General features: G+C 40.3%; 2 protein-coding genes across 2 annotated transcripts; both read left to right on the top strand.

The window, feature by feature from the left end:
- The first annotated feature begins 15,070 nt into the window (after positions 1-15,070).
- On the top strand, positions 15,071-16,385 carry LOC128744291 (uncharacterized). Its single transcript, XM_053841158.1, has 2 exons — positions 15,071-16,081; positions 16,179-16,385. The coding sequence occupies exons 1-2, from the start codon at positions 15,071-15,073 to the stop codon at positions 16,383-16,385; spliced, it is 1,218 nt and encodes a 405-aa protein (XP_053697133.1).
- Positions 16,386-16,531: 146 nt separating this feature from the next.
- LOC128744286 (uncharacterized) lies at positions 16,532-20,398 on the top strand. The gene has a single exon (XM_053841147.1). It carries the CDS (start codon positions 16,532-16,534, stop codon positions 20,396-20,398), a length of 3,867 nt encoding a protein of 1,288 aa, XP_053697122.1.
- The last annotated feature ends 51,356 nt before the right edge of the window (positions 20,399-71,754 follow it).

Genomic DNA, 71,754 nt, shown 5'->3' with positions numbered 1-71,754 from the left:
CGTGTCAAACGACAGATTGCAACGGAATTCGGCAAAACGGAAAAACTATCACACCGCACACATTCGCCGATTCGCGTACTGCTGCGGGAGGGCCTACTCACGACGTACCCTCGCCAACCCGACCGTGTTTGCGATTTTGTCTCCGGCCAACAGCAAATAAATCAATTTCTTGCTCCCACCCCAGCCCAGGCTCAGGCACTCGGCTCAGGAAATTTCCACCCGAAACAGCTGGTAAAAAACTGTACCCCTTCCTGCAAACCCCCGGCCCGGAGAAAAACAGCTCGCTTTTCACCCTCTTCCAGCAACGGGAGGAAACAACGGATGCAACACTTTCACCAAGCCCCAAACCGGAACGGGCAAAAGCACTTCAGCACCTGCGGGAACTGGGCTGCTTTCAGCGTTCAACAGTAAATTAGCTTTTACCGCTTCTTCTTCCTTTACCGTCAAATAGACAAACACTGACTACCTTGCCTGTCTTAACCGGTCAACTTTACTCGGATTGAAGGTTCGGGCTCGGAAAATGCATCCAGCGCGCTCAAAGGACCAAACAGAACTGATGGAGCCGAACCGCCCGTAATCGGGATGCTGTTGTGATTCAGAACGTTGTTCTGTTGAACTGCGTGGGAGGATGCTGGCGAGAGATTAGTTTTCCTCTCCTGCTCTGGGAAAAGTGGTGAATTTTGGCGGATTCACCACTGCGAGAAGAAGTCCTCGAACGGCACCGAAGTGTTCGAGTGAGTGTGGTGGTGTTGTTTTGTTTTTGCCATATTCGTTGAAATGTCGCGCCGTTGTTTGGTCGTTGTGGGTGGTGGTAGGGAGAAAACAGGGAGCTGGCATGGGGACAGCATGGCTGGCTGTTGATGCTGAATAGCAATCGTTAGCCCGGCGAAATACTGTTGCTTTTTATCCGCTTCGCCTACTTTCGGCCTAGGCCTATGCCACTTTCGGACACTTCAGGTTCGATATTGGCGAGCTTCGAGGCCGGGCTTTAAGTGAGATAAACTAAGTGGTGGCTGCTGTAGAATCTGCACCGGGATACTGGGATTGATCTGGCGAAATGGCAGACGACGGCGGGCCGGATTTGGTAGCGGATTTTCGATTCAGTAATTTTATTAGGAATGGTTTCTTTTATGCAGATTTTTTTATTTTATCAGGCTTTCTAGTCCATTATTGGTCTTTTTACTTTCCTATTGAGCTTCATTTCGAATTCAGTGTGCTAGCAAATCAAGCAAGCAAGCATGAATCTGTGCATGGAATTTCTCGACTCTCGACACAACTTGGGTTCTGTTTAAACATCAACGACGGAACGTTCGTTGGACAGCAAGTAATGAATAAATATCTTGTGCAGTCAAACGAATTTACGGACCGGAACTTCAAACAGCAAATTCACAGTAAACTAATTGGTCATCAGATTTGCAATCAGAAATTCCTGAAATTGCTTCATCTGTCCAGATGCAAATGGAAATGGACGAAGTGTTTCTCGTCGTCTGACCGACCCCTTTCGGTTGGAGCATTTTTGTCCTTTTCAAGACTAAATTTAAAATGTGAAACATGACTTCAACTGAAAAGTTGTTGAAATGCTAGTCAATGTATTAACAGAGTTGCTTTACAGATATAAATGGATGGACTTTACGAAGGGGAATAATAACAATTTCAATATTTCGATGCAGCACAACTTGAATGTGAACGTAAACAAATACACAATACAATAACAATAAACAAATTAAGTCACAAATTCCCTCAATATTAAAATTCAAACATTTTCGCATTTTTCCTGATGCATTCTGTACAATACATTAAACTAAGACTATCACTTGGAAATTTATAACAATTTGGTCGGCCGTTTCGCATCGGAATGAACAGAATCCTTACGTCATTGTTAAACCCCCATTTTAACCTGAAAATGTTACTGTTTGGTGAACTTTATGAGCCGGTGGAATAAACAACAAAAATATTCTTGCCAGCTGTTCGGATTTACCTTTGTCACAATGCACTACCTTTTCGAAGCAACATTTACTGCCCATAAACGCATAACAGTCCCATGTGACTTTTCACCACCTTTGAGATAAACCTGGGAATCATCTTTAAATTATCTATTCTTTTAAAATTTCAAACAAAAAAGTTATGTTTGTTCCCAAAATGATGAAAAAAGTTTTTAGTCTTTTTAGAGTTTTTAGTCTTGAACTTGTTATGGGTTCAAATATATTTATTAATGTTTTTTGAAACGGTGATTCTACAATTGGTGAAGGGACGGTAAGGGAAAGTAATGAAATTTTTTTTTGAAGGGAGGGGAAAGAGGTAAGGGGAGGGGGGGGGGCAAGGGGTAGCTACACTTAGCAGGTTGGAGCATGGGTCGAACCAAGCTATAACTTTGAACCATAGCGGCGCTGGACAAAAGGAGACTGCGCAACCCCCCTTATTAAGGTAGCGACGTATCTGGTTGGGGTATTTTTAGACATAAATTGTGCCTCTTCCTCCGTATACTGTAGAAACCACCGACCGAGAAGTTTTATTCTAATTTGTTTTTACTGTCAGGACGACAACACTATGCAGGCCCTTACGACTTGCAAGGTACTGCGAGTGACGCTGTTCGTCTGTCAGCGTGTCACGATTCTCAGCGCGGGTTTTCGGAGAAAGGCTTCCTATGAAAAAGACCAACTTCGAGTTTTTAGTTGTGACCCTGAAAAGCAGTCAAACATATTTATTAATATTTTTTGAAACGGTGGTTCTATAACGCCCTGGCGGGTGTTGTGGGTTCGAATCCGGTTATAATCTCTGATTATAGCTTGGTTCGACCCATGCACCCTCCAGCCTTGCACAAAAGATGGGAGTCACAAGAACAACTTGTTAAGCATGGCTATCAATTACCGCCACCTTACCCTTTCTCTCTTTCCCCTCCACTTCAAAAAAAAATCATTACTTTCCCCTTCCGTCAATTCATTAATTCAAGAACCACCGCACTATGGGCAAAAACGAGCGAAAAAATAGACACAATTAAGATACGGCCTACAGGCTACTAAAATACAGGTTATCTTACGTAAAATTTTCCGGAAGATCTCGTGGTCGCGGGGGAAAGGGGGGGAGGAAGCCTTTCCTGTTTGCCATCGGGAAGTGCCCCATTTTGCTCATTTTCCCCTATTTTTGACATTTTTTTACACTTATTGAGCTACACCAAGCACGGTTTTGAGAAAACAAAACTTAAAAGCCTTAAAATTTTGTGCAAAAAAGTTCGCAGAATTGAATAGGGCTTACCCCATTTCAAGAGTAACATGTGAAAAGGGCCTATGTGCAAATAAGGGATTCTCTTCGTGTCTCCTCTCTTGCGTTTACCACGGCGACATGAATGCATTCCAATGAAATTTTTCGTAACCAATCCAGCTTTTCACGAGCGATAATGGCGGATATTGAGCACAAGTGGGCACAATCTTTTGACATTCATTGCAGGAGCGTCGAGTTCGCCCTGACGGAGTTACTATGGAAACATCCATGATTGTTTGTTGTTCGATTGTAAAAATGTAAACATTGTTTAATTTTGCAGATCAGCTGAAGGCAAATTTCAGGGAGAATGTCCAAATACGCAACGGAAAGTTTCTTATCAAGTCGCTGACGTTGTACAAGAGCAATTTTGGTAACGGTTCGACCAATATGAGGTTTATGTTTGCCTCTGAGTGCATTCGAATGTTTAGATCGCACGATTAAAAAAAGTATTCTGAGCCGATGCTTTCAGGAAATTATCGCCGAAAACCACTACAAAAGTTTGAATCCGTTCAGTTATGCTCCATTTCAGCTAATCTGCAAAATTAAACAATGTTTACATTTTTACACTCGAACAATAAACAATCATGGATGTTTCCATAGTAACTCCGTCAGGGCGAACTCGGCGCTCCTGCAATGAATGTCAAAAGATTGTGCCCAAAAGCCGCCATTATCGCTCGTGGAAAGCTGGATAACGCCAGCAACCGTTTCACGCAGAATAAATCCGTTCAAGTGCATTTGCGTCGCCGTGATAAGCCGAAGAGAGGAGACACGAAGAAAATCTCTCATTTGCACATAGGCCCTTTTCACATGTTGCTCTTGATTTAGTTTAGAACACAATAATTTTTAAGGATGAGCTTGCGTTACCAAGCCGATCATACCAAACGGGAACTCAATCAATAAAATTATTGTGCCGGCCATTTAGGGTTTTTTTACATGAAATTATCAGGTATTTAAGTTTTATTTCTCGAAGTATAGCTTGGTTTCGTCCAATAAATAAGAAAAAATGTCAAAAATAGGGGAAAATGAGCAAAATGGGCCTTTTTTGATGACAAACAGGAAAGGGGTGGGCACCACGAGATTCTCCGGAAAATTTTACATAAGATCGCCTATATTTTATCAGCCGTATCTTAATTGCGTCTATTTTTTTGCTCGTTTTTGCCCATAGTGCACCGTTTCAAAAAATATTAAACTATATATATCAATTTTGTTGATTTTTTCGGTGAAAATAAAAACTATGATGCTTTCAGCGGACGTTTCGACTTACTATCCTTCAGTCATTGACTACGTAGTCAAGTGAAGGATAGTAAGTCGAAACGTTCGCTGAAAGCATCATAGTTTTTATTTTCACCGAAAAAATCAACAAAATTGATATATAAAATTCACGGTGACGAACTCTAACAAAATAAATATTAAACTATGTCAGTCCTATATCTATACCTATAAAAATGGATTTCTGTCTGTATGTTCCTTATATAATCGCAAACTACTGAACCGATCGGCGTGAAAACTTGCATGAAGGGGTTTTTGGGGCTGGGAAAGGTTCTTATGATGGTTAGAGACCCCTCTCTACACTAAGAGGAGGGGGGGGGGGCTCCCATACAAATGAAACACGAATTTCTGCATAACTCGAGTACTAATCAAGCAACTGAGACAAAATTTGGCATGTGGGGGTTTTTGGAGGAAAGAATTTTCTGTATGATGAACTGAGACCCCTCCCTTTTTCAAGAGGGAGGCTCCCATACCAATGAAATACAAGTTTCCTCATAACTTGAGAACTAATCAAGCAAATGGAACCAAATTTGGCATGTGAGGGTTTTTGAAGGCAAGAATTGTTTCTATGATGAATAAGGACCCCTCCCCTTTTCAGGACGGAGGGCTTTCATACAATTGAAATACAAATTTCCTCATAACTCCAGAACAAATGAAGCAAACGAAACAAAATTTGACATGTGAGTGTTTTTGGAGACAAGAATTTTTTCTATGGTAAATTAAGACCGCTCCCCTCTTTGGGAGGGGAATTATGACCGCTCCCCCCTTCAAGAGGGGCGGCTTCCATGCAAATGAAATACAAATTTCCCAATAACTCAAGAACTAATCAAGCAAATGACACCAAATTAGGCATTTGGGGGTTTTTGGAGGCAAGAATTTTTCGATGAACACCTGAATGGCGTGCAGGCGGAAGACCATAATAGCGGAGGAAGTAACCACCACCATCGATAAGGGAAGTTAAAGAAGCCATCCAGTGGCTGAAGAACAACAAAGCAGCGGGAAAGGCAGGTATTAGAGCAGAACTTATTAAAATGGGCCAGGACAAGTTGGCCGGCTGCTTGCATCAACTGATTGTCAAGATTTATGATACGGAACGACTACCGGAGGAGTGGAAAGACGATGTTATCTGCCCTATCTACAAAAAAGGCGATAAGCTGGATTGTGAGAACTACCGAGCGATCACTATCCTGAATGCCGCCTACAAAGTGCTGTCCCAAGTCATCTTTCATCGACTATCGCCAATAGCCAATAGATTTGTGGGAAGTTACCAGGCCGGCTTCATGGAGGGTCGGTCTACAACAGACCAAATCTTCACCCTGCGGCAGATCCTCCAGAAGTGCCGCGAATTCCGAGTCCCCACGCACCACCTGTTCATCAATTTCAAAGCCGCATATGATAGCGTAAACCGACAAGAGCTATGGAAAATTTTGGACGAAAACGGCTTTCCGGGTAAGCTTACTAGACTTATCATGGCTACGATGGATGGGATCCAGTGCTGTGTGAGAATCTCGGGTGGATTGTCGGACCCATTCGAATCTCGCAGGGGACTTCGACAAGGAGATGGTCTTTCCTGCCTGCTGTTCAACATTGCGCTTGAACGTGTTATGAGACGAGCGGCAATCGAAATGCGGGGTACGATTTTCAATATATCCAGTCAATTTATCTGCTTTGCTGACGACGTGGATGTTCCAGGCAGAACATTTGAGGCGGTGGAAGATCAGTACACCAGACTGAAACGCGAAGCAGAGAAGATTGGATTGAAGATAAATACGTCTAAAACGAAGTATATGCTGGCGGGCGGGACCGAGCACGACAGGGCTCGCTTGGGCAGTACCGTGGCAATCGACGGGGATGAGTTCGAGATAGTCGACGAGTTCGTATACCTTGGCTCACTGACAACAGAGGACAACAATACCCGTGCCGTGAGATTAAAAGACGTATTATCAGCGGAAGTCGGGCCTACTACGGACTCCACAAACACTTGCGGTTTGAGCCTCCGTACAAAGTGCACACTGTACAAAACGCTAATTAGACCGGTTGTCCTCTACGGGCACGAAACGTGGACACTGCTAGAAGAGGACCTACGAGCACTCGGTGTTATCAAACGGCGGGTGCTAAGAACCATCTTTGGCGGAGTGCAAGAGAACGTTGTATGGAGGCGAAGAATGAACCACGAGCTAGCGCGTCTCTACGGCGAACCAAGTATTCAGAAAGTGGTTAAAGCTGGACGGATACGTTGGGCAGGAGATGTTGCTAGAATGCCGGTCAACTATCCTGCAAAAATGGTTTTCGCATCAAATCCGGTAGGAACAGGACGAAGAGGGGCACAGCGAGATCTGGCGAGCACTGGGTGCCCGCGGAACTGGAGATCAGTTGCCATGGACCGAAACAGATGGAGAAATTATACTGCGCAGGCCTTGTCGTAAGACGTTAGGCCAATTAAGTAAGTAAGTAAGTAAGTAAGTAAGTAGAACAGATAAAAGCAGTGTGATTCCTAAATTTCAATTTTGAATCTAATAAAACTCCTAGGTATTTTACAACATTTTGCCGCGTATGAACAATGTCCGAGATTTTATAATCAAATGATACGACTGATCGTTTGCGTTTGCGGAGATACAAGAGCACTTTGAACTGCGATTGTAAAAATTGAGTATCCGAGATATTCTTAATTATGGAGAAGAGTTTGGAATCATCGGCATACGATAAATTCATGCATTTAAGGGTAAGATGAATGTCATTAAGGTACAACAGGAAAATGTATAGACCTAGATGGCTTCCTTGTGGCACGCCAGATGTGACAGAATAGGACAAAGAAATAGTATTTCCAATTTTAACGGACATAGTCCTACCGGTAAGGTATGATTCAAACCAGGTTAAGGATATTGCCACTTAATCCTCTAAAGTTTCGAGACAACGATCCGATGATTCATTTTGTCGAAGGCTGCTGATAAATCCGCATATATTGCGTCGGACCAGGATTTGTTGAGCTTTTCAGTTTCAAGCACGTATTGAGTACATCTTGAATCGTTACAGTTGGAAGCGTTCCAACAGTCGCCATACATGGACCGTTGGGCACAGCATTCCAGACTTGTTGGTCGTCGAGGATTTCACTAGCGAAAACAGCACTAAACTGTCCTGAGTAGTTGTTGCTTCAACACTTCCACTATTCATAGCAGTGGGTAAGCCGTTTGTAAACTTATCCACGAGAGTTAATTGAGATGTTGGCCAATAAGGACTGAGTCATTCGCACAATCAGGCGGCATATATATGACGCAGAAGTATAAGGTATTATTGTCCAAGGCAAAAGAAATCCATAATTGCTCCACGTCAGAGAAACTCGGTGGTGAAAGTAAGCGAATACGATATTTGGAGCCAAAAGAACTCCACCTCCAGATATTTTGTCACTATTTTGAGGCGTACAATCTTGACGGAACACGGAGTATTGATCACCAAACATCTGTTTAGAAAGCGTTTTGCTATTGAGCCAGGCTTCAGTAAAATGCATATATCGTATGTTGTATCAGAAACAGCAATTGTGTAATCGGAAATGCTAGTGTTAATGCCTCCTCAATTCGGATTCTGATTCTGATAGACAATTAGTTCATTGCTTAGACCAGAGTTGCTTGGAACGACCGAGGGTCTTGCAACTGATGGACCGGCACGCGGTAGAATGGCCAAGCATGCAAAGGCTTGAGTGGTATTTGTGTCCTTGTATTCGGTTTGGAGAACTTAGCTTCAATACTGTTTTAGCTCGCAAACAAAAATTCATTAAAGTAAAGTGTTTTGCAGAAAGAAAGTTCTTCTCAATCGGTTTTCCTGTAACAGGAAGCAACTAAACTGATTTTGCTAGAAAATGAGATTGACTAACTGAATATATTTATTTTGTTAAAACAACCAGTTTTCGAAAACTGCAAAATTTTGATGCGCGTTGACTTTATCCACCTATCATATCAATATGCATAATAAAACCTATAGCGCTTATGCCGCAAACCAACGGGAACTGCTGAAAAAAATTTTTTTTTATGGGAAATATTTTGATCACTATAAGCCAAATTGATCAAGACGATCTGACAGTTAAACTTCAACTATTTTACTCACGGATGTATTTTCAAGTTAATAATGCTGGCGGACTGATTTAGCTTTTTACCAAAGTAAACTGTACGTTTTATAGCAAAAAGCTTCAATAAATTACGTAAATTATGGTTCTTGAAGACCATATAAAAACCTTCTGAAATGTTGGCCCCTTGGTCGGAAGACAGTTTTATAGCCGTCATCAGAAGGTTCTGGTGGAACTGATAGATTTATTAGCGGTTTTATGAAATTGGTCATAAAAATCAATTGGAGGAACGTGATAAAACTTAAAATTGTTACTAAGGATAAGAATGTTAATCAAGCATTCGGATAGTATTTTTGAATTGACAAACTACTGTCTACACTTCATTAAAATTAGTGTTATAGCCACTTCTACTTACACGTGCTTCGGTTGTAGCATTGACAGGTGCCGGCTACTTGGAATGCTCCTGCGATTTCTGCTGCTACTTGTTGATATTTTGAACTCTTCAGTGAATGTGTTGCCTCGGTTCATGTTTCAGCAAGTGAGCAAGCATTTTTCTACAATTATATCAATCGGTGAGCATCCAGGAACTCAATAGAGCCAATCCGAACAATATGGTCCTGTATTTAATGTTCTCTGGAATCCAAAAAGCCCAATTCTAATCAGAGGTTAAGTGATGGACATTGGCTACCAGGTTTATTTGGAGAAAAAGCCGTTCCCAGGCCATTTCCTTTGAGGCAAAAGTGAGAATAAGTAAGGCAATAATGAGACTGATGAGGCAAAAGTCATTATGAACGAGACAAAAGTGAGATTGATTGGGGCAAAAACGAGAATGAGTGAAACAAAACTGAGAGGCCAAAATGAGAGTGAGAGAGGCAAAAGTGAGTGTGAGAGAAGTAAAAATGAGAGCGAGTTGGGCAGAAGTGAGACATAGTGAAGCTCTAATGAGACTGATTGAGGCAAAAGTGAGTGTAAGTGAGGGAAATGTGAGAGTTAGTGAGACAAAAGAGGGTGTGAGTAAGGGAAAAGTGAAAGTGAATGAGGGAGTAAGGCAAAAGTGAAAATGAGCGAGTGAGTGAGTGAGTGAACTAACCTAGAGAATTGCATGGGTTTATGGGTTACCAAACCTTTATAAATTATTATAACAGGGAAGCTGGAAGCGCAGAAGATATCACGATACGATGTATTGTGATTTAAAAAGTTTTTGGAATTTCAACTAGTAGTCAATAAAAATATATCGCGAACCTGTATAAAATTTCGCAATAATGACAATAATTAATTTTTGACTGAATTGTTTGTCACAAATGGTTGGTGTTAAGTCAGATGAAACCAATTCGCAAAATTATTAAAAAAAAAATCCTAAGCTACATTTTATTTTGCAATTTTAAGTTTCACAAGCAGCAAAGGGCATGTTGTAAATGGTGCTTTGAATGATTAACAAAAATCGTTCATTGTAGGCAGGCCAGAGTGAACCAAGTCTTAGAGATATATTCATATATCTTTCGCTTCAGTCGGAGCGGATCAGGTACACAACGATTTTAACGATTCTTCATGCGATTAACCTGCCACCTGATGGTGAATCGGTTTTTACACGGGTGCTGTGAGCAGTGAACAATCGACAGCATAATCAATTGAAAGAAGTATCTAGGCAAAATGGACATTTTTATGCGAAAGCGTCAGCCAAAGCCGGCCATATCTGAGCAGGAGGCAGTCATGACTGGCAAGGGACCGGAAGGAGGTAAACGACGACGTCAAATATAGCTGCCAAGTTCCCGAAGATGATCTTTCCATGGCTAACGATCAGCGAGAAGGCAATGTCCACGCCGCTGTGCTTTCCTTCGGTGCTTGCGGTGAACGGTGAAATATATAGTACGAATCGTCTACCGGAAGTTACCGCCGTCATAGAAAAATATCGCGCTAAGGAGGATGTTGTCTTTTGGCTGGACCTGACGTCATCCGATTATGCTAATAGATCACTGGAGTAGATGAACCTCCTAATGATAGACATTGCACCGCCGTCAACCCTTACAGCGTCTGCCGGCTGCGATCAACAGAAAATGTTTGGGCAAACCTCACAAGGAAAATCTGCTCTATTTATTTCGTGGTCAAAGCGGAGAAGCAGCAGTTGATCGCCAAGGCCACGAAAGAGCTGAAGAACATACCGACATCTATCTTTTCCATGGCCATGGCTAAGGTTCCGGCCAACTGCCGCAAGGCCGCACGGCAGGGCGTCGAAGCAGTTTTGTGAAAGGCTTATTAAACGTAGGATTCAAAGAAAATTTGTTCCGTTGAATTATCTTTGGTATAAAATGATTTTAATTATATGTAATTTTGAAAAATGACCATATGATTTACAATGATTCTGAACTCACTCAGCTAAACAAAAGCTGCATAAATGTGTTTTATTTTTATTGTTAAAAATAGTCACACTGTCGATCAGTGAAATGAGATTTTCCGCCTTACTGCATTTGAAAACTTAATGCATGAACATAAACTCTCAAAGCAAAATGGATGCCTTTGAACCTAACCGTCGTACCTATCGGATGGGTTCTTTGAGACTAACAATTGCGCCAAGAAAAAACAATTAAACTCACTCAATCAAGTGTAATCCACCTGTTCTGGCATCTTTGTTCGCTCGGTTTTTTTTTTTCATTTTCTTCTCTCGTTTACCCGGAGGCCAAACGGTGTATCCTAAATTGAATTGCATGTTCCTTCAAGAGGTTGATTACTTTCTCCTAATCGCTTTGATCGCTGATCGAAATCGAACAAGCGATTACGAAGTGCTCACTGTCTCAGAGTGTAGAAACACATCATACGTAACAACAACAACAACAACAAGTTCCCAGAATCGGTTCCTTTGAACCGTTTTGGTACACTTGTGAGTGTTTTTTTTTACAATTTTGGGTTCTTTAACACTTGCTTAACATTAGCAGAGTTCATAATTGTTTTTTACTATTTTAAAATTGAATAAAGAAATAAAAACTTTTATACAATTCCTCTGACGCTGACATTTAATTAAATTTCCTTTGGGAATGTGAAAGAATGCTAAAGGAAATATCGAATACTTTGTCATACAAACGCAGGAGCAGTGAATAATAAAATCAATAGAGGAAAAAATGATTTTCCGTATACAATCGAATTGATTCCCACAACCGGGGTCCATTGTTATGAAAATTTCTCTCCCTGGAAGACCAAATTTCGTGACAAAGAATTTGTTGAAATAACGAATCGATTGTTTCGCCAGCTTCATTTGTATGGTTAAATTGGCATGAATCTTCGGTATTTTGTTCTTCCAAAGCCGAAAGCCGAACAAAAACCTTTCAATTAATAAAACCGTTCGATGGTGGTTCCGACAGTCGCATTCGCAAAAACCGTCCAAGCTAATTTAATACCGCTCGAAAGCAGACGCAGAAACAATCTGCGTTTACCGCGGAAAAACTGAAACTTTATCACTTTGTCGAGCGATGTACATCTAGCTAAGAATTTTGATGGAAAAGCTGCCACTACCCCTGCCACCGACAGTAGTTCGGTGAGGATAAATTAAATCGCCGGAAAGGCTGCCAAACTACGTCACTGATGGGTCGCTGGTCGGCCTGATGGGGACTTTTCCTCAATGCAAAGCCGGAACAGGGCGAAGACCGTAAAAGTTGAAGGTGCCCTAAACTCAATTGGTGCCGCTGCTAACGAGTTGAAAATCCGACGACTTTTGCTCGAGCGAGAGCAAGTGGAGGCTCGAAAATTTACACTCAATTAAACCGGGGGTTTTTTCACCTGTAAAAGTTGATATTTACCGACGAAACCGTGCCCGCGCACGCGGTGTGCCCTGTTTATACTTGCTCGGGGAGGTCGACCAGATGTAGAATCCTCCGGTACTTTGAATGGGTAGGGTTTGTATAGGGTCGACATCAAAGCCGGCAAATAAATTCAATCCGTTGGTTGGCAGAAATAGTTTGTAAAACGAACTCAATCAAAAATCATTTTTTGTGGTCACAAAAAAAATCAACCCAGCAAATCCAATAAGCAGCTTAAAATAAAACAAAAATCAAACGAGCGATATCCATCGGACCTAGCATGGGGATCACAAGCATGGCAATATTTTTTTTGTGTGTAGTGTGAAGTCTGCTAAACTTCACCACAACAAAGCTTTCTCCGGAACGGGCGGCGGGTGGCGGGCGGTGGTGGGTGGTTGCAGTTTACCTTCGGATTCGGCTTGGATGAACACGAATTGAATCACGTCTCCAGTAGTAGTGGCGGCAGCATTAGCAACCGGCATCAAGTCAACCTAACTATCTACCCTGTCTGACCAATGGAATTTGTACCATGGAATGTTCAAATGTTGAACCAGGCCAGGCAGTGGAGCAAAGTCCGGCAAAGGAAGAGAAAAAAACACGAGCGAGAACGAGCCATGGCAGGATGGCCTGGCCTGGCTGACACTAGCGTGCCCAGGCTGGGGCATACCGGGGCACGTTCCACACCTTCGCTTTAAATTTTAATGTAGAGCAAAATAATTTCTGTAACCTAGAAGTCCGCGGTTTTTAGTTTAGTCAGCCACGCTTAGTATATAAGTAAACTAATTGCGAAAAAACAGTTTTAATAGTTTAAAAAAAATACTGGCCGATTAGGTTAAAAAGTACAAAGATCCATGCCTAGTGGCATGGACGCAGGCTTGACGTAAAACTACGAATGTAGAGAAATTCGTCTCCCAATGTTAAAAGCGGGGATGGGTTTTTGGTGTGAGGATTCTAACTATTGGGAATATTGTTTACCGGACAAACGCTACTGGTAGGATCTGTAATCAGGATAGACTTTTATGTTTATGATCGTTAAGATTAATTTGTCCAATACGAAGTCTAAATCAGATTACTTTCGAAGGTTATTATATTGAAAAGTTATCCATGACGTGTAACACAATTAGTAGCAATTTTATTTGGACACGGGTTCACCGCCACAAATTTAACGTTTCAAAGACCTAATCAGAAGAAAGTTCTTTATGATTTAACAAAACAGCTACATTTGGAAATTTTATTACGATTAGTAAAGAAATTTTTTATCTCTTCATAAATGAATTCGTTGGTCCTAAAAAGGACGGTTTGTGGTACTTGATAAGTCTAATTGGAAATCTGGGCATTCACTTCGGTCTTCTTTGGCAGCAGAACAGGTTGAATGTTTGAAAGAACACCTTCTTGGGCAATGGTGACTGATCAGTACTCTAATCATAGAAAAATTCAATTGTAGAATTTTATTATTAATTGCAAATTTATATAATGTAAATAGTTTCTTTTTCGTGCCAATCAACTGGTTAAAGGTTTACATATATACTTAGGTTAAGAATTTATAGCTAGCTAAATATCGTGATACTAAACGCACTCCATAAAAGTTGACTCTCTGATAAGAGAGATGAGAAGAGCTTAACTAGATCGCTACATATCGGCATCGATCGATAGTTACTGTAAGATAACGACGAGTTGCAATAAACCCATTAGAAGCACTACACGCGTCCGTTGTGCACTTTAATAAATTGAACCCAAAGCAGCAAAGTGTATCTTAAGTGTATGACCATCCGAATCTCAATATTCTCTGCAATTGTGATTCAAAGATTAACGGTTACAGTGAATTTCCGATCAAAGGCCAAGCCTTTACGCGCTACGATCAGGGCGATCGTATATATGATTTCTGCTTCCAATAACCGAGTGAAGTGATAGATTGTACTACGCTACCAGTGAAGCCGCAGTGAATTTCCTTCCCAGTGGATGTTGGCACCGTTCTGGGAGAACGGAAAGAAATCCCTCCAAACCCGGCATCTACAGCACCCACGGCTCGATCACTGGTCCTTCGAGCCGGATTTGGAGGACAAACCCAAGCCAGACCCCAACACGTGAGGTAGTATTCGCCATTGCGGTAAGTGGTTAATAGACAATCGACCACACAAAGATACGCCATTTCTCAAGGAATACTGATCGTGAGCCATTGTGTCTAGGCCATTGTCACTGCAAGACAACGCATGACGGCATTCCACGATATAATATAATAAATAGCATGTTTTGAGGTACAAAAAGGCATTTCAGTGTGAATATTAGATAAATAAATTGATTGCATGACAAAATAATTGTATCCTAAATGTGATGACAGACGTCTGACTAACTATTACTCAATTGTCATCCTGCTAAGCTAATCAATTTGGTGGCGTTATTTAGCGGATCCGCGTAGCGTAAAGAGGCACGGCGCGACGGGAAGGAGCTAATTCGAATCGATTATACGTGTCTACTTTCGGTCGATCAATCGCGGTCGCGTAGAAGCATCACGATCGCGACGGGAAGGAGCATATCGTACGAATTATCGTGGTGTTTCCGTCGTTTCTGATCGCGTAAGAACAGCATAGCGCGACGGGAAGGATTAAACGAACGAATTCTGTGCTGTTCTCGTTATCGGTAAAACTATCTGCGACACGTGTCGCTCCAGTCAAAAGGTCAGTGAATCGAGTGGTGAGTGATGACTAGCAAGGCGGATAAAAGGTTAGCTGAGAATCTACTGATTCGAAAGCGAGTTTGTTCACTTCGAGATGTTATAGAACAGTTCAAGGAAGATTACAACCATGAAAGTGATTCTAACCAAACAAATGTAAGATTAGAGACTCTTGATAGGCTCAATAGAGAGTTTCTTGAAGCACAGGCTGAGATAGAAATGCTCGATAAACCCGATGCGTTTGAGCAACATTTACAATTGCGAGCTGATTTCGAAAATCGATTTTGTGTGCTAAAGGGTTTCTTGCTGTCAAAGATGGACAATCAGCAGCAAATACTAAATTCAACTCTAGCTAACTTCAGTCACCAACCATCATCGGCTAGTTTTCATCATCGGCTACCAAAGATTGATTTGCCAAAGTTCAACGGAGATGAGTCACGCTGGATTTCCTTTCGAGATAATTTTCTATCTATGATCCACTTCAATGATGATATTCCTTTAGTAAACAAGCTACAATATTTGCTGCAGGCACTTGAGGGAGATGCCAAGAAGCCGTTTGAGACCACCGATGTGCAGGCAGATAATTATGCGTCTACATGGGATGCTCTGATGAAGCGATTTGACAATAAGCGGTTCCTGAAAAAGGAGTTATTTAGGGGATTATATGAGTTACCAGCAGTGAAGCGCGAGTCCGCCCAGGATCTGAATACGTTGGTTGATGACTTTCAACGCCATGTGAAGGCTTTGGGGAAACTAGGAGAACCGGTTAAAACCTGGAACACACCGTTAGTCTACATTCTTACCAGCAAACTGGATGCGGTAACAATTCGAGCCTGGGAGCAAGAAACTCGCCAGAAGGATGATGTCACGTACGAAGAGCTCGTTGAATTCCTACTACAGCATGTGCGCATGCTCAAGTCCGTGTCTAGTGATTTGCAACACCGTTCACAACCAGCTACTATTAAGGTGGCCGGATTCATTCCAAAGAAATCCAATAGTGGCAAATTCGTGGCCAATGCTGCTACATCCGAGCCTAAGGTAAATATGCCTCAATGCCCTGCCTGTCCCGAAAGGCACCTTTTGTATCAATGCCCAAGGTTTACAAAGCTTTCTGTTTCTGAACGGCGTGAATTAGTTTGTCAGCGAAGCTTGTGTTGGAACTGCTTCCGTACGAACCATCAAGCGAGAGACTGTAAGTCCAGGTTTAAATGTAGAACATGCCATGCAAAGCACCACACGTTATTGCACGACCAAAGTGCACCCAATAAAGCATCCCCCACTCCTGTTGTCAGATCAGATAACGTTTGTATACAACAAACCCCATCCACGTCAGCGAATGTAGGAAGTTCTGGATCTGGAAATCCACCAGCAATTAGTCTGTCGGTCCAATCAAACCACAATACGGTTTTATTAGAAACGGTTGCTATACATGTAGTCGATAAATATGGAAAATTGATCCCTGTTAGAGCACTGCTTGATTCCGGGTCGATGTCTAATTTCATCTCCAAGAAGTTAGCAAATGCCCTCGCCATTCGTCCAAATCCAGTAGACATCGCGGTAGCCGGAATAGGAGATTCTGTAAAGCAAATAAAGCAACAAATATCAGCCACCGTCAGATCAAGAATGAACAATTTCTCAACCACTCTCGAGTTTCTCGTAATGAAAAAACCTACTGCCAATCTGCCAACTGCATCCCTCAGCACAACCCCATGGAAAATCCCAAACGTTCAACTCGCGGATCCCCATTTTAACGAGCCAGGACCAATCGACATCATAATTGGAGGCGAATGTTATCACGAAATACACACTGGTAAACGCATATCACTAGGCAGTGATTTACCCTTGCTAATTGAAACAGTGTTTGGGTGGACTGTTTCTGGGAAAGTGCCAATCAAATTACCGTATACTCCGCCTGTTTGTTATATATCCAATATCGACAAAGCACTGGATATCGAACTCCAAAGATTCTGGGAGCTAGAAGCCGTATACCAAGGTCCGTTGCATTCCGCTGAAGAAAGAAGATGTGAAGAAATCTATGCTAGCACCACCACTCGAGTTCAATCCGGAAGGTTCGTTGTTCGCCTTCCTCGGTCCGAAGATCCGCAAGTCACCCTTGGCGATTCGCGCGCGATTGCCATACGACGTTTCTATAGCCTAGAAAGACGCCTCGAAAAAGATTCCACTGTAAAAATAGCCTACCTCAAGTTTATGGAGGAATATGCCAACCTCCACCACATGCGAAAGATCGATCCTGTTTGCGATGCTAAGCCGCATTGCTATTTGCCGCATCACCCAGTATTGAAAGAGTCGAGCACCACCACCAAAGTACGCGTGGTATTTGATGCCTCGTGTAAGACCAGCTCTGGATTCTCGTTAAACAACACCCTACTTGTCGGCCCAGTAGTGCAACAGGATTTACTCTCGATCGTGATACGATTCCGGCTCCGTTGTGTAGCACTCGTCGCAGACATCGAGAAGATGTACCGTCAAATTGAGGTACACCCAGACGATCAATCACTTCAACGTATTTTGTGGCGTGCGAGCCCCTCAGATCCTATTGATACCTATGAACTTTGCACAGTTACGTACGGAACTGCCTCCGCTCCATACCTGGCCACCCGTACGCTGCTTAAACTGGCAGAAGAAGATGGACACATGTATCCAGGCGCGGTTGAAGCCGTAACTGAAGACTTCTACGTAGATGATCTGTTGACCGGTGCAGATGATCCAGATACTGCCGTAGAGAAACGTCGACAAATAAATGCGATGTTGAAAGCTGCAGGTTTCGTGTTGAAGAAATGGGCATCTAACGTTCCAGAAGTATTGGCGGATGTTCCCGTAGCAGATTTAGCCATTCAAACATTGCACAATTTACAAGAAGAGCAGTCGATATCCACCCTCGGATTAGTTTGGGATATAAGATGTGATATGCTTCGCTTCAACGTTCAGTTGCCTCTACCAGCATCGATCCTAACCAAACGGAAAGTTATTTCGTACATTGCAAAGATATTCGACCCACTAGGCCTTGTGGGTCCCGTAATAGCTACTGCTAAAATGTTCATGCAGCGGCTATGGAGGCTGAAAATGGATAACAATAAACCCTACGACTGGGACCGACCTCTTCCGCAGAAGTTGCAAGACGATTGGAAACGATTTCATGCAACGCTTCACGTCCTTGATCAACTGAGGATTCCCCGCTTTGTTGCTGTGCCAGCTGCTTCAAAAATTGATCTCCACATTTTCTGCGACGCGTCAGAGTCCGCTTATGGAGCATGTTGTTTTGTACGCTCGGAGAACTCCAACGGTGTAAACGTACAACTGCTCACCTCCAAGTCAAAGGTAGCACCCATCTCTACCAAACACACTATAGCCAGACTTGAATTGTGCGCTGCTGAGCTTTCAACCAAGGTGTATCAGAAGGTTACACAAGCCATGAAAACCCCCGCTCATGCCACGTTCTGGTCAGACTCGACTACGGTACTTCAGTGGCTTAAATCACCGCCCAACCGTTGGAAAACATTCGTAGCGAATCGCGTTTCCTTTATACAGATGTCAACGAGTGGAACTAGTTGGAGACACGTGCCAGGTGCAGAAAACCCAGCCGATGAACTTTCTCGCGGTCTACAACCTCCCGAAATATTATCTCAAACCAGATGGTGGAATGGCCCATCCTGGTTAGCCTTAGCGCCATGTCACTGGCCACATTCGGAAATCCCAGAGCAAGAAGCAGCTCCCATCGTCGAAGAAGCCCGTACGATAGCCATGATTTCAACAACCCTAGTAGAATCCCAATTTGCAGACCATTTATTCGCCAAGTATTCATCGTACACAAAACTTCGTCGTGTTTTCGGATATTGCATGAAATTCATTCGTCTTTCTCAAAGGAAACCTCAGAAGTCTCTCCATAGTATGTCACATGTCGTGCTAACTACAAACGATCTGAAGGCAGCGGACTACGCACTAGCCCGCTTAGCTCAAGCCCAGCTTTACCCAGAAGAGTTAACCATACTAGCTAGTCCAACGAAAGATCAAAGCGACATGAAATCCTCGCCACTTAAATGGCTAAAACCGTTCATATGTACAGACCGTATAATTCGAGTTGGAGGTCGCTTGTCCAATTCCGAACTCCCCGAAGACATCAAGCATCCAATAGTCCTATCCGCAAGGCATCCTTTAGCTGAAATTCTAGTTAGCCATTACCATAAACGTCTTTTACACGCTGGTCCACAGCTAATGCTCTCTACGATACGTCAGAAATATTGGATAATAGGAGGAAGAAATTTAGTTCGCCGAGTCTACCATCGATGCATCAAATGTTTCAGGCAAAAACCTGTCCTTATCCAACAGGCCACAGCAGATCTCCCGAAGTCCCGAGTTGTGCCAGCTCGTCCATTCTCAGTTAGTGGCGTCGACTACTGTGGTCCAGTTTATTTGAAATCCCCAACCCGTAGACGCGGGCCAACTAAAGCATACATTGCCATTTTCGTTTGTTTTATAACGAAAGCTGTTCATATTGAATTGGTCTCTGACCTATCGACAGCAGCCTTCTTGTCAGCACTACGTCGCTTCACTGCCCGTCGTGGCTATGTTCGGGAACTCCATTCTGATAATGGGACTGCGTTCAAAGGAGCATCTAATCAGCTACACCATGTATACGAGATGTTAAAGTCGACGGGAACCCAACGAGACCAAATTGTGAACTGGTGCGCTAATAACGAGATTGAATGGAAGTTTTCCCCACCCCGTGCTCCTCATTTTGGAGGACTGTGGGAGGCTGCAGTCAAATCTGCCAAGCAGCACCTCCTGCGGGAAATAGGACACATTAGCATTAGCCAGGAAGATATGGTCACTCTCTTGGCACAGATTGAAATGTGCTTAAATTCCAGACCATTGATACCAATTCCCAGCGAAACTACCGACCTGGAAGCATTAACACCAGGCCACTTCCTGGTCGGTTCGAACCTACAAGCTGTGCCGGAACCCAGTCTTAATCACACGTCGGACTCCCACTTAAATCACTGGCATCAAACGCAAAAGAATCTCCAGCGCATTTGGGCGCGCTGGTATCCAGAATATTTGGCCCAACTGCACGGGACTGTACGTGCAACAAAGGGTTGCAAACGTCCTGTACCGATCGAGGTGGGACGCATCGTGGTCATCAAGGATGATAATCTACCACCCGCGAAATGGCCGCTAGGCAGAATCATCAAGCTTCACCCAGGGAAAGACGGTGTTACTCGGGTCGTAACGCTGAAAACAGCAGTAGCCGACAACGTCGTCAGACCAATAGCGAGAATCGCCATGCTGCCATTACCACATGATCCAGAGCCTGTTTGCCCAGAAACGTTATGCTGAAACTCCAAAGATCGGTAGAGTAGTCCGAAACTAACTCAATGCGCTTTTAGAAAGCGATCAGGTGAGCATCGTTCCATTCCATTCAACATTCCCTGTTCGTGCTACCGGGTCTTTTGTTGTTTACAGATGAAAAACGAAGTGAGAACGCTTCTACTCAATAATGGATCAACCCATTCACGAGTAGAGCCAGGCCGATAGCGAGGAGAAGATGAATGAGCCACTGCAACGTAGTTATTGTTTGTGTCATCGAAGCTTAGTACTTTCGTCGACGGTTATAAGCAATGATGAGCAGGAAAGAGGATTTTGTTGAAACCACGTTTCAAGGTGGCCGGAATGATCAGTACTCTAATCATAGAAAAATTCAATTGTAGAATTTTATTATTAATTGCAAATTTATATAATGTAAATAGTTTCTTTTTCGTGCCAATCAACTGGTTAAAGGTTTACATATATACTTAGGTTAAGAATTTATAGCTAGCTAAATATCGTGATACTAAACGCACTCCATAAAAGTTGACTCTCTGATAAGAGAGATGAGAAGAGCTTAACTAGATCGCTACATATCGGCATCGATCGATAGTTACTGTAAGATAACGACGAGTTGCAATAAACCCATTAGAAGCACTACACGCGTCCGTTGTGCACTTTAATAAATTGAACCCAAAGCAGCAAAGTGTATCTTAAGTGTATGACCATCCGAATCTCAATATTCTCTGCAATTGTGATTCAAAGATTAACGGTTACAGTGAATTTCCGATCAAAGGCCAAGCCTTTACGCGCTACGATCAGGGCGATCGTATATATGATTTCTGCTTCCAATAACCGAGTGAAGTGATAGATTGTGCTACGCTACCAGTGAAGCCGCAGTGAATTTCCTTCCCAGTGGATGTTGGCACCGTTCTGGGAGAACGGAAAGAAATCCCTCCAAACCCGGCATCTACAGCACCCACGGCTCGATCAGTGACACCGGATAGAGCATTTCCCACCAATTCAAACCCTTCCGCTTCCACAACCAAAATTTTGTTATTGTCTCATTTAATGTTCTATTATAGCAGCCTTATAGATCGGTATTCCGGGTCCAACACGGTCGTCGTAATTTCCATTCCATGCCAAACAATGATCGGCTGTGTCGTACCTGGGTCTCTCTGTGGAGGAACCTGAACCTTCCGCCAAGCTCGACTGCTGGCCAAATCACAACGTTGGATGAATGAAACCTTTCCTGCCGGGGTCAGTCCCGGCGTAGTGGTTAGCATTCACGCCTCTCACGTCGAGAACCCGGGTTCAAATCCCAACCCCGCAGAAGTCACGAATGGCCCAAAACTGGTTAAGCTGACTATAATCTAAACAAAAAAAAAACCTTTCCCGTCGATGTGTCACCTACCAAAGCCGCTGACCGAATGACGATGCGCAGCGAAAGGCACGCAATTCGCGTTGACGGCAGTAACAGAGATTTTGTAGGCTGCTTGCACTTACGGGAATTAGACTTCAACTTGGAGTAATTTGGACTGGAAGTTTTACTTGAATTTAGACAATAAATCAGACCTAAAATAGCACTAGAAGTTTTATTTGAAATTGGATTTGGATTGGACTCAAAATTGGATTTGAAATTAGAATTGAAATTGGATTTGAAATTGGACATTAATCGGACTGAAATTGGATTTGAGGTTAGACATGGAATTATATTTGAAAATAGTATACAAATTGTACTTCAAATTGGACTTGAAATCAGAGTAAAGGAGATAGTAAATTAATATGATTTTAAACTGATTTGACTGGAATTGGAATTAAATTAAACTGGAATTGGGACTAATTTGAACTAGGAGTCTTACTTCAAACCGGGTATAGATACGAAAGTATACATAAAGTTGTACTTGAAATTATGATGGACAGTTTTCGTCTTATTCTTTCACAATTTATATCCCTTGTCTGCTCGGCTTTTTTCTCTTTTGCAGTCCCGTTTTACCACTGTTCCTTCCGTTTATTTTGTTTTCTGTACCGTTTTCTCAGGTTTTACTCTCTGTTTCCTTCCGCTTTTCCTGATTTTGTTTCGTTGCAATTTTTCCAGTCCCGTGTTTCTTGTTTCATTGTTCCACTTTTCTTCATTTCTTGTCTCATTTCTTTATTTTCAACCCAGTTTTTCATTCATTTTTTGTTTTTTTTTTAGTCTCTCATTTCCTGTTTTTTGTTAAGAGTATTCGACTTTTTTTAACTCCCCCGACTTTAACTGTTATCTCCTTTCATTCCCGTTTTTGTCTTTTCTCTTCCGTTTTACCTTGTTCTTTAATCTTTTTTTTTTCTGTTTTTCATTTCTTGTTTCTCCGTTTCCCATTTTTCTCATTTTCTAGGTTTTTATCCCAGTTGTCTCCTATTATATCCCGTTTGAACTCATTTTCCTTGTTTCATCTGTCATTTTCCTTTCGGTTTCTCTTGTTTTCAGTTCCGTATTCCCTTTCTTTTCATTTTCCTTTCCCGTTTTCACCTTTTTCTGGCTTCTAACTTTCTTCTATACTGTTTTTTGTCTATTGTCGTCTGCTTTACCTCATTTTCAGCTCTGTTTTTCTTCTTTTCCAGTCATGTTTGCTGTCCCGTTTTGATTTTTTTCTTTTCTTCGGTCCCGGTTTCCGTCTTTTTTTCACTTTAGGGCTCCTTTTCTGTAAACTCCTTCTATTCCGTTTAACCCTTATTATGTACTGCTTTTCTTCCCCTTCTGTCACGTCCTGGTTTTCTTTTCCCTTTTACCATTTAATCATTTTTTTCTTTTTCTTTAGTTCGTTTTTCATTTCTTCTCTTTCTGTTCCATTTTTCCATTTTTTTGTCCCATCTTTCGCCTATCATATCCTCATTACCTCGTTACCTCATATCCCGTTTGACCTCTTTTTCTTGATTTTTTTGTTTCCTCAATCAGTTTTCATTTTACTTTCGCTATTCTTCTTTTCCGCTTTAGTTTTTCTCGTTTCCTGTTTCGTTTTCCCTTTTGTCCCGTTTTCCCTCGTTTTATCCTCTTCCGCTGTCGTCCTTTGCTTCCAATTCCGTTTTATCGTCTTATTCCCGCGTTCTGATTTCCTCTGTTCGGATTTTTTTTGCCCATTTCTTCCGTTTTTCCTCGTTGTCTTGTCATTTTCTGTCTCGTTTCCAGTTTTTCAGAACCGGTTTTCGTGTCTTTTTGCTCCTCCTCTCGTTTACTAACCCCTTTTTTCGTTTTTTCATGTTTCGTTCTTTCTCTTATTATGTGCTGGTTTTCTTTTCTATTCCACTTTCCTGTATGGTGTTCTGCTTTACTGTTTTCATGCTTTTCTGCGACGTTCTGTTTTTCCGTTTTATCCTTCATGTCTTCCGGTTTTATTTTTTAGCTCCATTCTTTTCTTTGTCTGTTCTCGTTTCTCTGTTTTCCGGCTTCCATATTCTTCTTTTCTTTTTCTCTTTTTCTATCGATTCATTTTTTGTTCTTTTTGTGTCTTTATCTCCTTTTATCAATTGTTTTTTAATAGTTTTCTCTTTCGTTTTACTTATTTATTCATGTTTTTTTCTTCTCTCCCATGTTTCTCTTTTTATACCCCGTTTGGTCTCTTTTGGTTAGCTTCCCCTATTGGTTCTGTTTTCCCTCCCTTGCTATTCTTCTTTTCTCTTTTAATCGTTCCTGTTTCCTGTTCCATCACTTGTCTCGTTTTCCTTCTGTTTCTCGCATTTTCCCATTTTTTCTAGACATTTGTTTTTTCTAGTTTTCAGGCCTGTTTTACAACTATTCCTGTCTCGCTTTTTGTCATTTTCTATACCGTTTGGGCCCATTAAAATGGCCCCATTAAAAAAATAACAAAATAAATTTCAGTACCTTTCCGACTTTTTTTTCAATTTTTGGGTCCTGGTTTTCTTTTCCCTTTTACCTTTTAAACGTTTTCCCTCTTCAGTCCGCTTTTCTCCCACTCGCTTGGTCCCACATCTTCTTTGTTTTCTTCATCGGTTTTCTTTTTTCTTTCGTTATTCTTCTATTCCTTTTGTTTTTTTGTTTCCTATTCCGTATTCCCTTTCTTGTCTCGTTGTACTCCCTTTTCTCTATCGTTTATTCTTGTTTTTTAATCCGTTTTTCATTTCTTCTTCTTTTCGTTTCCGAGTTTTTTTTACATTTTCTCGTTTTTTGTCCATTTTTCTTTTTTTTATATCCCGTTTGATCACTTTTTCCTATGTTTTTTTGTTTCCTCTATCGGTTTTCTTTTTTCTCTCGGGATGCTTCTTTCTCTTTTCTCTTCTTGTTTCCCATTCCGTATTCCCTTTTTTGTCTCGGGATTCCCTCTTTTTCTCTATCGTTAATCCTTTTACGCTGTTGTTCTTTGTTCTGTTCCACTTACTTCTATTATGTTGTGCGTTCCTGTTTTCATCGTTTTCTGCCACATTTTGTTTGCCCGTTTTAGCCTTCATGTCTTCAGTCTTTTATTTTTTTCGCTTCATTCTTTTTTCTGTTCTCGTTTCTCCTTTTTCTTGCTTTCGTATTCTTATTTTCCTTTCTTCTTTTTCTATCATTTCGTTTTTCGTTCTTTTTTATGCCTTTTCCCCCCTTTTTTCAAATGATTTTTTTATCTTTTTATCTTTCACTTTAATTCTTTTTTTGATGTTATTTTCTTCTTCTGTCCCATGTTTCTCTTTTTATACCCCATTTGGTCTCTTTTGGTTAGCTTCCGCTATTGGTTCTGTTTTTCCGTCTTCTCTCTATTTCTCTCATTTTCCCTTTTTTTCTTCTCCCTGTTTTTATTCTGTTCTTTTGTCTTTTTTTCCTTTCCCGGTTTCACTCATTTCATGAGTCCTGATTTTCCTGTTCCATTTTTCGTCTTGCTTTTGTTTTTTTCAGTCCCGTTTTACAACTATTCCTATCTCGCCTGTTGTCATTTTCTATACCATTTGGGGCGAACCAACCACAGGTTGAAAGCCCCATTTAAAAGATAACTAAATAAATTACTGTCTCTTTCCGACTTTTTTTTCAATTTTTGGGTCCTGGTTTTAGTCCAGTCAACTCTTTTTCTGTCGCATTTGTCATTTTCGATTATTTTGTTCTTCCTCTTATCATGCCCTGCTTTTCTTCCCTATATCTTGCGCTCTGTGTTTTCCGAACCTTTTGCCTTCCGTTTACCATTTTTACTCTTTATTTTCTTCTTTTTCTATTTTTGTGTCTCCATTATTCCGCTCCCGTGCTTTCTGCTCTTTTCCAGAAAACCGTTTTCTGTCTTTTTCTGTCCAGTTTAACCTCATTTACGTTCACGTTTTCTTTGTGGTTCTTCTTTTTTCCTACATTTTTCTTCTTTTTTTGGGCTTAAATTGAGCTTGAAAAAATCCTATTTAGTTGAAAACTATGGACTTCTTTTGCTTTACATTACATTTTACAGAGCAGATGGGGCACGTTATAAAATGCATAATAGCATGTTTTGTTGTTATGGCTGGAAGACTCGGTCCTCCTGGAATCCATGCCTAATTCAAAAATTCATAGCTCATAGACCAAACAGCGTAAAACAAATAGTCTCTTATGAAATTGTTAGTAAATTTACTTAGCAGATTAACAGATCACCGTTGGATCAACAGGTAGTCCGTCTCCTGTGCAGCAATAAAAAATGCGTAAAAAATGAAAAAGAGCTCGGGAGGAACAGGAAAACCTAACATGACGGAAGGAAAACCGGGAAAACGAGGGGAAAAAGATGATACTAGACAGAAAAGAGGGTGTATGGATGAACGAAAAACGATAAAGAAAACGAGGAAAATGAGAAAGAAAATTACTCAAAGGACACCCTGGATTAACAAGAAGAGAAAGTGGAGTAAAAAAAAAGAAAAAGAGAAACAAAAGAAGAAACGGCGAACGAAATTTCACCTTTGGATAGTCTATTTTTTAGTCTAAGATCAAGATTTTTCTGTTCATCTAATTTTTCATTAATTTTTAACATGAAGGATTTAACTTCACTTCACCTTAACCTTAGCTTCAACTTTTTTTCAAAGCCAGAAAGAATGAGGTATAAAAAAATGGAAAGAAAAGAAAGTACAGGAGCAGGAAAATTATGAAACTAGAACAGAAAAACAAGAATATTGAGAGAAAAAATTATAATGAGAGGAAATGAAAATACGCGGAAAACGGAATCGAAACACAGAACGTGACCGAAAAGAAAGAAAAGCAGGACATAATAAGGGGAATAACGGACTAGAGAGGAAGAAAAATGTAAATCAAGAAGAAAATTAGGGGGGGGAAATAGAAAAACGATAGAGGAAACGGGAAAGAGATCAACTGAGATATTAAAGGGAAAAAAATGAGAGAAAATGAAAATAAGAAATGATAAAATGGGACAAAAAAGAAGAAAATTAAAACGAACCAAAGACAAATGTAAAACAGAAGATAGAAAAGGAAATCCAGAGAGCAAAGAGTAAAAGGAGCTAAAAACAAAATAAAAATAACAAAAAAGAGGAAAAAAGAAACCGAGTAAGACGCAAAACGAGAAGGGAATATAGAGAGTTAGAATGATATGAAAATTAGAGACGAAAAAAGGAAAAAGGGAAGAGAAACGACAGCAAACGTGAAATAAAATTACAAAAAATAGTGAGAAACAAGCGAAAAAACAGCGTTGAAAAACAGTAATCAAAGAAAAAGGACAATGAAATAGAAATACTGCGGCAAAAAACAGAAAAATAGAAGAAACGTTAGAGCAAAAACAACGAAAACGGTACAGGAAAGGTAAAATAAAACGAAAAGTTGAAAAGAATAGAAACTAACCGAAAAGTGGTAAAACGTGTGCGTGTCTATGTCCAAATTCAAGTCTAATTTAATGTCGAATTTTATATTCAATTTCGAATAAAAACTTCAAATTCTTTTTTAAGTTTCATTTCATTGCAACTTCCAAGGAAAACTTCCAGTCCAAAATTAACTCCAATTTCAAGTCAAATTTCCAGGTCAAATTGAAACAAAGCTTCAAGTCTAAATGAGTCCAAATTCATGTCCAGTATTATGCCGTATATCAAGCCCGATTTCAAGTTCAAATTAAATTCTATTTTCCAGTTTAGTTCCAAGTCTAATTTCTAGCACGATTTTAAATTCTATTCATCGCGAATGTCCGAAGTTATCAACCTAATCGACCATTATTTTTGCGATAAGTAATAATATTCCACTTAGCCAGGCCAAAACATTCCTCTGTATGTCCGGGGTGTGCCCCACCTTTTGTGTCAGTCTGGGCACGCTAGTGCTGGCCGTACAAAGCATTCAAAGCTCTCAGAGCTGATTGAATTTACCGTTGGGAGAAAAGAAAAGTTTTTTTTTCTGTCGTTTTTATTTCCGCTTTCCTCTCTCCTGTTCCGATCGAGTTCGAATGAATAAAAAATGTGCGAAGCAAAGTTGCGCCCACCCACAATGGAGGGGCGATTAAAAGGGATTTAAAGTGGTCATTTTTAGTCGCCGCGCCGCCGATTCAACCGGGCCAGCGAACAGCGCCGCACCGGAAGGTAAAAAGGAAAAGTGGGAAATTTAATATGTGGAATGGAATTGGATAAAATTGGATTTTGGATGTGATTGGAGATTATTATCCGTGAGGCTCGAAAAATATTTTTGCGATTAGGGCATTTTGGTAATCTAATTTGACAGCCATAAGAGATTCATTTTTTCCTTTACCTTTTAGTCATTTCTTTGCGTTACTTTATGACTCTACTTTGTTATTAGCGTCCAAAAAATTTTAAAGTCGTCCTGTCACCCACCAGAACGGATTCGTTTTCAGCCAAAAATGTCCATTCAACTAATGACTGCACACAGACTCAGCTAAATAAATTTAACGTACCAATCTCAGTACCGAAAGCCTTTTATAGTTTATCGATTCGAGCGATCAGAACATAAACGGAAACAGAACTAGGCAATAGTCGAGTCCTCGTTTGCCTCGTGCGTTGAGAAGAGCAACTGCATATATTGTAGAGGCGACTTGCATTGTGGAAATAACCATTAAAAATCGATTGCCCGGAACGGATATTATTCTTTGCTGTACGTTTTACCTACAAAAACACACATCGAGTGAATCGAACTCCCATCGATATTTGATGAAGGAGAATTGCATTGAGTTGGCAAAAATTGCACACAAAAAAATTGGTTTATACTGTTATTATTCAAATTCGTTCGCATGGCTCGGTGGCAACCCCTATCCTACCGAGTGTGGTTATTCACAGAGAGAAACTTCAAACATTTTCCAAACGAGCAATCAATTGACCGGTTGCACTTGCGTAGGACATTTTGATAATGCCAATTAAAAATCCAGAGGTAAAGACTTTCCCGTTCGAAAATGGCCATAAATTGAATTTATTTTCAATTTGCTTTCAGCATAATTGAAACGTCCTGGCCAAAGGAGTTTTCATATTAAATGAAAACGTCTACATTTGAACTTCTACTCGTAGGTATAAAAACCGGCGAACAAAATGTCAGCCAATCGCCTTCAGGCGATTGGCGAGAAGCAGATTAGGACTCAAATCATACCGGAAAGTTAGATCATCCTTCTCCGATCCGGAATTGTCCAATTTGTAGCAAACAACGGAGAAAAGGTGCGTCGCTCAATAACGTTAAAGCAAATAAACCAACCCAAAGCCCGTCTTCATGCTGGCAAGCACATGACAACAACATAAGTACTTTGTCAACAACAAAAAAAGTTACCTTGCCTCGGGGCCCGGCTGTCAAAAGGAAAACAAATCCCGGCTGCCGGAATCAAATCTGTGAGTCTTTATAATGTCCACTGTGATTATCAAAAAAAAGTACAAACATCGATCACTTTAGAATAAACTATTAACTAACTGTTCATTGATTTATTTAGCATGTTCAGAATCGTAATTAAAACGAAATTGATTCAAACTATGATAAAATTATAACGCTATATTGAAAAACAAAACCATAACCATAACAAGAGATGAAACGAAACAAATTTATATTGCATCAACTGACAAGAAACTTCACTGTCGGTCACAGGTTTTGAACTCAACTACATTCCCCTATCGATCCACAATTTCACTGCACTGTCTGTGGAACTTTTTCGAGAAAACTCAAATTGAAATTTGTAGAAAATGTAGGCCAGTGAAGACGCATGGTACATGGTGATAATGGCGAAACACCTGAATTTCTTTCTCTTTCTCTAATTTTCTCTTTCTAATATAATTTTTGTAATATTTCTTTAATCTTCAACTTGTAGAAAACTACGCTAATCAAGACTCCCAAGTAGCAGTTTGAGTTTTTCCAGATCCAACAGAAGTGTGTAACAAACTTACAACCCAAGTAACAATTTCAAGTTTTATTACGTTCCTCTAGTGGTTTTCATGACCAATTTCATAAAACCGCTAATAAAACTATGAGCTACACGGAAATTTCTGGATGACCGTTATTAAACTATCTTCCGACCAAACGGCTATCCAGTCAGCATTTTCATATGTACATATAATTAGATTGCAAATAAGAGTTACGTACTGATATGTATTCAAAAAAATCGTATTCGACGCGCAAAAGCCGCTTATCCGTACCATTTTGGAGGCGTTATACGCACTGAGGAATAATTTTGAGCTATACACTTTTTCAATACGATAGGATCCGATTGAGCGCGACCAGCTGCATGCAGCTATACGAATTTGTGCTGACAATCGTTTGTTTGTCAGTAACTAGCATTATAAACGATAGAATATCAACTTGAGCGCGCTTTATTAGGCTTTATTTACGAATCCGAATTTGTTATGAGATATTTACGATAGTAAATATCGTATCGTTTGGTACATTGATATACGAGTTGGTGCTGGCTGAGTAACTCTCCAGAACCTCTTTAAGAATCAGATTATAAGATTATATTTTCGCTGCTTGACAACTACCGTCATGACTAAATGAAGCTTTTCGCTACCAAACTATAAAGCGTCTAGCTTGTTCTGATAAAAGTTTTACTACCAGATCGATTTAGTTTATAGCGACCGTAATAAAATATCCGTAATAAAAATAATAGAATATGGATAATCGGCCTCGCATGAAAAAAAAAATGATTTCGGTACAATAGCAGTAGTAAATCTGATTGGTCAGGGTGTTTCCGTTTTAATAGCTCTATAAAACCAACAGGTTTGTTGCGGCTTGACAAGTAATAACCTTAATAAAATCAATTTTGATTAGTGCGCCATATTGGCTATCTAATCCAAAAAAAATTGGGTTGAAATGCATTTATGCCGCCGTGGGAAGCGTAAGAGAGAAGACACAAAGGGAATCTCCCATTTACTACACTAGCTGATTGCCCGATCTTATTCGGGGCCCCTTTGCCTCTCAGTCACTTGTACATCTGTTATTGTAACAAAAATTCTCATAATGCAAAAAAAAAAACAAAACCCTTTTTTTCTTAGAATGTGTCTACTTCGTTTGTCAGTTCCCCTCATGTTGTCCCCCAGTCATTTTTAATTCTGACTTCTTCCCTGTAATCCCTATAAATCGACAAAAAGCTTCCCTTTGTTAATGGCCACCCTATTCTCCGTTTCAAAAATCCAGTAGAACTGCAATCGTTCCAAATGCACGAAGAACGCAGTTGGTCCTTTCTCTCCCCTAGTAAGAGTACATTTGGCAACTTCCCAGTAATGATTCTCTTAAGTCAAGGAACATGTGTGCCAAGTTTGGTGAAGAACCGTCCAGGCATTTCGGAGTAATGGCCTCCCCTCCTGTTAGTAACCCCCCACGCCTCCTTGTCAACCCTCCAGTGCTGATTCTCTTATAGCAAAAAATATGTGGGCTAAGTTTGTGGAGAACGGTCAAGGCGTTCTGGAGTTATGGTGGAACTTACAAACATACTCACGCTCACTTTAATATGAAGAGATATGCAACATAAATTGAATTTTTTTAGGTTTAATCGAAAGTTGCTAAGTGCCATCAGTTGGGTGTTTAGCATTACCGGTTCAAAATAATTCACGTAAAAATACAACTCCAGCACTAAAAGGTCCACTAATGGTTAATTTACTCTAAATCAGTATCTTATTCGTTCTGCTGTGATATTCAGGTGCGTCGCCACTATTACCATGTACCATGCGTCTCCATTGACACAGTATGGCACTGAATATCACCCTTCCCTTCCCTTCTTCAGTGTATCAACTTGCTCCCATAGACTCGGGAAACCATCACAAAAAAATAAAATTAGTTCAACTAACCTGCTAGCTGTAATAAGATCTTGCAACTCGAAGCACTAAACATTGCATTTTATAAGTTCTACTAGCTGACCCGACAAACTTCGTATTACCACAAATTAATCTGTGTTGTACATAAATCATGAATCTCGGATGATCTTTGTCACAATCTCAAGTTTTGCAAGCCCCCAGTGGGTGGCGCTTCCGACGGCGGGTCACCGGCAACACTCGCGACCGTCTCGTCCTGAATGATCTAGTGTTACTATAGATAGTTTTTGTGGTCTTGTATTGACTAATGTTTTATGGAAGAGTCTCGAATTTCTCGAGTTCGATTAGTTTTCGAGTTTCGCAAAAATTTCTGTTTTATTTGAATGAGAGTCCATATCCCCCTACCACAGGGGTGAGAGGTCTCTAACTATCGTAAAATAAATTCAAGACTCCAAAATCTCCCACATGCCAAATTTGGTTCCATTTGCTTGATTAGTTCTCAAGTTATAAGGAAATTTGAATTTCATTTGTATGGGAGCTCCCCTCTTAAAAGGGGAAGGGGTCGTAATTCACCATAGAAAAAATTTCTGCCATCTAAAACTCTCACATGCCAAATTTGGTTCCATTTGCTTGATTAGTTCTCGACATAAGAGGAAATTTGCATTTCATTTGTATGGAAGCCCACCCTCTTAAAGGGGAGATGGGCCATAACTCGCTTTCTAAAGAAGAGAGGGGTCTCAATTCACCATAGAAAAAAATCTTGCGTCCAAAACCACTTACATGTCAAATTTGGTTCCAATTGCTTGATTAGTTCTCGAGTTATGAGGAAATTTGTTTTTCATTTGTATAGGAGCCCCCCCTCTTAAAGTGGGGAAATCCATAGTAAATATACCATAGAAAATATTCTTGCCTCCAAAAACACCCACATGCCGAATATGGTTCCATTTGCTTGATTAGTTCTCGAATTATGAGGAAATTTGTATTTTATTTGTGTAGAAGCACCCCCTCTTAAAGTTGGGAGGGGTCCTAATTCACCATAGAAAATATTTTTGGCTCCAGAAACCTCCACATTCCAAATTTGGTTCTATTTGCTTGATTAGTTCTCGAGTTATGAGGAAATTTGAATTTCATTTGTATAGGAGCCCCCCCTCCTAAAGTGGGTACGGGTCCCAATTCATCATAGAAAAAATGTTTGTCTCCAAAAACACCCACGTGCCAAATTTGGTTCCATTTGCTTGATTAGTTCTCGAGTTATGAGGAAATTTGTATTTCGTTTGTATAGGAGCCCCCCCCCCCCCCCCTCTTAAAGTTGGGAGGGGTCCTAATTCACCATAGAAAATATTCTTGCCCTCGAAAACTTTCACATGCCAAATTTGGTTTCATTTGCTTGATTAGCTCTCGAGTTATGAGGAAATTTGTATTTCGTTTGTATAGGAGCCCCCCCCCCCTCTTAAAGTGGGGAGGGGTCCTAATTTACTATAGAAAATATTCTTGCCCTCGAAAACCTTCACATGCCAAATTTGGTTCCATTTGCTTGATTAGTTCTCGAGTTATGAGGAAATTTGTATGGAAGCCCCCCCTTTTAAAAAGGAGAGGAGTTATAATTCCCCTTTTAAAGAGGGGAGGGGTCTCAATTTACCATAGAATAAATTCTTGTCACCGAAAACACCCACATGCCAAATTTTGTTCTATTTGCTTGATTAGTTGTCGAGTTATGCAGAAATTTGTGTTTCATTAGTATGGGAGCCCCCCCTCTTAGTGGGGGGAGGGGTTTCTAACCATCACTAAAACCTTTCCTGGCCCCAAAAAACCTCTACATGCATATTTTCATGCCGATTGGTTCAGTAGTTTTCGATTCTATAAGGAACATACGGACAGACAGACAGACAGACAGACAGACAGACAGACAGATAGACAGACAGAAATCCTTCTTTATTTGGGGCATAAATTACACTAAATACTGAGATTTCTGCCCAATTAAAATTCATCACTGTATTTTCACTTTTCAGCCGTCGATTTTTCATTAATTTTTTTCGGCCGTTCCAGTCGTCACATCACTCGCGAAACTTAACTTGAGACACAGAAAACTTTAATTTACCACCCGCACAGTTATTTGGTAAGATATTATAATGATTTTGCTCAAACTGTTCACTTGAATTGATATGAAAAACTTTACTTCGTTTCGATTGCAATTCCGAATCCGTGACCGTCGTTGTTGATACGTTACCAAGGAAACGGGAGTGATGCCATATTTACGTTGAGCATGAAATTGGCCAATAATTTTCGAAATTAAATTAAATTAAATTAACGGTCGTAAAGTGTCGAAAATATTTTTATAAAATTCTCAGATAATAGAATTCACCGTAAACAACATTTTATATGATAGCATTACTGTCGGATCTAGTTCAACAGCAAAAATGGATACGCGATTCTACGTTTCATAATTGTTCCTAACAGATTATTACCTAGCAACTCAGCATAAACTTAGCATAAACAAAACGATAGTGAAAACAAGTACTGAAATCAGTAAAAAAGCAGCTGGCCTCTGACGACCTTCACCTTAAGATTGGATGCCAATGCCGGATTGGCAGTCTACGCCCGCTTCCACTCCGTGGAATACTCCTCGCCAGCGTGCATTAAAGCGAATGCGCAACACTTGACAGCGTAGAGATCGATACCTTCGAACTGACAAGACTAGGCGCAATTTTAAACGAACAAGCGCAGATTTTCGACGACCAAATGCCAGATTATACAAAAGCTATGTCTTGCGTGTTCAAACTGACATTCGCCGGAACCCGAAGCAATTTTGTAATTTTGTGAATTCCAAGCGAAAGAATTCTGTTATTCTATCGAATGTTTGCCTCGATGATGTTGAGGCAACATCGAAACTGGACTCGTGTGAATTATTTGCAAAGTTTTTCGCTTCAATTTTGCCGATAGTACTGCCTCTGAGTTAGAAACTGAGATTGTCTCAGAGTCTGTACCATTTAATTTAATTGATTTGAACACATTTGAACTCACAACGGATATGATTGTACTCGCCGCAAAAGAATTAAAATCCTGGTTTTCTGCTCGTTCAGATGAAATTCCAGCAATTGTTTACTGCCGCTGTGCAGGTGTTTTGGGAGAACCGTCGGGTCAGCTAGTCTATACCTATAAAAAAGGATTTCTGTCTGTCTGTCTGTCCGTATGTTCCTTATAGAATCGAAAACTACTGAACCGATTGGCGTGAAAATTTGCATGTAGAGGTTTTTGGGGCCAGGAAAGGTTTTAGTGGTGGTTAGAGACCAGTAAGAGGGGGGGCTCCCATACAAATGAAACACAATTTTCTGCATAACTCGAGAATTAATTAAGCAAATATAACAAAATTTGGCATGTGGGTGTTTTTGGTGACAAGAATTTGTTCTATGGTAAATTGGGACCCCTCCCCTCTTTAGAAGGGGAATTATGACTCCACTCCCCTTTAAGAGGGGAGGCTTTCATACAAATGAAATACAAATTTCCTTATAACTCGAGAACTAATCAAGCAAATGGAACCAAATTTGGCAAGTGGGTGTTTTAGGATAAAAATTTTTTATCTATGATGAATTGGGACCCCTCCCCACGTTAGGGGGGGGGGGCTCCTATCCAAATGAAATACAAATTTCCTCATAACTCGAGAACTAATCAAGCAAATGGAACAAAATTTGGTATGTGAAAGTTTTCGAGGGCAAGAATACTTCCTATGATGAATTAGCACCCCTCCTTACTTTAAGAGGGGGGGCTCCTATGCAAACGAAATACAAATTTCCTTATAACTCGAGAACTAATCAAGCAAATGGAACCAAATTTAGCATGTAGGTGTTTTTGGAGGCAAGAATTTTTTCTATGATGAATTAGGACCCCTCTCCACTTAAGGAGGAGGGCTCCCATACAAACGAAACACAAATTTCCTCATAACTCGAGAACTAATCAAGCAAATGGAACCAAATTTAGCATGTGGGTGTTTTTGTAGGCAAGAATATTTTCTATGTTGAATTAGGACCCCTCCCCACTTTAGGAGGGGGGGGGCTCCTATACAAATAAAAAACAAATTTCCTCATAACTCGAGAACTAATCATGCAAATGGAACCAACTTTGACATATAAGTGGTTTTGGAGGCAAGATTTTTTTCTATGGTGAATCGAGTCCCTCTCCTCTTTAGAAAGCGAGTTATGACCCATCTCCCCTTTAAGAGGGTGGGCTTCCATACAAATGAAATGTAAATTTCCTCTTATCTCGAGAACTAATCAAGCAAATGGAACCAAATTTGGCATGTGGGTGATATTGGAGTCTTGAATTTATTTTATGACAGTTAGAGACCTCTCACCCCTGTGGTAGGGGGATATGGACTCTCATACAAATAAAACAGAAATTTTTGCGAAACTCAAAAACTAATCGAACTCGAGAAATTCGAGACTCTTCCATAAAACATTAGTCAATAACAAGACCATAAAAACTATCTATAGTAACACTAGATCATTCAGGACGAGACGGCCGCGAGTGTTGCCGGTGACCCACCGTCGGAAGCGCCGCCCACTGGGGGGAGGCAACTCACCGCAGAAATCACTACTGTCTGGGGTTATTTGTTTTCTTAGGTCTACCTGGGTTTCCTGGAACGAGCGACAGCGAGTAAGGAGAGGATCGCGAAATGGTACTTTCCACAAAAAAGTTTTCCGTGAAAGCGTACATTCCGCTTAAGGTTTTTCGCAAAATGGTATTCGGCGAGATGTTGTACAATCATAGCGAATATTACTATCCGCTTTCTGGCTATGCAATGAGGGGACAAGGGAGTTGTTTTCTACTTTAGTGTGAGGGAAAATTGCAAATTTGTATATTAAACTACCCATTCCTGGTAACTAATAATCCTTAACGTAAGCAGCAAATCAGCGTATCTGGCATTTTATAATTCACGTTGTTGTATATTAGCTTTTTGACTGCATAGGCGTTGTAAATTGGCATCCAAAATTGTATTCAAATTCTTCGTGTCGGTAATTAGCTGTAAATTAGCATTGTCAGCACTATAAGAAGATTATCAGTAAAGTAGCTGTATATTTTGCCAAAATACATTTAAGTAGCATTTAATACGACTTAAATGCTTATTGGCCTACATTTGAATAGCATTGGTGATGCTTATTGGTTACCTGGAATGCTTTCATACTTACGTAACTGCCAAAATGAATCATCTAAGGTTGAACTCCTCAGAAACTTGCAAAACTCGTGATTAATAATAATAAAAAGATCATCCGAGATTCATGATTTATGTACAACACAGGTTAATTTGTGGCAATACGAAGTTTGTCGGGTCAGCTAGTGTCGTATATTTAACAGATCGTTCGAACTAAGAAAATTTCCGGCAATTTGGAAGCAATCTTATATATTCCCAGTATTCAAAAGCGGTGACCAGCAAAACATAAGAAATTGTCGTGGCATATCTAGCCTCTCCGCATCGAGCAAAGTTTTTGAAATAATTGTAAGCACTGTTGTTCTTGCCCATACGAAAAGCTACATTTTGACCGCAGTTTGACCGCAGAGATCATCGAATACTTTTACGGAAATTTTCCCGGCTCGGTGCATCGCAACATTTCGTCGAGTGATTAAGTTCCTACTTAAGCGATCGAACAATATGTGTACAGCTTAATTCATGCTTTTCGTCCGCATTCGTCAACAAATCGACTGTACCTCACGGCAATAACATGGGCCCTTTGCTCTTTTCGTTGTACTTCAACGACGTAACCTTACTTTTAAACGATGGAGGTAAATTAATGTACGCGGACGATTTAAAATTATATCTCGCCTTTCGGTCCATAGAAGAGTGCTGTAATTTGCAAAAGCTGCTGGATATTTTCGTTAACTGGTGTCGTAAGATCGTAAGCGCGGCAAAGTGCCAGGTTGATCTTCCTTGGCGTGATCCTGTAAACCTTCGGTCGTATCCTGAACGCTGTCGTCTCATCGGTCTTGATACCTTAGAACCACGCAGGAATGTCCAGCAAGCTGAATTTGTCGCTAATGTGCTCAACGAAGAAATCGATTCTCCATTCCGCGGGATTGTTGCAACCTCAGGCACACCGTATCGCATTTGGATTCAACGAACATATCACTGCGTATAGACAGCATATATTTTTCACTTGAATCAAAAAAGTTATAACGAAATTGGGAGACACAGAGTTTTTTTGACGAAAAAAGTGGCCCCGGTTGTGAAACATTTCGAAACATCCAGTTTAATAAACACGTCAAAAACGATGGGTGTTTCACAATCGGAGCCATTTCGCAACAGGGGACAATCCTGTAAATAAATAAATATTCGTCGTTTCGGCCGTTGGTTTCGGCCTTTTTCAAAGGAAATCTAGCAAATATTTGATTTATAGACAGCTTGTCACATACAAAAAATATAATTTTTACTCACATATGTATCATTTTTCGTTAAGCGCACCACTTCTGCGGTCTATTGTTAAGAACTTGTTAGTTCAATCTCTTCAATCCAAATTCAATCTGGGCAACGATTGTTTGTTGTTCGCCTATGCCGAATGAGCGGATGCCCATGCTATAAACGGAAGTGGAACTTAAACGATTTGACTCCAGCTTCCCACATTCCGCCGAAGGGCGAAGATCGACCTTAACCGACGAGCCCCGTCCACTGAAAAGACGTACGAGGAACGACCCACAGTAATGTTATTCAAGATACAGCGTATGACAGGTACAGGAGCCATGATTTGCTGTGCTGACCATGGTTAACACTGGAATCCGGAAGCATAATCTCGATTTGCTTCTAAAAATTTCATACAAGCACTGTACGTTGTTCATTGTTCTAAATGCGGACCGCAAAAAAGCATAAATTCCGAAATTCGCGTAAAAAACCGCGTAAATTCTGAAATTTGCATAAAAATAGTCACGTAAAAAACAAACCGCGTGTACACGACTTCAGTGTATATATAGGCTTGCGAAAAAAATTAAATCATTAATTTTATTATTTAAGCGCTTTTCTGTATTTAAATTTTCATCATATAGGGTTTTTTTCTAATTCCCGTCGTAATAAGGAAAGCCATTCTAATTTTCATCATTTGCTGGATGGATTTAGTGAATACTCCAAAAGTTCTTGTACTGATTTGACTAAAACACACTTACCTTCCGATCCGTGAACTTTGAAATCACTGAAAAGCGATTATTAAAGCATATTATAGAAATTACGCAACTGACTTTATTGCTAAAATTCGTCGTACCGTTTTAAAATCCGTCCAACAAAATTTTTCATCGTCCGAACTAAAAATCACAACAATGTTTACGAAGCTAACGCGCATGTATTTGTGTAGGATGGCATGACAAATGTTATTCTACAAAATTTCTGCAGGTCAGGCAAGTTTTTCTGACTGTAGAATAACGACAATGCCTTGCGTGAGTTATTTTCATTTACGAATGACGGAAATTAGCACGATTAGTCGACATTTGGCTGGTAGGACTTCTTTAATGATAAAAAGCATTTAAATAGATCTCAGCTCACTTTGATTGATTGCGTATGATAGACAACTAACTAAAATATTAGGGAATAACTAGTTTTGCATTGTGTGTCATAAAAATGCTGATATTTTTAATAATTTGTGTTGGATAGGACGGGAATAGGCGTTTACGACGATGTAGCAACATACCCTATATGAAATTATACAATCATATGTGGCTTCAAGACAATAATCTTTTTGAGACCCATTTTTGCCATTTCTTTTCGCCATTGCTCCAGGTATGTACTGTATTATAACCCATTGCCGGAGCTTCTCGCTGATCGCAATCAACCTTATGCGGAACAATTTGTTCCGAATGCACACCTTTCGATGAGTTTTCTGGTTCATGGTTTCACTTCAGACGACACAAAAACACGTCACACTTTTCAGTTTGCAGCGGCTTACCAAACGAAGAACGTTGCGGGGCACTCTCCCGTTCAAACGAAGTATAAAATTCTTGTCCAGGAATTTGTCCGAAAATGGTCTTACAGTATATTAGGTACATCATGCAGAAACCAGAACGATGCAATCGTATGGTTGAGTCCGCAAATTCTCGAAATGCATCCTTGAGGTTTTGGGATGAGCTTTGGAGTCAGCTGCCTGGGGTTGCTTTTTTGCCACATTTCGGGTTTCCAGTTGACGATCAAACATTTTCAAACATTTTCCAAGTCATTTCATGGCATCACACACACCATAGATTTGGGAAAATTTAACAGTTCAACCAACTCACGAGTGAACAGTCCAGGATTTTCGTTGCAAGTAGGCCATTTTGTAAACCAATGAATTTATGTTGACAACAAATGTGAACTATGATGCTATACACTCTTAACGTAATTTAGTAAAATTTAAAAACAATTTACTCACAAAATAATGTGTGAGTGTCTAAAGTAAAGTCTAAAGTTTCAATTCAAGCACTTGTTCATAACCCATTTAATTATCCTTTGGGCAAAATCCGGTCATACACATTCCGATTGACCTAGACGTGGCTGGCCTGTCTTTCATCAGCTCTGATTCGATTCAATCTCCTTTCCCGCCACAAAAATCACACTGCCACGGGCTGAACCAAAACGGCTTCGAGTTATTCACCGGCAGCGAAGAGATGCTCGCTGGCACTGGCTGGCTCCGGCTGGCTGATGCAGTCGTTATCGTGGAAAAGTTTACCATTCTTGATGAAACCGGCGGCGCAATCCGAACTGACAGGATATTGACCCTCGTCAGATCCTGCGATGCGATGCCTGGTGTGCGTTTGTTATTATTTTTTTATATTTCGCCTTACGGGGCCAAGGCTCATTGGCCGGAACGTAACTGTATCCTTCGCATAATAACGTATATTTTCCTTCAACTCTGTTGTTGTGAGTTGTGCTTGTTGACTGTGATAAGGACCGTCCGTCAGTCGTTCGTTGATAGCCGGCTGATAAGATTGAGCTTTTACTTTATCATGGCGAATGATTTTGTTATGATCTCCGGGCGCCGCCCGCTGGAAGGTTTCAGTTATGCCTGGGGGTTGGCTTCGTTCGTTCGAAATGGAGACTTTTACGTTCCTTTCGGGGTGAACGCCAGGTCAAGAGCAACCATCGACTTGAATGTTCCGGAATGGGATTTTGAACGGGGCAGTGGACCCTTCCAGTAGTCCAAATATGGACATTTCGGATGATGATGATTACGGTATTGATGACTTCATTGCTGATGGAGGTTCGCAGTGATTTAGTATATTTTTATTGAGAATATCTACGTTATCATTTAAGAATGAATGTTTCTTCCCAACACGCTGTCGTTAAACAAAGTTTTTTCTTGTTTGAGCTCAAGTCATGCCCGGGTAGCAAAAAGTCTCCTTTGAATAATAATAAGAAGTAAAGGTCCATTCTCTTTGTTACGCACTCTAATAATGGGGCTACTTGGAAGCTTGAATGAATTGTGGGATTTCCGGGAAACACACCACGGTAGAATATAAATAACATCGCCCCCTGTGCGAGGGAAGGTTATTGATCCGAACAGCGATTATAGTGTACCATCAAATGGGAACGCATCCGAACCGGAAAAGGGGAGCCAGCTTCACTCAAGTGTTACACTGACGTCTTTTTTATGCATGAGTGATGGGCTGACAAGTGCCGTTGGAACATTTTATTAACCTTTTTTTCGGAACGAAAACCTAGAGTAGGGGTTTTGCGAAGAATTTTTTTTAAGGATACTGCAATATATATTCAAATTAACTTTACAAAAATTATGAAAAAATTGTTTATTTTTTTCTGCGATAGCTTTGATATATATTTTTTGTTGTTTCGGCTTTTTAAACGAACTAAGCAGGCATATTCCAGGGAGGCAACTGTTCACCTTATCTTAGAAGATGGATTTTCAATTGGTTGGCATCCGTTGCGTTGGGATTACGGCATTATCATGGGGTCTAAATTTTACACACGAAATAGTGATTTGTATTTACAATATAAAGCTGATCCCTAACAGGATATTCCGGTTGAACATATATTTAATTATATGAACGACCGCGATTAGTCCTTACCTTTTTATTTGAAATGTTACGCGCAGTAGCGCCATTTTCTGACCCGACAAAGGATTCAATTTGTTCTCAAATGTTTCTACACAAACATAACAACGAACATTATGATTATGTACAGCCGGTCAGTATTGATATCATTAGGTGGTGCTACCGGGCACATATCGGTGCCAGTCGATCGTGGTAGGTTACCCGTCTAAGTAGCCCGTTATCGTCACAAAATGGCGATAATCGTTTGTCCAATCAGTACCTAGCGCTATCAAAACAGCCAATATCTATTCATTGGAACGAGCAGCGGCGATCCCGGCTTACTTTGTGCGGCACATGGCGACGACCGACGACAGTCTGACAGTTCATAAAAATAACCGTTTTCACATCGCAGCGTTTGTGTGTGTGTTTGTGCGTGGTGCTCCAGTGAGAGAAAAAAAACAGAAGTCATTCAATCCGATTGTTATCGGCACTATTGACTGTTCGGTTCGAGGAAGGTTGATCCGGGTTGTGTTCCTTTTGTCACTTCATTCCACGATTATTTCTGATCCCAACGAGCATCGCGTGGTCGTAAAGCCCGATTCGCATAAAGCAAGGAAAAGCTTGAAGTTTTCTCCTCAAAATCAAATTTTTGAAAGGCACTGATAGGATAAATTTGCAAGAGTTTTTATTTGAAATTATATACAGTGATTCAATCTAAAACTGTTTTCGCCCTTATAAGCGAATTGTTTTTCAATATCATGGTGATTTTGTCAAACAAAATTATTAATTTTACGCCCTTTGCGTTTTACAAAACTTCGATAAAACGACCAAAAAACTCTCCTAAAGCAAGAGAAGCGCACACTAAAGAAGGTTGTCACGAAGATTTACGAAGGTCCTCTTAAAACTTCAAATTTACCAATAAGTAAGTAAGTAAACTTCTTCAGGTTTAATTACTTACTTCTACCAGCGCAGAGCCGGGGTAGCTCTTACCGTATCAAGAATTCCTCTCCAATGAACTCTGTTCTGGGCTACTCGTCGCCAATTCCGTGCGCGTCTCGACACACGCAAATCGGCTTCAACCTGGTCTAGCCATCTAGCACGTTGGGCCCCTCTATTCTTTGTGCCGGTGGAACTGGCATCCTAGCGACGTGGCCGGCCCACCGTAGTCTTCCAACCAGGGCTTCTACCGATCCTTTTTAGCAGTTGAATACGAACGCTATGCATAACGCAACTAGCAGCTTGCTCAGTTATACCTCCGTATTGAACAATAGAACGAATGCGTTCTAAACTTTTTTAACATTTTCGTTTCGATCAAATTTCCTTTACCCTTTGGAGCAGCGAATGACTGCAAAACAGTCAAATGACTGGCGCGCTATCGTATGATTCAATACTACAAAAAACAACCACTACATGTGCATGGAAGAACTCGGACGGACTCCGTTCAATACAAACGAACATTTGGACCGACTCCGGACGACAAACTATTACTGTGGGTAGCCTATTTGGAAACAAAAAGAGAAACGAAAAAATACGTCACGTTATGCTTCCAGTCAACTTGCACTTTACACTCTTCAATATGAACGCAAAGCGGGAGAACGACTGTTGGCTTCTCTTGAGAGGCCGCATCTATTTATATAAGAGGCTTATGTCTGTACCGAAAACCAGGGGTCACATTGAGATTCTCGTTTCGAGTGATTTTGGTTCGTTTCGCCCATTCGTTGAACATGGTCGAAACGAACCAAAATCACTCGAAACGAGAATCGCAATGTTACCCCAGGTCTCTGACAGGACGTCATAAGAGGCTTATCGGTAACTAAAAACTGGCCCCTGACAGAATATCATGCTTTCGTAGCAATGACTTGCTTGACTTAACTGTTTGATTCGACAGCTCGACTTGACTGCTCGACTTGACTGCTCGACTGGACTACTCGACTGAACTGCTCAACTCAATTGTTCGACTTAACTGCTCGACTGAACCGCTTGACCCGACTGCTCGACTCAACTGCTCGATTTCACTGCTTGATTCAACTGCTCGACTAGACAGCTCGATTAAACTGCTCGACTCAACTGCTTGACTTCTGTTTGATTCGACAGCTCGACTTAACTGCTCGATTCAACTGGTAGACTGAACTACTCGACAGGAATACTCGACTCAACTGCTCGACTGGACTACTCAACTCGACTGCTCGACTCAACTGCTTGACTCGGCATGTCAACTGGACTACTCGACTCAACTGCTCGACTCGACTACTCGACTGCTTGACTAAACCATTCGATTCAACTGCTCGACCGGACTGCTTGACTGAACAGCTTGATTCGACTGTTAGACTCGCCTGCTCAACTCGATTGCTTGTCGCGATTTCATATACCATATGAAGTCTGGTGTTAAATCAGACCGAACTAAGTCACAAAATTTTAAAGAATGAGTTAATGATAGCAAACGATCAAGAATTTTCCAAGCAACCTTCTATTCTAATCAGGCTGCATAAATGTTGCAAACAACCAGAAGTTTTTATTCATTAAATTAAAATCCTAGAAAACCATAAAAACTATTTGTATCAGTTTCCGGCTATGACTCCTTTATGTACAACATCTTAGAGCTATATTATAGAACTCAAAGAACTAATACAAATATTAAACATCTTTGCAAACACTGGCCAATGGAATGTATCCGCAGTTTTCTGAACTATGAACAGACATTTATATTTTCCGGATCGTAAGATTCAGGCTCAACTAGTGAATTATAAGACGGCTGCAGTGGCCTGGATTCAAAAAACAGTCAAATGATCGTGAAAAAAGCACAAGTTGAATGCGGAAAGCGTACGAATTCACGCAGTCACATTCAACTTGTGATCCCTTTTTAAATCCTGCTCCCAACTTTCGCTAGGTGTAGGATAGGAATATCTCCAAGTAGTGCCTGCAACTCGTGGTTCATACGTCTATGTCACTCTCCGCTATCCGTTTGATCTCCGTCAAAAATAGTCCGCAACACCTTTCGTTCAAATACGGCAAGGGTACGTATGTCTTACGTAAGCAAAGTTATTGTCTCAAGTCCGTAGAGGACTTCCGGTCTGATTAGCGTTTTTACACCGTCAACTTTGTGCGACGGCTTATGCTCATTGATCGAAGCGCCTTGCGGAGGGAAAAGTACCCGAAAAAAATTACATTAAATTCTGTAGTAGAAACGATGCATCTACAATAGTTTTTATTGTGAACATTTAAACTTATGGTAAATTTATTGTAAAAGTGCCTCAAATTCAAACTTTATTCATATTTTTGTTTCTTATTTTATGCTATAGAATTAGCTATATTTCATCATAAATTTACTGCCTTTTTTAATTATATTTTGTTTTTTCGCCTAAAAAAATTACCATCAAGGAACGATAACTTTTACTGTAAATGAAAATTTTTGTTCGCGAAAAACTAGATTTTTTTATTGTTAGGATACTTAACACCCGTCATTTTTATGGTGAAATCTTTGAAAAACATTAAAGTTACGGTGGACAACAATAAGTTTGATAGTTTGGGTAGCTTTTTTGACGATAAATTTTATTGTTGTTACTGTATGTTGTATCCTATTGTTACAACAGTTTTTATCTTCGGGTTATGGTTATTTTTTCCGGGTAGGCTCGACTTCCAACTTGAATGCGCCGTTGAGTCTGTTTACTTGTATTATTGTCGGGGGTGCCCAGCGATCCCAAATATACGAATTCATCAACCACTTCCAGTTCATCGTCGTCATTAGTCACTGTTCGTGCGAGGCAAACGTTGTTTTCTCTGGAGCCCCTCTCTACCATGTATTTGGTTTTCGTGTCATTGATTTGCAACCCTATCCTCTTAGCCTTAGCGTAGATTGCCTCCGCCGTTCCAAGGTTTCTAGTGATGATCTCGAGGTCGTCTGCGAAGGCTAGGAGTTGGCTGCGCTTGCTGAAGATACTGCCCTTCGAATTATCTTACTTTGCTATTGGGGATAGACGACGCAACAAAATCTGGGAGAGCACCTTGTAAGCGGCGTTGACCATTTTGCTATGACCATTTGCTATTTAAAATCTATTCCATTACTGTAACGCAAGCAAATGATTATATTTATACAACTCAAATCCCAACTAACCATTGATGAGTAATGAGACTGTTAGGCACAGTTTTGAACGAACTAACTTTCCCACTAACGGCTTGCACTACAACGTGCGTTCTTCTGCTCGATTTCCAAGCGGTTAATAACTTAATGTAGCATATTACAACACCAATTGCTCTCACTTGCTCTCAACACAAAAACCGCTTAAACACACATGTTAAACTAGGGACTTCTACTGCAATAACTCTCTATCGTAACTTTCCAAACGATCCAGAAACAAAACTTTCGACCCACCCACAGAGTCTTCTCCGCCACATGTCAGATCCCGTTCAGTACTAGACCGGCACGGAACGGAGGATGGTTGGGAAAATCAACAACTTGTGACTGAATTTTTATTCTCTAAAATATTTAACAAATGGACAAAAATCCCGAAAATTTTCTCAACTTCAGAAATTGGTTCCAATGTTAACAATTAACTTCGAAGAATCTCAAATTAAAGGCTTTCCGTGTGGCCCAGCAGGAAAAGTTTTTACTGCCATAAAAAAAAGCTTCCCCCAAAAACAGGACCCGGCACCCGTCGTGTGTTGACTGTTGGAAGCTGGTGGCTAGGATTGCAATTCAATGCGTTACCTCTCCCAGGAGAAGGAGAAGGAGGAAACTGCCAGCACCCACAGACATGTACCCGTCCGCCCACACACCCACACCCAGCACTTCGGAACCTTAAAGCAACCGTGCGGTTTTGTGGGTTGTAATTTTATCAGTCTCCGTTTGTTCACAGCGACCCGAAGCGACTCGACTCGACTGGCGAAAGTTTCGGGCGGTGCATCGTTCATTCAACGTGTTGAGCCGAGCAAGGCATCCGTGAGGGCGCCTCACAGGGCAGTGCAAATAACGTGGAATAGGGTTTTTTGGGAAGTTTGCACCACTACCGATACCTATGTACTTGTGTAATTAAAGATATTAACCTGAAGAGACAGTACCGAGTTGGAAGTTTATGTTTATTGAACTTGTATTTTGTGTTTCATGCCCAATAAAGACTATGATGAAGGTTGTATGGGATCGGGTAAGCTTGTTTGAACAGTTTCAAAGTTGTTCGATACATGCTTGTATCCGAAAATTAATTCTGATCTAACAAATGCATTTTATGTTGCTACAGTTGCCGGTCGTATCTATTAAATTTAGTCTGGATCGGATGTCATCTTTCTTCTAGCAGAAAAGATGCGACCTGAAACAGTGCAAAGAGAATATGGGTCGTTCCATCTCAAGTAAACACAAAAATCGGAAAAATTGGAATCGACCATTAGCGATTTTAACCAGAGTTGGCATAACTGTTCATTCCGACCCCATAACTTCCCAAAGTTTTAGGTCCTTTGATCAACCCCCCCAAGCAGTGGCGCTACTTTTTGTTTTACAGATGTGAAACAGTTTGATGTGAAGCCATGCCAATATACTTATTCTATGGATTTTTGGTCGCGCAATCGAATGATGTTGTTGGTTTTTATCTTATTTGTGAACGTCATACATTTTTTTTGCAATTTAAAACGAAAAATGCGAATATCTTAAAAACATCCCCAATTTCAAATAAATATGCTTAAAATGAACAGATGAAAATCAGGGCCCAGGAAAAGGACGGAAAACAGGACGGGAAAAGAAATGGATTGGAACTGAGAAAGTGAAAACAGCGGAGAGAAAAGAGAAAAAACTAGACAATAAAGGACGTATGGCATGCAAAATAAGCGAGAGGGAAAAAAGTATGTAGGTCTGTGCCTAGAGGAACGAACGAGAGGTTCACGTATGACTACGAAAGCGGATACAATTCGACAATGCTTGAAAATTTGAAAATGTTCAGCAGTTTGTTACGCAAATTTATAACTTACTGTATTGAATATATTGTTAGAATTTTAAGTTCCATTAAGAGTTTAGCCATCAGGCCACAATTACACATTTTCTATTTGCATGACTTGTAGCACTAGTCAACTTCAAGTAACTGAGCTGGAACTGGTATGCAGTTGACAATTTAACTTACTTAAGGAGCATGCTGACTAGATCAAAGACTAATGTAAACTGCATTTCTGGCATATGTATGTTTATAAGAATCTGTGAGTGCCATTTTTTAAGCGAATGTTTAAAAGAGAAAAGCAAAATATTCAGGTTCAATTCTTCGTTGAATGCAATGGTGAATTTGAAACGCCTACAACCTTTGAGATATAAAGATTTTCATTGGCGAAACTAGCGCTCGTTTCAAGGGGGGGCTAAAACACACGGCATTTTTTTCAACCATTTTATTTGGTCAGCCAGGTCCATTTTCTAGGGGAGCTAAATCTCTTCCAGGGAGGGCTTAGTCCCCCCCCCCTAGTTCCGTCAATGGAGATTTCTTTTAAAAATCACTTGTGTGCAGCATAAAGGTTGAAATAGTAATGACTGACCAGCCCGCAGATTATTGCATTAAATATGAATTTGCGTAGCTTGACATGTTTCAATAATCTTACTTTAACTCGCTTGTGGCCCTTAAAAGGACCCTTGGTTACAAATAACATGAAAGCTTAAGCACGTTCATCGCAAATATGACGTAAGTTAGCGGTGTCGATTCATTGTCTTTTGCTCCGAGAAGGTTTTACTAGTTTTACTTTCACAGCTTACCGTTTGTTACATTTAGCAGAAAATATAGCACGTACCCAAAAATTTCTGTTTCATTTGTAAGTCCTCCTACCACAGGGATGAGGGATCTCGAACCATCATAAAATAAATTCCTACCTCCAAAACCCACCTCATGCCGAATTTGGTTCCATTTTTTTCCTGTATGGACTCATCACTGCGACCAGTATCGTTCGATCTTTTGTGATATCGCTCGGGTGTTTGCTGTCTAACACGCACTTCATTTATTTTTGCTATAATCGCTATTGAGTGAGCGATATGCTTATTGAATTTTGTGCGTGCTTATGTGTAGTTGGGTACCCTTCCTTCAATGCTTTTATCTACTTTATCCACCTCTTTCCACCTTCCATATAACAGCACTGCACAGTGGTCAAATTTTGAAAAAACGCGGACATTAGCAATTGGGTAAAAAATGCATAATTTTTCAAGGGTAGTGTCTTCGGAGAAGTTTAATAATAAAATATAGCGCATCTTTCTGCACTATTAGGGTGATACAAACTTTTGTTTTTTTAAATACAGTAATGACCCGATTTTGTCACCCCCATGATGAATTTAGGGGTGACAAAAACGGGACAGTGACAAAATCGGGTATTTTTTCAATTTTATATTTTTTGTAGATAACTTAGAACGAACTACATATATTTCATTCTGATCACTTTTAGGACCTTTCGCACTTCCTTCTACCTCTCTGTGGACATTTGTCACCTGTGCTGTGAGGTCCCACAGGTATGAAAACACGCGTTTATTAATTGCGCCGAAATGGTTGATTATACTGGTTGACTATGTTCAGAGAAATGTCACAGCGTAAAAAGCTCTTTCTTATGGTATGAACGATTCTTTGATTAACCCCCTTAAAAGTAAGATAGAAAATTTATTTTTCTAGCAGTAAGAGGTAGAGCAAAACAATGTTCTACAAAACTTTTGAGAAGATTATTATAAAGAACTTTGCCAAAGAAAGTGACCTTCTAGCTATTATAGTTGTGGAGATAAGAAACAACTTTTGTGGAAACTCCACGAAAATCAACACAGTTCTTTTCACAGTGTTTTAACACATTTGACATGTTTGAAAATGATTTTCAAACTAAGCTTTTGATAAATCAAAAGCGTGACAAAATCGGGTAAAAAACGTGACAAAATCGGGTCAAAAACGTGACAAAATCGGGGGTGACAAAATCGGGGAGTGACAAAATCGGGTTACCACTGTAATTGCAAAAAAAAAAAATTCTTCAAAAAATTGCAGAACATACTAAATTAAGCAACTTTGCTGAATACATTCACTATCTATCTCTTACCGGTTGCGAAATATAATTAAAAAATGTGTTAAAAAGGTGCGCTTAAAAATCAATTATGCTCAATAACTTTGCACACGATTTTTTTACTGCTTTCGAGTGTTCTACAAAGTTATTCAGTATGCTAAAATACACATTTTCACTAAAAACTGTTTGTCGCTATAACGCATATTTAATAAGTTATAAAATAAATGAAAAAAAAATTGCAATATTCAAAAAAAAATTTTCAATTTCGGACAACTTCGCACAAACTAGACAACCATTAGGTAAAAGTACTATATTTTATCTATAAAAAAATATTTCCATCAGGAGCTCTCCAAAGGAATCTCAGAAAAATCAATTGAAAAATGTGTTATTTTTTGATAATTTTTTTTTTTTTGATAACAAAAGATGCGTCGTATTTTATTATTAAACTTCTCCGAAGACACCACCTTTGAAAAATTACGCATTTTTTACCCAATTGCTAATGTCCTCGTTTTTCAAAATTTGACCACTGTGCGCTGTCCCCAATTAGCCTTGGCGCACTGTCAATAGGCCATAACGGGATAACATAAAATTCAGCATGAAGGAAGGGTGGAGAGGGGCCAGAGAATAAACCCATGCTAATGCTAAAGTCACTTTGACATCGAATGGCCTGGTACTATTAAGATTCGAACCCATGACCATTCGCTTGTCAAAGCAGACTCGGTAACCTTGCGGCTACAGAGCCCCCTTTGGTTCCATTTGCTTGATTAGTTCACGAGTTGTGAGGAAATTTTGTATTTCATTTGTATGGGATCCCCCCTTCTTAAAGATGGCAAACCATAAAAAAATTCCTGGCTCCAAAAACCCCCGCATGCCAAATTTGGCTCCATTTGCTTGATTAGTTCTAGAGTTATGAGAAAATTTGTATTTCATTTGTATGGGAGCCCCTCCTCTTAGAAGGGCAAGGGGTCAATTTCAGTACACAATAGAAAAAAAATTTGCCACCAAAACCCCCACATGCCAAATTTGGTTCCTTTTGCTTGACTAGTTCTCGAGTTATGAGGAAATTTGTGTTGCATTTGTATAGGAGCCCCCCCTCCCCTTTTATGTTCTCCTGCTGGTCATTTTATCTATCCAACGACATATAAATTGTTCAGTTTCGTTCAGTAGTTTAGTAGTTATTAGCATTTGAAGTCTTTCATTCAAACGTTACATTTCTATTTTCGTTTTCACAAAGTGCTACCCAGTCCCAGTATAGTAAACAAAGACGAAGTCCTACGTCAAAATAAATAACTATTCTATGTCATCATTTATAACACTGATTTACATTCGTCTATTCCATGAATCACCATTCATTGTGATAGATCGATTTGAAGTATAATTGTCTTACAAAAAACATGTGGGAGAGCCAGTTAAAAAGTCAATTAGCTAACGTCCTCTGCATCTTACTAGTTCCTATCAACACTCTACTTTACTCTATTCTACTTGACAAAAATACAATTGAAACTATGTAAAGAATTGCAAGCAACTAACTGACGCAAAGCAGCAAATGAAACGCTCAAAAACTATTCTCGGATAAGACAGTTGCTAATTTTGGCCGCTTTGAGAATTGCTGCGTCACGTCACATGCACAAATATCCCTTCCATTTCTGTGCAAGACAATAGTTCCGAACAAATTCTTATGGTATATGAATGCAAACTGGTAAAAGGCAAAGAAGACAGCCCGCTTTTCTATAGCGTTTTACTTTCAGGACATCAAATTGGACTAGATTCAACGTTTAAAGATAAAATCGGTTGAAGAAGAAGGGTGGTTTTACACTTTAACAAAATTGTTTACTTTTAAGACGTCAAATTGGACTAGGTTAAATATTCAAATAATAAAATCAGGAAAATCACGAATGACCGAAGCTGTTCAAGTGGCTATTAAAAGTCGGTTGAAGAGAAAGGGTGGTTTTGCACTCTGGCGTGCTTCCCAAGCACAGATATCAAATTGGTATAATCGCATGAGGAAATTTGACCTTAAAAGTTATCGTTAATTTTCACTATTCAAGCCAAGCTTGCCATTCCCCCACTCATTGTGCAAAAAGTGCACCTTTTTTTGTTCAATATAATGAGCTGAACTACTGCCACAAATGAAAAATCCATCCACGCAAAGTGAAACAGGTCAAAAATAAAGAGAAATAGGGTATGTTGCTGCTTCGTCGTAATTGCCTATTCCCGTCCTATCCAACACATATAACTAAAAATATCAGCGTTTTTTATGACACATAATGCAAAGTTAGTTATTCCCTATTATTTTAATTTGTTGGCTATAATATGCGATCAATCAAAGTGAGCTGAGACCTTTTTAAATGCTTTTTTTTTCATTAAAGAATTCCTTCCAGCCAAATTTACTACGTTTTTTCGTGCGACGAAGAAGAAAATGTCGACTAATCGTTTCAATTTCCGTCATTCATAAATAAAAATAACTCACGCAACGCATTGTCGTTATTCTGCAGCCATGAAAACTTGTATGACCAGCAGAAACTTTTGCAGAATAACATTTGTCATGCCATCTTACACAAACACATGCGGGCTAATTTCATAAACATTGTTGTGATTTTTAGTTCGGACGATGAAAAATTTGGATGGACGGATTTTAAAACGGTACGACGAATTTAAGAAATAAAGTCAGTTGCGTAATTTCAATAAAATGCTTTAATAATCGCTTTTTAGTGATTTTAAAGTGCACGGATCGGAAGATAAGTGTGTTCGAGTAAAATACGCATAAGAACTTTTAGAGTATTCATTAAATCCATCCAAGAAATGATGAAACTTTTACTACGACGGGAATTAGAAATAAATCCTAAAAACAAGCTTTAGTTTCTCATTGAGCGAAAACGCAACTGCACGGGAATACCAATGTTGCCATATCTATCATCTACTATCGTCATTTGCAATATTTTTTGCACTGCCGCTGCGTTGCCGTTGCGTTGCCGTTGCGAAAAGTCTAAACAGTTTTTTTTGTGTCCCATATCATGCGCAGCCAAAAAGTGTATCAACATTTTGTTGCTCAGTTCACTCCTCAATGAGTAGAAGGTAGAACATCAATGTGCAGGTTGCTGAGCAATCGCAGTCAGTAAATAAGAGAAAAGTTAAAACAAAACGGACCACAATAATTCGCGACTGAGTAAAGTGGGAATTTTTCTCTACGCTTTTTTTTATTCTGAGGAGGAATCATCCCTGATTCAAACCATCAAAATTCATTCATAATTAATTGGCAGAGCTATTAGCGTTCAAAATCTTTTATTTTTTCGTGACGCTCGCATTTTTTGATTTTTTAGAATTACGTCTGGTAAAGGGGCCAACTACCTTGCTAAGAGACGTAGTCCTACGTTAAAATAAAGCCGACAAAAGGAGAAATATGGGATAAAAGATGGCACAAGTAACAAGTTGAGTTTTATTACACTCTGTTGATTGCCTATATGACCATAAATGATCATGAAAGCTGTAAAAAAGTGCACTAAAATTCACATTGCTACTTGGGGGAAAATATGACAGAAATAGAAGAGAAGTAAAAATGGACCAAAGAAAAAGGTGAAACGGAAGGGAAAGAATGGGAGATAAAATAGGGAACCCGAAGAGGAAAGGAAAAAAAAGGCGTGCCAAAATCAGAATAAACTTGACAGTAAACATGGAAAAATGAAGCATCAAAAACAGGCAAACAAAACATACGTGGACGAAAAACGAGAAGAAAAAAGGATAAAAAGAAAGAGTTAGGACAATGCGAAAACTGGAAGCAAACATATAGGAAAAAGAGAAGACAAAAAAGGAATGAGACGTAAAACGGGATAGAAAATAACGAAAAACGAGAGAAGCCCGAAAAAGAAAAACAGGACTAAAAATAAGAAAAAATGGAATGGATAAAAAAAGAAGCAAAGTGAGAGTAAAAACCAGGAAAACCACACAGAAAAACGAAACAAAAAGAAAAAATACGGAACAGAAAACAGGCTAAACTTGCGAGAGACGAAAAATGTAAATTCAAATTTCAAAGTGTCACAAAATTTGTTATTCTTCGTCTTAAAATATAGTTTTTTCTCTTCTTCTGAACACACCAATCGATTTGAATTCGACCGAAGCAAGCGCATCGTTATCGAGTAATCAACCGCCACTCACTTTTTCCTCCCATCCGATAATGAAGAGATAAAACTGACGTTCCCTTTACTTCCCCTCTTGATCTCCTTCGCTACTCATACCCGATTTGACGTACGCATTCGGCGGCGAGCTCGATGATGTCGAAGTTTTAGCACGGATGGAAATTATACGTTGAATATTTATGACTCGGCTTGTGCATGGCCGACGACGATCTTGCCGGGGGAAGCCCCGGCCAGGGGGGTTCGTGGGTGGTGATGGAAAAGGCACACACTCTGCGGGATAATTATCATAATTTTCATCTTGCCAACCAGGATAGTAACGATGTGTCTGTCTGCCAGTAATAGGAATCTAATGCGATTTCGAATTGTTCGCCGGGATAAAAATTTTCCCCGGTGCGGCGCGGTGCGCCGCAGTAAAGTTGAGTGATTTTCGGTATTCATTATTCATCCGATTAATCAGTGTAATGCCGGAGATCAGACTGTTGACGGGCCTGGCCTGCCGCTTTGTATTCGGCTTGAGTTGATGATGCAATAATAATGCGCTTCCGATTACAGCTAAGCCACTCAACCAATCAGCAATAGAGATGCTGTCTGAAGCATTCATTGCTTGTAAAAAGAATTTGGCATATTTAAGAAAACAAAATAAAGCCATAAATCTTATTTTTTCCAAAACACAAAAAGAAATGTCCGACGTCTTCCGTCCGCGAAAAACGCGAACTAGGTCGTGCAGATCCGGCTTGAAACGTAGTGATTAATTTCGCCACCTTCATCTCGTCGTTATTGCAGGAATTTATTTTCAGCTAATTTAATTTCCCTCCACTATTAGACTTGAGTGGCGAACGATAGACGCCAAATGGGTGGCAATGGGAAAAACCTTTCTCGATTCTCCGTGTACCATCATCCATTCTTCTAATTACATAAGTATGCTATTGTGCTACCGATGAGCGCGCCCGTTTCCGAAGAAAGCTTTTTCCTTTTCCAGACAGTTTCCGGCTATTCGTTTCACCACGGAGCGTTCCAAAACCAGCTGGCCGGCCTTATTTTTCTTCTATTCGGCGAGTCGCCAAAAAAAAGCGTGCGCTTTCTTCGCCAACAACAAAATCTGCTTCCCACTGTTGCTGTTAGTGAATGGGGAAAAAATCGCTCAACCACCACCGCCAGTAGAGTGCAGCAACTAATGCGCGGTAATAAAGGCTCCTCTTCTTCCAACTTCATAAGGACAAAGAATGATTCCCATCAGCATCAGCGATTCGGCTGTGTTCGACAGAAAAAATAGCTTCGGTGAACAATTTCCGCGCGAATTCCGGGAAAGATTGAGCTAATCGTAGAGGATTACTTTTTGACGCTCTTTGATTTACTGTAAGACCGGAACGGTTACAGACCATTGACCATTCACAATTGGCCGCAGAAGAATGCCTGATTGGTGTGACTGCTTAATGAGTGCTATAATCTGGGAAGAGACTTTTGCCCGATCAATCAGTCCTCGTTTTATTACGGGGAAAAGTTTCGAAATTAATTTTAGATGATTTTTGCATTATTATGATGAGATATTGTGTATTGCAAAAAAAGATGCAAGGCAAAACACGCAATAACAAGACATTTTCCGTTGAGTAGACTTTCCTTAGCGCAATGGTGTGCTTTTCATTCGAAGGACGATGGATTACAAAACGGCTTTTATCATTATGAGCCTTAAAAGTTCCGTGAACGATGAGCAATCGAGTGAACGAAGTAGTGAATTGATAAAAAAAAAACAGCTCTCCAATCATCCTGTACCAAAGAGGAGAGAGCAAAGGAAAAAACGAAAACACTCCGCTTTCAAGGTATATCGCGTTTTTATTCGTCCTCGAGCTATAAAACAACGATTAAGGCCGTGTGAAAGGCAGCAAATATCGCGTGCTCACGATCGCAACCCAAGCCTGCTGTAAGCGACGAAGTTTAAGGCAATAAACAGACGACATAAAATCCTTCACCTCGCGAAATGAGCATGAATAATAACTCAGCCAGCGACACGTCAAGTACAATAACGCTGAAAAGTGTTTGCCATTTTGGCGTGCAGTGCAGGGGGGAAATCGCTTCCGGAAAAACTTCATTTCACTTACCTTCAAGTGGGTCGTGAATCCCGACACCAGCCCTGGGAGAGAAAGTGTTCGGCTATGGCTCATGGATGGCTCAATTTACCGGCCTTTTTGCCTCACTAAACGTTCGCAATTAATTCCGGAGACTGGGAAACGACGGAAGTTCGCTTGACGCGTCACCCGTGTGGCACACTTGGGTGGGCGGTGGGGATCTTGATGCAACTGTCTGCTCGAAGAATGTTGTGTTCCGTAGAGATGAACTTTCCAGCGATGGTGATACATTCATCTAATGTAATGTGTGTTTCCACAGCAAGAAACACACGGCAGTCGAGCTGGAAAGAAATAAAAACTGTTTGACAAGTAGTATGTTGACAGCGTAAAAGTAGTCACTGATCATAAGTAAAGTTGTTTTTATAATACTGCAATGTACGGAAGAAACGATAAGTTCGAAAACAGACACTGAGGAAGCCTGCCAGTCGTAGGTGTAAAAAACGTAGGCGTAGAAAATTGAAAACGAAAAACTTAAAAGCCGAACTTCAAATCAAGGACATCAAAAATCTAAATCGGAAAAAAACCAAAATAATAATTCTAGATCGACAACTGCAGAATGGAAATCAAAAATGTGGCCAAATGAGGAAGCGTCCGGTGCGAAAAATGATAAATTGAATGAACTGCAAAATTATGCGGTATATAAGCCAGAAATACACTGAGTCGCTCAATGACGGATTGGGTGACTCGCATCTACGCTCTTTCGGTTGGTACCCGAATGTTTTACTGACTAAACTACTGCCGCACCCTTATGGTATAATACCTCGACTTGTTTCTCCCAATTCTATCACTCCACATACGCACCACAAACTCGCCTCGACGGCGGTAATTATTTTTGTATGATTGCTTTTAATTTCTGCCGCCGATAAGATAGACTGCTACTTACACAGTCAGTACGATAGAAATAGGCAGTCTGTTGCCGGATGTCGCTACGGCAAATTTAGTGGTTCTACCACCACCGGGAATGTGGAATGGTAGAATCGGCGCTCGAGCGTACCTGATGAGCTGACGAGCGAGCTGACATCAACAGTTTGGATACGACGGTAGGTAGACAGGATCACGCCAAGGAAGCTCTCGTAGTGCCAGGTCAGACAAATCAGCGAAATTCGTGATCGTGTGATATTGGTATAACAAGCCCCTTCTTGTGAGACAAATCTTTGGGTGATTAATTCCGTTAAAAGTGAGATACGACATTTATTTTCTCGTATATTCGAGATACAGGTTTGGCACTTTCAGCAAAGTTGTAGTACATATTAATACAAACAACTTTGTCAAAGACACCATACTTGTATCTCTTCATGGAAATTATCTATGAAGCGTTATTCGTGGACAAACCCATTAAAACAGTTTTTAAACCCTGACTTATTCTGGTCAGTTTTTACGTATTAACAGTGTTCTAGAAAGTTGTTTATCTTGCTAGAATCAACGTTTCTGTAGAACATTATTATATGTTAGTACCTAAAGTTTCGAAGATTTTGAGCTCTTTTGGTGAAAAATAGTTCTTTTTTGAGCTTAAATATTTAGTTTGTTTGGTTTAGTTTATTTTATTCAATTTTGCATTGCTATCTCCTTCCGCATTTTTCCAAAACAACATTTGATGATGAGTCATCTCACCTACACCTTTATATAACATAATTACCTCACTCGGCCTTTTGTGACTGATGTTGAAATTCGGCCATTTGGATTTCGGCCATTCGTGATTCGACCATTTGTGTTTCAGCCATTCGGTACCACCCAAGTAACAAATTTAATTTTAAAATGCACTTGAAGAGGTTTCTAGCATTTGCTCCTTAAAACCGAATATTAAACTTGCAATTCTACAAATCTGCGATAAAACAGCCATAAAACCCTTATAAATCTGGGGAGGCCCACACTAAAGAAGGTTCTCAAGAATATTTCTAAAGGTCCTTTTAAAACTTTTAATTCTTATCGATATGTATTTTTAGTGACTTCCAAGAGTCGGTTGAAACTAAAAGAAAACCACCACAAGTGTTGATGATTTTATGGTTGTCGTCTCAAAGAACAGTTGCAAGACATCATACACTTTTCACAGTTTTAATTTTTTTAAATTGACTAAAAGCTATAAGAGAAAAAGCATTCACAGATATTGCTTTTCCAAAATGGATATAAATGAAAATTGAAAATAAAAGCAGCTGCTTTGTTGTCAATTAATGAGAAATTTTTCATGTCACGATCAGTTTGTTGATGTTTTGTGACATGAAAGTTAGAAAATTTTAACGCGCCGGTTATTTTCGCTAGATTATTAAAAAATTTAATTAATAAAAAAAATTCAATAATTTCATGAAGAAGTTGATAGCTACCAAATTTTTAACAAATTGCGGCAAAAAGTCTTTTAAGTGTCCGAACATTTATTTAAAAATATAAGATCACTTATGGTATTGTCTAACAACATATTTATAAACGCCCATATGCAATTGGCTAGAATTTCAAAAGTAATCAAAACAGTTCTGTTCGCCATTTTTTCAATGGTTTTATCTAAATCAACCTGAAAGCGCTTATTAGACTAACATGTCTTGCACAAGACAAAGAAAATTTTTCCAAGAGGTCGATAAGTTCATCTATACTTATTGTATTCTTGAAGAAGACAATTTGTGCTTGAACAAGAATTGTTTGAATTACTTAAGGGGACCAAGTTTTTTGCAAGATAATCTTTCTAGTATAAACAAAGAAAACGTCAACAAAGTGTCAATGTAAGATGTTTTTTGTGCTGGAGGTTTACCTACTTATATTGAGTTTAATATTTTTTAAGTACAGTAGTCATTATGATTACCCATATAAATTGATTTTAAAAATTAAAAGTGGGCTGCACGGTAGTTCCATGCGTAAAGTTTAATCTGCAAAATTTTTCATATACTTTGTCGTTACAACCGTCTTTAAAAAAATATGCTTCAACTGCTTCAACCCCTTCGAACATTTTCCCTACACCCGCTAATGACCTCTATATTCAGTTTAAAAAATACAAACAACTTTACAAACCGGCACCGGCACCGCCTCCGCCAAAATACAATCGAACCAAATTTTCTAATAACATACAAATCTACGATTGATGCATCATCACCAGCATAGTCCTTCCTCAGCTCATTTGGAAATCTTCATTGTGTTTTGATTTCGCTGGTTTTTCATATGAAATCTTGCTAAAGTTTCGCGCTAAAGTATTTGTTCAATTTTCTCCTGGTTCAGATGCCCATTTTGACAGATCAGTTGTTTACGCTCGAATGTTCTTTCTTCAGAGTATGATTTCTCTTACAAGAATATACGGTTTTAAGAAGGTTATATGGTAGCATTGTTAAGACAAACCAATCTTGCAGAAGAATGTCATAAATTTTAGTCAAAACTATTGCTAGGTTTTAAGGAGCGTCGTTTTTGAGCAAAAATCAAGTATCCTTTAAAACCACTTATAAGGTGAATTACACTTATTGATATTTCAGTTTTATACGTGTTTCTTCAAGTCTCCTTCAATCATACTCCAGAAATGTTAATCAAACAAGGTAACATTCACTTGAGGAAAAGCATTATAAAACCTGATAGATTTTGCAATGCTCTGATAAAACTACTATAAGAAATGCATAAGACCAATTTGCTATTGGATTGTTACTTGGGCAGCCAGTGATGCCAGATCTACGGATTTCAGAATTTTCTACGAACCTACGGATCAACTGCTCAAATCCACGGATTTTCATAAATTTTGCGGAAAAGATTGAAAAGGGTGACGAAAATGACAAAAAGCACGAGTGTGCTACATGCAGTGAAATGCATAACTTAATTCTTTCTAAGAGAAAGAAGTGAACAGAATAATTTACTTTAACGTATTAAACATGGAAGATTTGGTTTAATGCTGTCATGCTGTCAATAAGAACTAGCGTTTTCACTTTGACGGCAGATAGAAATTTTCACCATTATATAGGTAAACGGTACGACATTCTTCACTTCTCTGCTTTCGCTTTCTGATCGTAGTGATATTTATAGCAATAACTAGCTGACCCGACAAACTTCGTATTGCTACAAATTAAACTGTGTTGTACATAAATCGTGCATCTCGGGTGACCTTTGTCACAATCTTGAGTTTTGCAAGTTTCTGGGGTGTTCATGGGTATTTTAATATGCAAATTTTCCTCACAGTAAAGTAGAAAACAACTCCCCCCATTGCTTAGCCTGATAAAATAAAGCAGATAGCATTTGAATATTCGCCATCATTTGTTACCGTTTGCACATTTTACCCCATATACCACACAGGAATAGCAACGCGAGAGAACGGGTATACTGCTATTCAGCATGATTTGCGTCAATTTAATGTTGCTATAATTAGTCTAAAGTCCCGTCATAGTTGTCATTGGTAGTTTTTTGAATAATTTGTAATAAATGTTATTTGTATATTAGGAGATAGGGTTAAATTAGGCACTAAAATTAATAATATACGGTCTAAGGCTAGGATTAGAATAAGGAATGAAATTGTTAACATACTAAACACAAAATATTGCTGGATCTGGGAAAGCGGAAACACCTGGATGGAATGAGCTTTGTAAGCAGGGATGTCAGGGATGCGAAAGGAGGTTGGAAAAGGGAGGAAGGGGCAGTTAGGTTAGAAACGATTGAAGCCTGAGAAGTAATACCATTTGTCGCTAAACCACCAAAGACTACAGAGAGTTGATAAGCAAAGCAAAGATAGCGTATCGAAGATAAAAGTAAGATACGTGTGAAGAAAGTTAAAGTGACAAACGATAGAGGAAAATTAAAGACAAAGATTTGATAGAATCAGGTATGAGTGGCAAGAAAAATGAAAATTGTAGGCAGATATGGTATAGAAAGATTCGTTTTGTTCCTCCCTCCCCAACCTCCAGGACCCATTATTGTCCATTAGCTGGAATTCAACCGCGTGGCTGGCAAGCCGCGGTGCTTTCCATACGAGCCGAGTGCCAGCATCACCGTTAGCCTGAGATAGGCTACTAGACCTGGACACTACAGACGGCAGCAGCAGCCACGCTGCGAGAAGCAGATTGCAGAACCACCAGACGCCACCACCGCCCGATTCGACACCGCCAGATCCAGCATCAGCCGGCCGGCCCACCGTACACTTACACTATCCGACACTCAGTAAGTTTAATAAAAAGTTAAATCAAAAGACCGTGTTTGGACTTCCGATTGGTGTCACATTGTCCCACAGCCGACCTTGAGCCTCCGGACCTCACGCTCGAGCTAGCCATAAAAAGAGGCCTTCGGAGCCCAGCCCCGGATAGTCCCCAGTGGTTCGACCAGGGACTGGGGTCGATTGTCGTGGTCCTTCCGACACGCGAAGTAACACATTACAAACCATTTCGCCGAATACCATTTTGCGGAACACCAATTCTCGGTTGACCATAACGCGGAATATAGAGTTTCGCAGAATACCATTTCGCGAAAAACCTTACGCGAGATGTACCATTTCACGGAAAATCTTTTCGTAGAAAGTGCCATTTCGCAGGGGTGACCCAACTGAAGGAAAGTAATAGAGGTCAGCAGATCTAGGAAAAGAAATAAACCTAGATAGAGGTGATCTCTACGGTGGGCTGCCCCCCCGCAGTGGCCGGCGCTTCCGACGGCAGGTCGCCGGCAACACTCGCGGCCTGTGGAGGTCTCGCGCTGAATTATTTAATGTTACTATTGATAGTTTTTGGTGGTTTTGTTATTGATTAATGTTTTATGAAAGAGTCTAAAATTTCTCGAGTTCGATTAGTTTTTGAGTTCCGCAAAAATTTCTGTTTTATTTGTATGATAGCCCTTATCCCTACCACAGGGGTACTCAAACCATCATTAAAAATATCCCTGCCTCCAAAACCCCCCACATGCCAAATTTGGTTCCATTTGCTTGATTACTTTTCGAGTTATGAGGAAATTTGTATTTCATTTGTATCGGAGCCCCCCCCCCTCCTAAAAAGCTAAGGGGTCTCAATTCACCATAGAAAAAAGTTCTTGTCTCCAAAAACACCCACATGTAAAATTTTGTTCCATTTCCTTGATTAATTCTCGATTTATGCAGAAATTTGTGTTTAATTTGTATGGGAGCCCCCCTCTTAGCGGAAGGAGGGGTCTCTAACCATCATAAGAACCTTCCCTGGCCACAAAAACCCCTATACGTAAATTTTCACTCCGATCGGTTCAGTAGTTTTCGATTCTATAAGGAACATTCGGGCAGACAGACAGAAATCCATTTTTATAGGTATAGATTTGTATGGGAGCCCCCCCTTTTAGTGGGGAGAGGGGTATTTTGCCATCGAGAGAACTTTCAATAGCCCCAAAAACCCCTACATGCAAATTTTCACGCCGATCGGTTCAGTAGTTTTCGATTCTAAAAGGAACATAGGGACAGACAGACAGAAATCCTTTTTTATAGGTATAGATAACATTTTCGTGGTTGGAGTGCGGCAAAATGGCAAAATATTTTCATTTCTATTGTTCCCCACATTTCGATAATTCCTTAATATGATTTCTGTACTGCGACAGAACTTCAAAATCAAGCGAATAAGGTTGTTTTTTATAACCAAACAGGTAGAAGAAATCCATGTTCTATACTATTAATGTTTGATATGCTCTTTTTTCCACTATAAATGAAAACTCTTGGACATCTAAACCTTCAGAAAGCGATGGAAAGATGAAAAGACAACAAATAAGAGAAGGCGAAAAACAGTGGAATGTTGACGAAAATGTGATTCAAAGTCAATGAACAGTGATAAAATGATGACAAAAATACGATAAAAAGACGACGAAACCACTGCCAAAACTGCGATAAAATCATGACAAAAAATGGGAAAGAGAAAATAAAAAAGTGTCAATCAGGCGTTAAATCATGCAAAAAAGACTACGAAAAGATGGCGAACAAACGTTGTCAAAACGACGACGAAAGAACAACGAAAAGACAAAAGACAACATTTTTGTTGTCTTGGCAACCCAGCCTACATTTTTATATGTATGAAAAAGATAAAAAACAGCATTACGTACAGATATATATGCTAATAAATCGTATTTGATAAGCAAAATTGGCATATCCATACTATTTTGGAGGCGATATACGTGATTACGAATAATTTTGAGCGTTACGACTATATAAGTATTTATGTACGATAATATCCGACTAAGCGCGAGTCGCTCCGTACTACTATACGATTTTGTACTGAAAATCGTATGTATGTCAGTTAATATCATTATATACGATAGAAAATCAACTTGGTCCCACTTTATCCAGCTTTAGTTACGATTTCAAGTTTGTTAGGAGATATTTACGATAATTTTCGTACATTGATATTACGAGTTGGTGTTAGCTGGGAACAAACATGACAAAAGATTATGAAAAGATGACAATAAAAAATGCAGAAAAGGTAGCAAATGGTAAAAAAATAAACAAAAATACGATGGAAAGATGGCAAAAGGACCATCAAAAGACAATAAATATACAAAAGAGAAATGATAATGAGGTGAGGAATATGTAGAAAAGGCAACAAAGAGATGACAAAAAGACGGTTCCGAAAAAGCTACGATAGTATGACGAACAGACAACGATAAGGTGACGAAAAGACGATGAAAGTACGGTAAAACGACAGCAAATAAACGACAAATAGGCAGTGAAATGCCAGCGAAAAGATATGATGAAGAAGTGAAGACAAGTAGGTGAAAAGACGAAAGACGACAAAATAACGGGTAAAACAGGCCAGAAAACGTTAAAAACAGCGACGAAAATGCCTAAAAACAGCAATACAAACGACGAAAAGACTATGAATAGGTGTAGCCTTTAGCAGAAGATTTTGGAAAGACAATTAAAAGTCCGCAAAACAGTGACAAGCTATGCCGAATAAAACACTAATGACGACGGCATCAAACAAAAAACGCCACAAAAAGAAATAAAAAATGACAAAAAATCGCATGGAAAGAGACAAAAAGACGATGATAGAACACTAGATGTTAAACATAACAAAAAACAACCAAAAAACGTTAAAAAGACAACAACAAAAAAAGCAAGAGGTTAACACGGTATTCACGCCTCTCACGCCGAAGACTCGGGTTCAAATTCTAGTTCCGCAGAAATCGCGAATGATCCAAGCTGTTAAAGTGACCATAATCAAATTAAAACAAAAAAAAACAGCAAGAAGATAACAAGAAAAAGCGACACTTAGCAAAACAAAAGATCGAAAATTCAAAGACAAAATTCGAAACAACCTAACGACGAAAAATGAAATACGGAAAAACGAATGACGAAAGTCAAGAGTATGCGGTCTTCAACAATTAATTATAATATAGAAAAAAAACTAAAATGTATCGTGAACTGGTTTGATTCAAAAAAGTATTAATTTCTTTCAAATACAATCAAGAACAATACCTATGTGATAAAAATTTAACTTTTTCCACTTTTCAGCAAAACTGACAAGCACTCTATACGAAATTTTGGTTTTTTTACGCGAATTTTGGAATTTACGCGATTTTTTTACACGAATTTCGGAATTTACACGGTTGTTTTTTACGCGAATTTTGGAATTTACGCGGTTTTTTAACGCGGTTTTGATTTACGCTGGACGTATCCTTCGCGTAAAAAGCGACTTGAGTGTATTTCACATTTGACAATGCTGGTCACAAGCCCGTTCCTCCGACACCAGCCAGTGAAAAAAATCAGCGAAGCTTGTAGTTCCTCGATGTTTCGACCTTCTAAACACAATTTTAGATCATCAGCATACAGCATTATTTGCAGCCATATTAATAATAATAAGGGCCCATGTTAGTTCTTTGAGGCGCTCCTGCATTACTGGTAAACGGCGTAGATATGCATACACCGAGTTTAATGCGTAAGATTCTTCCGCGAATGTATGAACTTAACCATTTTGCTACTCGACAAGAAGGTCTAAGTCGCAAACTTTGATGCAGAATTATTGTGTGGTTAATATGATTGTCACGTGCACCACGTTAAGCAATAGGCCTTTAAGTCAGACCCCTTGGCACGATGGTTAAATGTCAGATAAACTTCTAGCAGACAGATAGCTTGATAAGCGGGATAAAACGTTTTGCTTCCGTTAGCGATAAGAACCAGCGCCGTAGCGTGCGGTTGGCTAGACTGGCCTCCGCCAAGGGCGCTAGCTCTTGGGGGCGCCAAAAAGGCAGTAAAGCATTAACAGTAATATATGCATTAAAAAACTGAACTGATTTTAGCGATTTTTCATGCCACGTCATTAGTTGATTTGCATTTGGGTGCTACAATTACAACCCAATCGGAGAAAGAGCTGATTTGATTGAAGATTATCAAATCGTCGGCGAAGGAAAAAAACCAAGAACTTTCAGTTTAAAACTCACATTATTGAATAAAATATCAATGGTCCTAAATGGCTGCTTTGAGGAATTCCAGATGGAGCAGAAAATGCAACAGAAAAGTTACCACCCATTTTTACTGTTGGTCGTCGACTGGCAGTAAAAATTGGTGGTAACTTTTCTGTTGCATTTTCTGCTCCATCTGGAGTTCCAGAAAGCAGCCATATATGACCATTGATATTTTGTTTAAAAATGTGAATTTTCAATTGAAAGTTCTCTGTTTTTTTCCTTCGCCGACGATTTGATAATCTTCAATCAAATCAGCGCTTTCGCCGATTGGGTTGTACAAACCGTATTAAAAATTGATCAGAGCAAATGTGCCGTCATCACGTTTTCACTTTGCTAGGACTACATCTGTAAGTACAGTCCCTCCCCTGAATATTGGTACTACGGATCTTTCTATAGATTTCGAATATCTACATTAATAAAATAAATTATTAAAAATATTAAAAACAAGATCAAGATGATCACGCTGCGTATAAACCTGATATAGATCTAAAAAGCCCATGCTGTTAATCAGCGCTTCATCAGACACATAAAACTGCGCAGAATCAATGTGTTGTAATCGCCACAAACAATCACAATACTATTAACAGAGTTACTTTCCCAAAACTCGTGCGCAGATGCAATGTGCCCATCAATGATTGCTAATTCGTTACTTTTGTCCGGCGGGATATAGAGTACGGGAGAGAATTTTACTTCTAAATTCAACGTACATTTCACTTCTTTCGCTAAACAAATACTTTGCCGACACATAACTTTGTCCGTAATTTTAATATGTTATAAAACTATTATCACAAAAACATAAGTGTAAAACATAGGATAAAAACAATTGAAGATTTTTGAGTACGACGGAAGACTTGGAAAGGGAAGGGAATGGTACTCTCTTACCATTTCGTGCACTATGAGCTGAGCACTTAAAGTTCTGGATCAAAAGTACCATTTTCACGCTCTACTCAAACGGTTGCGCAAGTTTTGCAAGCTTTTCGGACATAAAAATTGACAATGAAATCGAATATAGAAGCCAGAACTAACTCTATGTCAATTCCCTTTTGGAACGAGTACTAGCTTAACAGTAGCCTCCCAAAGCCCTCCGAAATGAGACACACGGGATGTAACGAGTTTTTACCAAATCTCATTACTCACACGCCAAGCGGAAATCTCGGTAGACGTCGCCTTGTCCGTTAGTGAACATTTCGTTCAGACGGTGAACTTCTTTGGAGACCCCGCTAGGCGTCGGCCGTCCACTTCAGAATGTCATTCGGTGCAGGAATGCAACTATGGCTGGCTCATGTCGAGAAGTAAACGAGAATTGCGTTCCTGTTGCCGGAACTGTGGCTCCGAACGGCGTATGGTTTATTTTCATCCAATTCCCCTGGTCGACTCGTTATCGAATTAGTAATGTAAAGTAAAGAAATCTGCAACCTATTAAGCCGTACAAAGTAGTAAAATAAAAACTTTATATTTCCTAATAAATACCTATTTGAAGTTTGCAGCAAAACGGTATCTTCTTGAAGCATATCATCAGTGACTATAAATCTGCGCTCCTTTTCTTCAGCAGCATCATTACTTTTCCAAGGAGATGTCATCATTTTCGAACCAAGGACTTTCCTCCCTGATTGTATCATTGCTTCTCTAGATTCCCTTTCCGGTTACTTAATTTAATTTTACATATCCATCATCACAAGTTGGACGTTTTCGAGCAGCAGCGGCTTGACCTTGGATTGCTATGAAGAACTTGGTTTTAACAAGCCCGAACCTAATGAAATAAAATGATGGAAGCCAGCGATAAAATTTATGAAAATTGAAACAGTAGGCAATCGACAGATGAGAAAGAGAGAAAGTTGAGTAGGTTAATGATGGTGCAAGAGCCAGCGGCAGGCGGTTTGCCATTTGCATTGCTTACGAGGAATTGCTTCCATTCGCTGCGAGCGAACAGTTTGCTGCCCTTTCTGTAGGGAATATTTCATTCGTGATTTGGATTGAATTATTATAATGCTTTCACTTCACTTTCATCGTCGACGTCGTCGTTGTCGATATCGATGGGTATCAAAGTCTGATTGTTGAGGATGTCGGAATGAAACCAAATCGAGATCTCAGATTTGATAATGAGACGGAACAAATATTCAATGCAAAGACTTTTACTCGGCAATGAAACAATTTCATATTAATAAGTTTTTTTTCTCTTTGGAAATACGTGCACGATTTATGCATTGCCGAAAATTTGTTTTCCTTTTCTGTTCAAACACTTGAAAATTTACAATCCGCACTTTCCCATCGTGCTTACGAACACAAAATTATGCAAAGCCATTTCTAATTGAGAAAAAAACGGCAATAACAGCCACGGAATGGTTTTGTCCGATCGAGAAGTGATGGTGTATGAAATAGAAGAGACCGTAAAAATGTCAATAGCATTCGTACATAAAATTTAAAACGCTACCAGAAAGCTTTTTTTCCGATTGGGCACCTACCGTGTTTATTTACAGTCAGGCAAAACAAGAACACGCTGATGATTCATAGCTCATGCTCTTGGAGTTGTTCAGCGGAATAAAAAGATTTTTTCCTGGCCATATAGCAATGCACGATAACAATAGCATCGTAGCAGTATTAAAAGGATAAATATCAGCAGAAAAATGGCTACGAGTGGCGAAGAAACACAGAAAAAATCGTTTTCTCTCGTGCAATAAACCGTTCGCAACAATGGCTGGAACACGTGAGCGGAAACTCGAATTGCTGCCCCATTATTATGACCAGGGTTTTAAAGTCATTAATTAATACCTAGCTGTTGAAGAAAGTGATTTGGTAGTAATGAAGGTGTTATTATCATCTATTTTGTAGGAGTATTAGAAAATATACGGTCAGACTCTTTAGACTGTATTGTAAGACTGGATAAGCCTGGAAATTTGAAGGCACACAGTTACGGAGGGGGAATTAAACGTAGACTTTCGAGACAGGTGGTTTCTTCATTTGTCAACTTGCTAGTAGATTAATTTCCAAATTTCTAAATTTTCCAGTGGATCAATACATAAATTGTCTGACATGACAACATTCTTGAACATTGAAAGGTTTTTGATAACATAATGTGTAGGTGAAGTTAATACATCTCACATACTCACATACTCACATACTCACTCACTCACTCACTCACTCACTCACTCATTCACTCACTCACTCACTCACTACAGGGTAGGGGAATGGGAAACCCCATCCCGCGCTTAGGCGTTATCGGATGATCCACCCCAAGAGCTGACTAATATGGGTGTGGTGGGACAAGCCTTGGGCATGGCAAGTCTCCAAAAAAAGCCACAAAAACTCGATAGCAGCTCTGTGAGGCGAATCAAGTCCAGCTTAAGCGTCTTGCTCTCTATTCGAGCGCCTGCCCCATGGCAGGGACGACTCGAACCTGGTGGATAAGCGTGTTCCCTTGTTAGGGGCGGCTGCAGTCCTCTTAGCGCTCAGGACACTAATTTAAAAAGCCACGCTCGGGTGTGCCAACGGGCACATTAGGATCGACGCCAGTAAGATCCTAATTATGATACACTGGACCCAGGATTGACGTTTAGGACTAAACGCAACGAGGCTGGCAAACGTGTTATTCTGCTCCCTAAGGAAGGGTGACACCTTTCTGAAACGGCGAGTGGGTTAATGATGCGGTTGCCTCCGTCCCGGTAAAACCTAGGCAGGCCTCCAGGTACGTTCAAAACTCGCACCAGGATTGGTGGTTGCAGGCTCAGATGTAACATCCATGACTAACGCTGATCCGGCTCTGCACACAGTACCCCATAAAGGACTGTGTCAACCCAAGCATGGCCTCCCTGCTCGCATAGACAACCATGGGATCACAAAAGCGACTGCAAACGACGAGTGGAGATAGGGGCCTGGAGGGGGACCCAACAGCATGGAGACAGATCCACAAACACCGCAAACATCACAGCAAGTAGGAGGCAAAGGAGAGGAGGACCCGTTCGCCCGAAGTGCGAAACTACAGCGTTCGCCAACTCGGACCGAGGCTGCTACGCCAAATGTCCGAAGAAACGAGCACCCCGAAGGAGGACTGCCTGTATTGGGCACTGGCAAAAGCAATCCCCAGACCGTGCAACAAGCTTTGCCTTACGGTAGGTTGAAGCTAGAGGAGGCTAGGAAAGGAACCGAAGAGTTCTACAGGTTTGTCAAGAAATTAAGCAGTTGGCAATAAGAATCAAGTCCGCCCTTCAAGTCGTCGACAAAGAACATCAAACCTTGCGAACGCGTGCTAAAGAGGACGAAAAGGCGTTGGCAAATGCTAGGGAAGCGTCGCAAATAACGCACCTGGCCGAAAGTGAAAAGACACCGTGTCGCTACGTTCCGCTCTCCAACAGGCGGGGTAGAACGTCACCAGAAGAATTGGCAGCAAATGAGCTTAAAAAGCTCAAAGGTACCCACGAAGAGTGTACGACCCAGGAGACGGTAGGAACAGTTATTCAAGACGATGGTTGGCATACAGCTACCGGAAGAAAAAAGAAGGAGAAAAGAATGCAGCCACGAAGGCTGAGAAAGAAGGGGAATGCCCTAGTAGTGGAACTGAAAGATAATGCCACTTACGCAGAACTTTTGCGGAAAGTGAGGAACGACCCAGCACTCAAAGAACTAGGTGACAACGTGGCGAAAACCAGGCGCACGCAAAACGGAGACATGCTCTTTGAATTGAAGAAAGACCCTTGGGTCAAGAGCTCTTCATACAGGCAAGTTGTAGAAAACTCGCGAGGTGAGGTGAAGGTAAGAGCCTTGTCCCAACAGACGACGCTCGAGTACAGAAACCCGAGATCACGACAGAGGGTGAGCTGATACCTGCCCTGAAGGAGCCAGCACAATTAGGAGATGTTTCATTTTCTGTGCGGTTGAGGAAAAGATATGGGGGTACCCAGGTAGCTACACTTAAACTTCCCGTAGCTGCTGCCGGTAAGGCATTGGAGACCGGCAAATACGGGTAGATATCCTATCCAGGAAGTGGTCGCAAGCACAAACAACGGGTTCGTTATAGTGTGTTGTTGCTATGCACCCCCAAGGTGGGCAATGGAGCAGTTTCACCAGATGTTGGACGAACTCACCGACCAGCTCACCAATTGGAACCAGTAGTAATTGGAGGAGACTTTAATGCTTGGGCAGTGGATTGGGGGAGCAGATGCATCAATGTTAGAGGCTACAGTCTACTACAAGCTCTTGCGAAAGTGGATGTCAAACTAAATGAACGAAGTCACCACCAGCACCTTCCCAAGTAGCACACTTTTGTCGTTTCTGGTCGCTGCAACCTATTTATGACTGAAATTAGTCATTAATCGGTTACCACAACTAGTTTATAACTACTGTGCTAGTAGGGTTCCGCAAAGATGGGCGAGAACTCATTATCGACGTCACCTTTTGCAGTCCGTCGTTGGTGGCAAACACAAACTGGAAAGTTTGCGAGGGTTACACTCACAGTGACCAGCAGGCGATCCGGTACTACATTGGTCAGCGAAACACTGTGCCACTACAGGGGCATAGAATCCATGAAGCAATTCGACAGCGATCTTTTTGTCGAAGCTTTGCGAGCAGATAGTGGCTTTTCAGTCCGGGGCGCAGATGAGCTGACGGAAAGGCTAGTGAGAGCATGTGACACAACCATGCCAAGAAAATTGGAACCCAGGAACAAACGGCGACCAGCGTACTGGTGGAATGAGGCACTAAGCGAGCTTAGTGCACTAAGCGAGCTTAGCTTAGAAGACGCGCACATCGAGCAAGATCTGTGGCGGAAAGATACGAACGTAGAGAAGTCTACAGGGTGGCTAGGGCTACGCTGAAACAGCCCAGGTAACAATTTGGGTTTTATTACACTCTTATGATGGCATTTAAGACCAAAATTGGTCTTGAAAACCACCATAAGAGTACAATAAAACTCAATAAATCAATAAACTCAACTCATAAGATCAAGCGGTGGAGGAGAACTAACTGTTTGAAGGAGCTGTGCCAAGACGCTGATGCCAACCCATGGGGTGACGCATACCGCAACACCATGAGAAGGTTGAAAGGCCCTTCGATGCCCGCTGAAACATGTCCAAACAAGCTAAAGGTGATCATCGAGGGACTCTTTCCGCAACATGCCCCAACGACCTGGCCCCCGACACCCTATCGTGAGCAAGAGGATAGCAACGCCGCAGAAAAAATAATCACCAATGAGAAACTTGTGATAGTTGCAAAGGGATTGAAGGCGAGAAAAGCACCAGGAATGGATGTAATCCCCAACATTGCTTTGAAGACGGCGATCTTGGCGTTTCCGGACATATTTAAGTCGGTCATACAGAAATACCTGGACGAAAGCCACTTCCTAGACAGATGGAAGGCACAGAAGCTGGTGCTGCTTTATAAACCAAGTAAACCACCGGGTGATCCTGCTTCGTATAGGCCTATACGTTTGCTGGATACTCTAGGAAAACTCCTGGAAAGGGTAATTCTCAACAGATTAACGAGATACACGGAGAGCGAGCATGGTTTGTCCAACAAGCAATTTTGTTTCCGGAAAGGAAACTCCACGGTTGCAATCCGGATAGTAATCGAGAGGGCCGAGAAATCGTTAATGCAGAAGCGGCGGGTTGATCGATACTGCGCCGTGATAACCATAGACGTTAAAAACGCTTTCAACAGTGCCAGCAGTGAAAGCAAT

The sequence above is a fragment of the Sabethes cyaneus genome, chromosome 3, assembly GCF_943734655.1.
Source record: "Sabethes cyaneus chromosome 3, idSabCyanKW18_F2, whole genome shotgun sequence".
In the NCBI taxonomy this organism is placed as follows: domain Eukaryota; kingdom Metazoa; phylum Arthropoda; class Insecta; order Diptera; family Culicidae; genus Sabethes; species Sabethes cyaneus.
Note: the sequence above shows the minus strand (reverse complement) of the source record. Positions and strands in the feature narration are given on the sequence as shown.

What these genes read in the sequence shown, in the direction of transcription:
- LOC128744286 (XM_053841147.1), top strand. Translation starts at nt 16,532, where the DNA reads ATGTCTAATTTCATCTCCAAGAAGTTAGCAAATGCCCTCGCCATTCGT.
- LOC128744291 (XM_053841158.1), top strand. Translation starts at nt 15,071, where the DNA reads ATGACTAGCAAGGCGGATAAAAGGTTAGCTGAGAATCTACTGATTCGA. An exon ending in CTGCTACATCCGAGCCTAAG is followed by an intron (nt 16,082 to 16,178) that starts GTAAATATGCCT and finishes GGCGTGAATTAG; the next exon opens with TTTGTCAGCGAAGCTTGTGT.